Genomic DNA, 72,089 nt, shown 5'->3' with positions numbered 1-72,089 from the left:
CGGATGCAGTTAGAAGCGGTTAAGAGACCCGGGGAGCAGTGATTAATTGACGCGTCGAGTGCCGCGGCGAACGTTTCGTACGATTCCTCGACTATCTTCAAGAATTTACCTTTATCGTAGATCGAATTTTCATAGGGTTTAGAAAATTTAACGAGCCTCTCGGTTCCATCAGCTAAGTTACTTTGATTTCGTTCGTTTTCTTTTTCTTCGGCGCGTCAACGTGTCGAGCAACATTATTTTTACGGCGTTCTTGCAATTTTCCTTATCCTTGGTCTGAGAGCTTGTCCGCCTTGTACGTAATTAAAAATCTCCGCGGAAAATATTCGTGTTGCAGCAACTTATATCGCTTCCGATCCGTACCTCGATCAGATCTGAGTCGAGCTAAATTTATAGCTTTCCGCTTAGAGTATCATTCATCCACAATGAACGTGAAAGATATCGCGGTTAATATAATTGTGAATTTCTGTGAGTCAGGTAATTGATTTAAAGCTTCGATCGATTGAACCATCGCGAGTTCCTTAGAAATAGTTTCACAGACGATCCTAGCATAAACACTTCACTGAACTCTGCTTCGCACTTCGAACCGAATCGTTCGTACAAATTAAGAAACGAGTAGAGATCACCCGGCATCTATGGAACAGAAAGCGAATGGATTTTCGCTCCGTGGAAACGTGCGAACGCAACGTTTTTCGAAGCGAACCTGCAGCTGCCATTGCAGCTAGCGTTGCAGGTGGCCTCGTCAGAGGTCAGAGGATGCACCGAAAGCCTGCAGCACCCGGCCGAAGTATCGCGGAGGGATCTTGGTGCCGGTTTCGCACCTCGCAGCGACACTTAATCGAAGCTGCACGGTCGGCGCGGGCTCTTGAAACGTTCGAGGATCGCGTGAGAGGCCACAGTCCGCGGCCCGGTGATTTTCTCGGTGAACTGTTGGTGAACTGTTGGTGAACTGCCGATGAACCATGAGCGAGCCACGAGGCCCCGATTCGTTGCGAGAGATCGGCGCGGCGCGGCAGCGGCCGCCGGCGGCGGCGGCCGCGGAATCGCACTCTTTGTATCGCGATCGCTATCGGCCGGGCGATTTACAACGAGAAATCATTCCAGTCCACGCGACCGAGCCCGCGGTACGACACGCACGCGATGAAAATACTCGGCGATGCCTCTCGAGTGGCCAGCCGTTCGCGAGGCGAAGTTCGTTCACTTGGAAACCCGAGGAGCAAGAACGAGCTGCGCGATATTTCTGCGGAAATATTTCTTTGTGAATGTCCTGTAGCACTGTGAAATAAGGCTCCGTGGAACGTATCCGAAAATTTTCCGCCCGGGAAACACGGTTTTCAATGAGATACGATCGTTTCTTCGATGACACGATGTTCGTTCACTTGCGAAGTAAAAGAGGACGCGAGAAAAAATGAGGCGCGCAATTGAGATTTTCTCTTGATTAAACCGTCGAACAGATTGCTCGCGGGATGTGTACAAACATTGCAAACTGATCCTGATTTTAAACAAAATACAATCTCTCCTTTGCAATCCCGCAGTTCGTAAAATGGGGAAAAAGCTGGGGTACGTGAATCGACGTTTCTCATGACTAAATCGCTCGATAAAAATTTTGATCATATATGCTGCAGCTAGATAAGGCTTCGAGGTATGCATATAAAAATTTTCAACTAGAGAAACACCGAGATACGATCGTTTCCTCAAGGTCCCGCAGTTCGTCTACTAGGAAATAGGAAAAATAAGGTGAAGAACGAGATTAGGAATTTTCCATGACTAAACCACCGAATAATAAAAATGAATAAAACTTCGGTCGCAGTTGTACGATGCTTGGAGGGGAACGTGCGCGAAAAGTCCCGCCTCGGGAAGATCGTTTCCCGACGAGACACGACCAGTTCCCCGAGGTTCAGAATTTCGGCGGAAGAGAAATTGCTGAATCGTTTTCGCGAAAAGTCAGACAAGTTGCGACAAGCATGACAGGATAGAGTGCACGCGTCAACTCGGCACGGCGCGGCACGAGCATCGAACTTGGACGTACCCATCGCCGACACCACGGCACGATTGCAGCCAATGAGATCGCGCGATCTCAGCCGCATTGGCGGTGCGTGAGAGAGGTCGCGGGCAACAGAACCACACGCGGCACCCACAGCTTCTCTGCGAGCGGAGAAATCGAGGCTCTGCGCCGAAACCGAGTTTGCACTGGCGATCAATCCGCTCTCTTACGAGCCAGACATTCACCGATCGAAAAACACCCTTCATAAATCACTCGAGCTATCTCTTTCTCTCTCTCTCTCTCTCTCTCTCTCGCTCGCTCGCTCGCTCTCTCTCGCTCCCTGGGATTACTCGTCGGTTTCGATTTACCTCGGCCACCAGCAGCCAGCCAAGCTGGAAAGAACACGAGCGTATTTCACCGTGACCGTCTTTCAGCTAGCATTGACATTGGCATTGCAGTCCCGCGGTGCCGAATCGCCGTGCTGCCGTCCCGTCCTGCGCCAGACATCCGGAAGCCGCGGATGCACACCGACAGAGAAATTCGCAGCTGGTTCGCTTCGGGAACGAGGATCGTTCGGCGATGCCGCTATCGGGGTGATTACGATGAAACCGCGAGAGTCCTTGGACCGAGAAGAGGCACAGTAACGCACACCGGACACTCGGTGTCATGTGGACGGAGGTCACGCACACCGGTGATCCTGCAGGACGATCCTGCGGACCCTCGTTCCCCGGCTGCCGCACTGTCCCGTCACGAGAGTGTCCCGGTCGTCTCTCTCTCTCTCTCTCTCTCTCTCTCTCTTTCTCTCTCTCTCTCTCTCTCTCTCTCCCTGTCGCCCCCTGTCCCTCGCTTTCTCCTTTTCCACGAGATCGGATTTCCGCTAGACGACGGCGAAGAGGACTCGCCGAAGAGACCAACCGTTTCGTCGACGAAGATCGTATCGCGGCGAGACGATACGGAAAACGATCGCGCGTCGAACAACCAGCACCACCACCACCACCTGGACGAGACGGAATTCGTGCACCCGGACGACGATGATGATGCACACCACGAGCCTCGGCCTCGGAGAGTAGATAGCGACGACAACGAGGACAACGACGACTACGACGACGATGGGTCCGTAGAACCGCGAGGGCGACGAAAAGAGGGGCGGGGGGTGGGTGTAAGGAAAAAGGCACCCCGACTTAAAAGAAAAGGCGGGCGGCCACGAGACTCCCGCGCGGAGCCCAACGTTTCGCCTCACTGCCGGGCTCACTGCAGGCTCTGACGCACCAGCCTGCCGCCCCCTGTACGCCGCCACCTCCGGCATCCCCTTCCGAACACCCCCGATCTCCCCTTACTATCCGTTACTACCCCTTCGACCGCCCACCTTGCTTGCTCCTACCCTCGCCATCTGGCTAGCTGCCTGCATCGCTGCCTGCATGCCTACCTGCCTACCTGAACGAGACCACCCCGACCAACCAACGACTGTCTATTCCATGCCGAGTCTCCCAGCTATCCCATGTTAATGCTGGTATCAATGTTAACGCCGGAACGGCCGACGTTAACAACAATCGCATAGACAACTAACTGGCAGCGAACGCGGAACTGCCCTCGGAAACTTCGGTTGTTCACCTGGCTGGGTCAGTTGGAAACCCAGGGCTGTGTATCTATGTAGAATTCGTTAACCGACTTGTCTACCTGGTTAAGTTGAACCTATGTCAGAGCTGTCTAGGTACAAGTTTTTAACCGGCTTCTTTATTCGCTGTCTAGCTACTTAGCTACCTAGCTACTTGGCCAGGGGCTAATCCAAAACTGCCTGCTTCTTCCAGCCAGCCTAACCAACTAGTTAGTTTAATTGCTTAGATGTCTTATACCGAAAACGTGTGCAAAGCTGCACATCTAATGTCATGATCCTCTGGCTGACTTGTTTATTCTCTGTCCGATCGTATAGCCACGCGTCTACTGTACCAGAGAGTGGCCCAGTGCTATCTACTAGTTTCGGCTACTCTAACTGACACATTTATACACGGGTTACCTATCTGAAACTAATTCGTAGCTCCCTATCTAATTCGATGGAGCTAACTACCGATCTATCCACTGCCTGACCGTATAGCTGCATATCCACTTAACTAGAGGCTGACCCAGTAGTGCCTCTTGATCCGTCTTTCGTTGCTCAACTGTTTAGCTACGTAGGCTGTCCAACTAGGAGCTAACTCAGAGCAACCTGCCTGCCTCCGTGACTCTAACTGACTTATCTATCCGCTGGTTGACCACGTAACTGCGTATCTACTTAACTAGAGGCTGATCCAGTGCTTGCCTGCCTTGACCACCGCAATTAGCTTGCCTACTCGCTGCGCAACTATCGCTATCTCAACTTTGCTATCTCAGCTCATATGTTAATTAACCCAGCTGTCTATTCCCTGCCCACCAGTGTCTATCCGTCTACCATTCATTCCTCTTGTCTATCACCTAACCCAGACCTTGCGTGTCCGCTTGTCCATTCGCTGCCCAGCGAACCACCGATCCACCTTTCATCCCTATTGTCTACGATTCCAGACTTATCTGTTACTTTGTCTACCTAGATGGTACAGTCTACGGTTCCACCCCTTCCCCCCCTCCTCACTGCCGATTGGCCGGTATCGCGGGCCAAAGTGTCTCGAACTGCGACTCTAACTGTGAACCCCCGTTGACCCCCTACCCCCGGCGATAGCAGAAGCTAGTATACCAACCCCTCTCGGCTCTCTAGTGTGCTAGTGCCGCACTCGCCTCGCTCGCGATCAAACTGGAGGGTTTCGTGGCACTGTGTACCGCACAGGCGCACTCACACATTCTAACAACTCTCTCTCTGTTCGTACTGTCGGTTCTTTCGGCGCACACGCGCACCTAAGGCGTGCGGAGTACCATGCCAGCGGCCGGGCTACCGGCGCACACCTGCGCCATGCTCCCCCTTGCTCTCCCTCTCTTCCTCTCGCTCGCGCGCGCGCTCTGTCTCTCTCTCTCTCCCTTTCTCCCTCTCTCTTTTACTCTCTCGCGTACCGTGTTTCTCTATCTATATCTCTCTCTTCGGTCGCCATCCCCCACCATCGCCGAAAACCTGACCACCGGTACGTGTTCTTGCACCCTCTCGCAACCGCCCTCACCCTCTTCCCTTGTTGTTTCTCGCCCTCATCTATTCACCGTCGCACACTGCCGAAAATCGCCGAAATCTTGGCCGAACTTAACCCCGTGCCCTATTATGTCGCGTTACGCTTGCTTCCAATCGAAGTTCGCGTGTTCTAATTCCTGTTGAACCGAAACATAGTTCTACTTTTCTGTCGCCGATGTTTAGACAGACATTAATTTTTCCTTTTCTTCGAAGAAAGCAACAAAAAAAGTTGAAGTCGATGGGCAAGTGGCGAAGATTACTACTTTTGAAGTGAGAGGACAATAGCCTGCGGATTTGTTGTACCAATGACAAATATAAGCAAGCGTAATTGAAAGCAGTCGACGAATTGAAATAATCGGAGGATATCGATGTACTGTTTTCAACTTGTTCAAATTGTTAAAGAAAGAGATAAATACTCAAGTGACACCTGTTTTTCGGAGGAAATTTTGATTTTGCTGCAGTCAAGCTATCAAGATACATTGCAGTAGAACAAGTCTAAGATGGTAGCACAATTTTGTCAAGCACAATACGTACGAATGTTTATCTTAAAATCTGTTTCTGCACAAGTCTAAAAGAATCCAGTTAAATGCAACAGTATTTTCTTTTCTTAAATCGAAGATGAATTCTGCAACATTCAAAATTGTAAACGAAATCCCCATTTTGTAAGCTTCCTTTGGAACACTAGGTGCTCGAAGGAACGATGATTATATTATTTGAAATTTTGCCAACAGGGTGAATCCATTTTGTACATCTCTGAAATTGACCTCGCAAAGAATCGTTACAGCAGTCGACTCGATTATTGGCGAAAGCATGTGAAAAATTTACTTGAAATTTATTACTGCTTGAATCCCGCTTGGAAAACAATACTGGCCAAGGCTTAACTCATTGTCAGACCAGTTTCTCACGGCTGGGACTCACGAATCTGCGCCCGGCACTCGTTACCCTATAAATTGTGTAGCCAAGCTAATTTGCAAGCGGGTGTTATTGATTTTTCCTTTGGCTGCGTGATGCAGTTTAATTACAATTAATATTAAATATTCGCCGATATAATTTCAAGCCGACGTAACGCCAAAATGTGGACAGTATTTCGAAGTTTATCGATGCTGTGGCGGGTTACGCACTTCGAACGCTGATCAAATTGATGCCGTTAGAATGTAATTCATAAAACGCAATGATAACTGATATCGAGCGTAGAATCCATCCGTTCAGTGCGATCGTACGTTACCGAGTGTGAAAATTCTTCACTGTGACTTTGTGACAGTGAGTAATACACAATAATTTCTCCCTAATTCCCGCTCAGATTGCGCACAAAAATAGACAATTTGGGAAGGGGATTATTCGTGCCTTCCGTCTCATTTTTATAGTTGTTGACAATCGGTAACTATAAAAATACTATATATATGTAATAATATAATAATATAATATACATATAAATAAAATAAAAAATAAAAAAAAAGATTTATATAGTGTATAATATTCAAATACTATACAACTATAAAAATCGTATCTCCTCTCCCCAAATCGTCCATTTTCGTGCGCAATCTGAACGCGAATTGGGGAGAAATTGCTGTACTTTCAAACTTAGTTGTGATTGTTCTTCCATTTGTAAGATTCTCGTAACCAACAACTAATAATCTTCTAAATGAGAGAGTCGATTGGTATTTCATGAGGACACCCTGTAGATGAATCCTTACTGTTTTAACAGTTTCCGATACAACAGACTTTCCACCGTCTCGGACGCGACTTTCGCTAATGGTCCCTCCGACTTCCTTTCCCAGCTGTTCGCGCTCACTGTCACCACGTTAATTACATTCATTCCCGGTTCTGTCCGTTTATTAATTAACCCACCTTTTTCGTCCTAATATTATTTCACGAGCTGCAGTTCGCGTGTTCGTCGTCCGCTTCGCGATCTCATTTTCGATCGCATTTTCGTCCCGTAACTGTAACCGTCCCGAACAATATGAGTCCGTGCGATCACGAAATTGCTTTTAATTACCCGCGATGCCCCGCTACTTTTTCGAGTCCCGAACCTTTTCGTAATTAAATTTGTCACGTTCAAACGTTTACGCTTTGGACCCAGGCGTCCTGCGAAAGTGGCGAAAATGGTAATTCGTTTTATAGAATCACACGCGGGTTTCCAGCGCGACGTTTACGCAAACAACGACCTAAATTGTATAAATTACGGACTACGAGCTGTTTTGCTAATTCTTATGGAATGTATCCTTTTGTGCCGGTATTCATAAATCAATCCGCGAAAACATTGAACCAGAAAAAGAAACCACTGACAGCGAACAGCACAGCCAGCGTTCCGAATCGCAGCTCGTTGAATCCCGAAGTGAAAACTGCGGGAAAATGATCGCCGCGGGAATCGCTTAAGCGTTTGCGGCGGCGAAGTTTAAAAACGAATTTCCAAGTGTCTGCTTATCGTAAACGGAATTGCTAATTGCACGTGTAAACGGATAATCCGCGGCTCTAGTTATTACCGTGGCCGGCGTTCCTCTTCGATCCTCTTTTTTTCCCCGGCTGCGCGGGTCTTTATGGCCGCGCGAGAATTCCGGGATACCCGTCAGGGCTGACTAGCACCGCCGCTCCGCGTCGGATCGATCCGTAAACGAGGATAATTAATCTTCCCGCAAACAATGATCAAAGATGCGGCGTGCCGATACGTCCAACTAAAACACCGTAGCCAGCATTTCGTACGCGAACTTTACCGAGCTATTGGATTCGAAACGGACCTCACGTTCTTGATCATGCTTTTTTGGACGATGTCGCGGATGCACATAATGTCTCGACATCTGCGGCAAGCATATTCGAGCACCGGGATCCAATTCTCCGTTCCCTTTATTCTTTTACCATGAATTTTCCTAAAAAGGATAATATTAACCTTCAAGAGTGGAATATCCGGGAATTTTTTAACAGAGTTGTATCGAGTACTGCGATTCCTTATTTTATAGGGTCATTGAGTAGCTTTCGAAGACTGTACTCCAACTTTCTCAAGCAATAATAGTACTTTAGTCTAGAGTTGCAGCGATGGCAGTATGTGAAAGCATTCGGGAAAGAAGTTTATTGATTGGCGCTCGAGAGTGGAATCTTCGGGAATTTTTTAAAAGAGAAGTTTTAAGTATTGTGATTTATTTATATTGTAATTTTATTTATTTTATTTATTATGTATATATATTATATTTTATTTATTTTTCTATTTTATACGGCTTTCAAAAAATGTACTCCAATTGTTTTCAGGCAGTAATAGTAATTTAGTCCAGAATTACAGCGAATAAACATTTGACAGAGAGAATTGCAGGGATGGGCATTAAGGTGTAATCCTTCCGAGAACATTTAAAAATGAAAAGTTTATTGCTAAAGAACATAATCGAAGCTGTCGTTACCATCTGACGCAAAAAATACCAAACGTTTCCCTGTCCGTACACATAAGCGTAAGCATTGTATAAACTGGATACGACAAACTTTTCTGTGCTGTGAAACCGAAAACTACGGCAAAGTAATTAACCACAAAAAAAAAGAACGACGAGTAACAAAATTTGACGAACCAGAATTTCGTCCGATACAATCACCTTTCGCGGAAAGTTCGGTGTTCGCTAGACGTCTCGGCCGTTGCTCCTTCGCCTGCACCCTTCCTTCCGCCCCCACCCCGCCCCCTTCCCATTAAATTCCATGAACTTTTTCCCTTTGAGAACTGGCCAGTAAAGTATCGCCCCGAGGTGCACGGTGCTCGCGAGGCATCCGTGACTCCGCGATACAGCATTGCGATCCGACTGCTGTGACTCGAGCGCCACGGAAATTCCATTTCGTGCAAGTTCACCGTCGATTCGATCCGATGCGATCCGTCCCGCCCGGCCCCCGCGGCGGATTATTCCCCGTATCGGGGCTTCCGCGAACAAAGTCGCCGACCGATTAATCTTTCTAAACGGGATTACTCGCCGGAGATAAAGGACCTCTTTGCAGAGAGATTTCCCCGTCCTTCGCTATCTCCTTCATGGAACGCGTCAACGATGGATTCGCCTGTCGTGGAAATCATAAACATCGGCTCTCAAGGTCCAACACTTTCGGATGCAGGTCCGAACAGCATTAATCCACGAAATTAATCTCGATCTTCTTGAACTTGTCTGGAGGTTGCGATAAGTAAAATCTCGCTCGTTGTACCGATTGGTATCGAAAACGCGAAGTTGCACAACGAGAGACATAATCGATTATTTTACGTTCCTTGTAGTGACGATTTTCTATTATTTTTCCATCTAGCCGTCGCCGAACGAATTACAGTAAACTCTCCCTGATTCTCCTTTGGCTTGTGAATAAAAATGGACAATTTGGAAAGAGGAATATATGTTATATTCCTATATATAATATAAAAATTATATTAATATAAAAACGAGCCGCGAGGCTCGAATAATTGTATATTCTCTTTCCAAATTGTCCATTTTTGTTTAGAAGCTGAGGGACGATTGGAAAGAATTAACTGCAGTAGACGGAAATTCTGGTACTCGTGGTGAAGATTGCCGTGATGCGCACTAAACGAAGTTGCAGCTAACGAGATTCTACTATATACTGCTCATCTTCTTCATTTGTAACTTGTGTAGCGTTAATTGCTTCGTAGATCGTGCTTTTAAATTTTGATGACATTGGAAGTACAATTCGAGAGTTTCGAAGTTGCTGTGTATTTTACACATTCGTGTTTAACAAATTGACGAATAAAGTGTAGACATTTGAGAACAAAGAAGTACAGTAATTGCTCCCTAATTCGTCTTCCTAATTGCGCACAAAAATGGACGATTTGGGAGGATTGCGTCTCGTCTTTATAGCGTTGATAACCGGTAACTATAAAAATGAGCCGCAATGCTCAAATAGTCGTACCTTCTTTTCCCAAATTGTCCATTTTTGTGCGCAATCTGAGCGCGAATTAGGGAGAATTTACTGTATGTTATCGTACTGAAACTTTCGTTACATTTAGACATTGCTTCTAAATATCCACCAAACATCAACAATTGTATCTCTTTCAAGGCAAAAGTTCTAGAAAAGTGTAACTTACCTTAGTTTTCGCTGCTAGCTAAACGTCGAACAACAGGGAAATAATTTTGCAGAATATCCGAGACGATTTGCAAGAAAATTGCGTAAGGGTCTCGCAAGGAATTGTATCGACGAGCCTCGATAATGGCGACACTCGAGAAAACATCGCGAAAAGTCGAGGGGATTGTTCGCAGGGGCGAGAGCGGGGGACGAGGAGCTCGCAATTTGCAGGATTTTCGAGGGACGAACGATAGCGGAGAATCAGAAGCGATTCGGAGTTATTGCCGGTGGATTGTAATTTCCGGGCGGGAGGCGAGCGTTTAATGCGGCAGGGCCAGTTTGGGCGGAGGGCTGCGACATCGTTTCGAATGGTATAAGGAGCGGCCTGATGCTTGGCGAACACAGCCATCGACCGCTTTTAATCAATCTTTATTTCGACGAATCGCGCGATTCCAATATAGCGCCGAGACGCTCGTCTCGTTTCCAATTTGCAGCTGCGCCCGTTTATTAGCTCTCTGTCACGGCCGCTGCACCGACGGATTTTCGTCGATCGATTAACGGATCTAGCATGGGCGTTAATTAATCCTGCCGGCGCTGCTTTGACTTTCCCACTTTCCACCGACGACGAATAATCAGATGAACTCGTGGCGAGGATATTCGGCAACGAATCCCTCGTCGAATGTACTGTGAATCTTCGTCGTTCGACTAATCTTTCAGTCATAGAATGAACATTCTATCTTCGTTTGGATTGTTGCTTTCGAAAACTAGAATTTGGCTTACATTTGAAAACATATTCTGTTTTAGCCGATTAATCTGCATACTAAATTTTGCGAAGAAATCCTGTTTTCTAAAATATATTCTCATTAAATTACGAAATCGAGCATGATAGCACGCAAGTGCTAGAAAAACCTATTCTCTCTCCGAAGATTTCTAGTGACAACCTATGAACCCCTTAACGTAGAGTTTTTTTTTTAAAAAACCGACCAAAAAAAAATCAATTTATCGCCCCTGATTCAACTTTTCTTTTGGTCGAGAATTTTGATATACTGCGCTTTTGTTCCACGGAAAAAGGCTATATCTTATTCTTGAATAAATAAGTGTTATAGCTTACGATCCCATGTAAATGATAAATATCAATAAAACGATTTTTTTCTTTGCTTTCACATTGTTATCTTCGATTCTCGATTATATTCGAGTGTGAAAAATTATAGCAGCATAAAATACAACGCCGCTCGAATTATCTCGAGTGTGCTCGGTTTGGCCTGTTTAGCGCGCTCGAATTAACTCGAGCGTACAAGTTAAGGGGTTAAGTACGATCTGTTATCTTGTAGTCAATATTTCAGCACTCGAGTAAACGTAAGCACATGGTAAATGTAAAATTTGATCATTGAGCTGTAATAAATGGTACTGTAACAAATCTGTACGACAAAATAACGTATAGATTTTACTAGAATTTTGTATTCCTTGATACATAAACATAAAACTAAGTGAATGTTGAAACGGGACATCCGCATGATCGAATCATTGTATTGTATTTTTGGAACAAATCGATCCCACGGTCGCGTATTAATTGAAATTCAAAGCTCTAGATTTTCCATGCATCAGGACGTGGCACGCGGACCGTAAAGTGTCAGTTGCTGTTAATACTCGTTGTTGTACAGTTTATGCAACGTTAGCCTAAGTGATTGAAACTAAATAATCGGTAAATCGTCCGTTTGTTTCGCACCGTGTCGGGTCCAAATGAACTCAGTGGTCACGGTAAACGATTTATCCGGCCGAAACCGCAGAGGACAGGCGGCTTCTAAAATATCTTTTCATTTATAACATCCGCGACCAGCATGGAACAATTGAATCGTAATTTCAGTTTCGCTAGAAACACGTTCACATGAATAATAAATTTGCAATCAAAACTCAAAACACATTTTCTACCATGCGATACATATTTGTAACTGTGATTCATGTATAAATAAATCTTTGTGTGTATTTTTTAAATCTTTCGCAAGTTACCCGCGTTCTGCTCGGATTTGATAAGAAAAAGAGTTGCAAAGAATCGAGTTTGGTAAACATAGGACGATCTAGCGGACGAAGGGTTACTCACGTGTTAGTTACATCACGTGTGTAGATTAAACTTATTCTGCATTACGTAACGATTATTAAATGACCAGGATGTATTTATAAAATAGTTGTGAACACGATCGATCGACCGTTGCCTGACAAATTTATTCAGAGAGAGAGAGAGAGAGAGAGAGTACAGTAGCTTGACGAATTGATTTTCTTGAAAGTTTCCACTATTTATATGCCTCCGGTATCGGCACGCCGCGTCACATCCACGGCACAGGTAAGAGACCGGAATGATTTGGTCCAGTTAATACGCGTTGAAGCCGACCGTTCACGATGAAGATAACAAAAAATAACTCCCGCTCGATACCGCAACGTCCGGCACATGATCGCAGGTGCATTAACACGAATATGTATTGTAAATAATTCTTCTGCCACGAACCTTGCTTATACATTGTTCGTGTCCGACAAGAGTTCGTAGTAAAAACAAAAAATAAAAGATGACCATGATTCTAAATTCCAGTAAAAATATTAATATAATACTACACGTTAATAATTCTGCAGGTTTAAGAAGTTTGTGAAATTTATTATAACGGCCATCGACTGACTCAAATTCGTTTCAGAAGTATTTACAACCGTCGAACAATTTGATCGGTCCAAAAGGTAATCGAATTAACGACAATTAATGTTTGTCGGACTGCTGAAACATGACACTGCGGCGGAGAAATAGGCAGCCAGGGTAGTTAACAAACGAATTGCGTGGTTTATTTTTATTCATATATGTATATATATAAATATACATGCAGCAGTCATGAAAGAATCAAATTCGTGTAATATACGATTCGTTTAGAGTTTATGTACACATACAGAAGTTTGGAATCACGAGGACGGCGGTCATCAAGTTGCCTAACTTGCACGAACCTGGCCCCCGAGAGAGCCTTTGCCAGGGCTCGTTTTGTGTTTTGCGAGGTTTTCACGCGGTGACTGCTACAAGAAGAAATTCAATCGTTGCTCGCCCGCACGAATGGATCTCTAACAATATATGCAAAGCGTCTAAATTCATTTTTCCAAGTTTCCGAGATGGAGTGCGCCTCCGTGCTGACCATAAATATACAAAAATTCGTTTCCTCTTTGCCGGTGTTGTCAACCGGAATGCGGAGATAACTGCGTAGAAATCGGTTCCTGCTTTCGAACCACCTGGTTTCCCTGCAAATATCCTCGTCGTATTATCTGGTCACCTAACGGGGAACCGCGAGCGACCAGATACACGAGTACACAGTCGAATATATTTCGGTATTACACTAGCAACAGTAGGAAATACAATATTTGTTATCAATAATAGCAGTAAATTCATCGTGCGTGGTAACAGAACAGAATGTTACATGAAATATTCGTCGAGATCAATAATCTTGCACAGAATCGTAGTTGTTGTAGGGAGGGGGATCGGGACGACCTTCCGGGATCCTGTATTTCTCTTCCACTTCCTGCTCGTTGTCGTCCTCGTATTTTACAGCCGTGAAATAGGATCCGGACGATTGGAAGGTGTTGCTGTAGTCAGGATAATCTGAAAAGTTCCAATCGAATGCCTCAGAACATGTCCACGAAACCACCAAATCACAGAAATAATCTTTTAGAAAGATCATCTTTAGGAATTTATTACAACAAAACTAGATGATGCAGCCTAAAAGAATTTGTTGCAAAAAATATGGCGCACAGTTTCTCTCTAAAAAAAAATTGTACGAGGTTATTCGTACTTTAACGAGCCAGACTCGTAGCGGAGATTTCTGGTAATATCCTATGAAGTAAGAATGTTATTCCGTTCTTTTGAGCCGAAATAAAATTCAATTCTCTTCTGATCGATACTTAATCATTCCAGCAAATATAGACACACAAGAAATATAAATTTTCTTTTCCAAAAAATTATTACAATCGGGAAGGTGCTTATCATTGCAACTATGAAGAAAATGATGCGGCAAGGGATTAAAATGTTACTTTCAACGAGATACGTACCGTCCAAAGGTTCTTCTTTAATTCGAATTTCTTTCGTGTCTTCATCCTGACGATCACCACGATCTTTCCTGTCTCTGCGCTCACGGTCGCGATCGCGTTTATCCCTCTTGCGATCCCTATCACGGTCACGATCGTTACTCCTGGAACGCCTCCTCTTGCGATCACGGTCGCGATCGCGATCACGATCGCGGTCTCTTCTGTCGCGCGGTCGTTCGTCTCTCTGTATCTCCTCAATATCAGGATCGGGAAGCCGATCGCGACTTCGTCTGCGTTTCCGATCGCGAGATCTGCTCCTCGACCTTCTCTTGCGATCGCGAGACCTTCTACGTTCTCTATCCAAGCGATCGCGATCTCTGTGGAAATCAACAAAAAAATCTTCCGTCAGCTATCAACTTCAATGCGAAATCGTTACCACTACAATTGCAAGATCACGTTTCCTACATCTTGCATATTTCTCTGGCCTTTCGGTGACCTAAGCTCTTCAAATATCTACATTAATTTTTCAGTAAAGAACTTTGATTAGCATTTCTTCAATTCCCCAAGCAATTATCACGATAAGAAAGCATTTATGAATGAAGAAGTCAAAGAAAAGTCTTTATGATGCGACGCATGTCTAAGCAATTTTCCACCTGACAATGACGAAAGACAATTAGCGATACTTACCTGTCTCTGTCGAGGCGTCCAGAAGTCTCCCTCTCCCGCTCTAAACGATACCGTTCCCGTTCCCTTTCGTTATCTTCTCGGCCGGAGTGTTTAATGTTGACGTCGGGGCCGCCTCTTCTCGTGCCACCAAGCCCACCGCCCAGCCTACGAGGTAGCCAACCCTTCACGGTCCTGGCCCGCTCGACGTCGACCAACACTCTGCGACCATCTATTTTCTTACCATCCGCATGCTTATAAGCAGCTAAAAGTACCGATACAGAATTACCAATTGATCGGCCCGTCGAACGCTCTATTTAAAATACACTATGGGACTTCTACCATCCCAGGGAAACAAATTTTAGGTGGCAGAAAAGATGTTCTTTTCTTCGTTTCTTTTTTTTTTCTTCACTGAAGAGAGAAACTGCTCTTATTTAAAAACTGTAACTCTCGTGGGAACGTCGCGGCTAAGGAGGACGCCTCGTCGAATGAGAGCCAATTTGTGCGAAACGCATTGTTCGTTTTTTGTCTTTTTTTTTTTACTGTGCAATTTCAATGACCGCATCCGAATAGACGAAAGAGCATCGAAGGATTTATCCGATCGACGAGACCTACGCGTGATTCGGTTGCCGATAACGTTTTTTTCTTCGTTTTTCTTTTTTTTTTTTTTTGATGAGATTCGACAGATTTCTCGCGGAGATGGTTAGGGTGGTCGTTTTGGTAAGGTATCGGCACATGTTATTCCTGATCACGTCCGTAATCGGTCTGTAACGCGCGTTGTTCTCACGATTGGTCCCGAACCGGTTCACGACCAAAGGAGAGAGCTTCCAGAAAATTTACAGGAACGCATGGAAAATATCGTCGCCAGGTTCTTCTACGATTGGATGAGAGAAAACACGACCGAGGGGAAGAGAGAGATTTACCGTAACACTCGCGGCCCATGAGTCAGCAATAAAATGTACGGAACTTGTTTTCGTTACCTTAAATCTACAAGTGTTGATAAAGATTCAAAAAAAGTATAGCAGATACAAAAATACCTACCGCGGCTACTTACGTACGGAATTGTTAACACAAATCTTAGAGGTACGTTTAATTCGTGAAATGAACTCGTAAGAGAGACTCGCGAGCATAGAGTAGGCCAGCGCGTATGCTATTCATTGGGAAGGTGCCCAGTCTTCATATGTTCGTTCAATGTCTCCGAAGAAGTTTTACTTTTCATTTACCTGGTGCGCTTTTCATTCATACTTTTACTTACGACCAAACCGTGTGCGCAAGTATACTATGATGTATAAATACTATGTATCGTTTACTTTCTTTTTACTTTGTAATTTACTCTAGTTCATTAAATTAATAGTTAACGCAAACGTTCCCGAGGCAAGCTGACCGAGTGTCTTGCGCAGACTTCTTCAACGTCCATCGACCGATTGCAGCACTATACCAGTACGACATTTTCGAGGCTGATAGCTAATAGTTTACAAGATATTAACGGTTCGCTATATATCTAAGGGAAACTTGATCATTTCCTACTGAATAACAATGCCAGAAGAAGTGATTGAACCGCCGGGATTCGGGATATAACATAGTTCTGAAGATCTTCGCATCGAGTGCCAGCTTATTTTTCTGAAATGATCTCTGTATACGAAACTTGTTTTCCCCCCTAACGTCGCGTACATGCGGGCCCCATGTATCTACTACCACCAACCATAGGCAACCAGCCAATAAGCTCAACAATAGAATGGCTTCCACTGTTCCTGAGCGTCTCTAGTAAGATATTAAAGTAAGATCACTGTGAAAAATATTTTGTCGATATGGTCCTGGGTTATTTAATACGACAGATGTAACATAAACACAACAGAAAAATGAATGAAAAATGCAGCAATTCGATTTTGTTCGTTAACGTCTCGCAAACTGTTAGCCATTGGCCCCAAAATGGGGTACCGAAGGTATCGAATTTGCAAAAGACCATAATCCGACGAAGACTCACCGAAAAGTGAGCGCAACACTTGGGGAGCTTTCTTCGTGAGACGAATTTCCTTTGACTAACAGTTTTCTTTTATTTTCTTTCTCTACTCTTGTTTTTCTGTTTCATCTTACACGGGGAACTTCGTTTAGACGAAAGTGTAGCGTACTCTTTCTTTGTACCATTTTTGTTGAACGTACTACACGACGAATTTTTGACAAAAAAGGTCGCGGCTAAGATTTTGCTTGTGTGCACACAACGTCCAAGGAATTGGCCCTCGGACCAAATTAGTATTCTATATCGAAATTGATATGTTCGAGGACTTGAATGATTGGATGACCCACCGAGTAAGATGAGAAACTAACTATCGTAAAAACGAAAACAACGACGAAATAAGATATGCTCGAGAAACAATAATCGATCAGTCTTTCAAACATGCATTTTGTTGGTACTAGACCTAACGAAAACACATTCTTTGCTTTTTCTATACTCCTCACAAACGGTGCCCGACATTCGCTCAGCACTCGAGACGAATAGAAGTTTATCCTAGGAATACAGAATCATTATTCTCCCATCGTTAAGAAAAAAATTTAAAAAAAAAAGCATGAAAAAGTATAAAATACAGGTGCTACAACCAAGATGTACCAGAGTGTACTTTGTGTTACCGAATGATGTATGTAGATGTTAAATGTTGTCTTTTGATGTGGTGACAAGAGATATGCGATTAAATTTTTCATTGCTCGAGGAACGATCGAGTGAATTTCCTACGTGTAGCTTGATATTACGATGTCTGGTAGTCTACCTTTGGTAATTACAGGAGCAAAATGCTAACTGCTTGCAGAGCGTGTCCCTGAACCTTTCTCCTAAAAAAGCCCACCAATCAATTTCAATGTAGAATGCTAACTTTCTTTTCTTTTTCTTTTCTTTTGCAATACCGTGTTGTTGAAACTTAAAAAAGAAATTTCAGCCCAAACAAATTATTGCGAAAACCGGGGAGAAAAAGACTTCCGGCGATTCCCGGCGCTTTAAGAGCGCGGGCCATTTCTGCTATCCGAACGTTATCTACCCCGGCAGAGGTTCGTAAACTCGAACCGCAAGTTTTAACAAAATCAGACAAGATAAATAGGGTAAGCATAGACGCTAACAAACTTTGTTGTATGTTGGATCTTACCACACATACAAACCTATCATATCAGGCAGGTTCAGGGATTTTGCATGGAATAGTGAACGGCACTAGTTGCCGGCAGCGGCCACCACGCTGTACCAAGAACAAGATAAAAACTGCATTAATCAAGACAGCCAATATTTCGTTTTTCAGTTGATTCGTTTACCATATATGCATTTACAGAATGGTAATCCTGCATGGATGTATGGCGGGGCCCCCCCGTACCGTCTGGTTTAGTACCAATGAAAATAGGTAGCCTAACTATAGCCCTGCCCCACTATATCTAGCTGGAAGTGACGCTAAGTAAGGTGATATTCCAGACTATGGACTCACTGAGGTTCTCAACAGGGGATTATGTTTCTCGAGCTTTACTTACAGTGCATATCTCTTTCGTGCTCATACTCAATGAAAGCATATCCTCTAGGCTTGCCATTTATTGTATTGTGAATTACCACTATCTGCAAAAAAAATTGAAAGTCCCATTGGTGTGTTCCTGTAGAATCGTAAGTAAATAAATTCTTTCGCTATATTATTCGCTTACTTTTTTTACTGGACCATACACTTCAAACTCCCTCCTCAATTTAGATTCTGATGTATCATAGTTCTGGAAATTAAATGTACTCGTGAAGTTCCTTATTTATCACAATGTAGTCTGTCGACATTCAGGACTGTTGACTCTCCCTATTAACACTTTATTTATCAAAAGTCTGTTAATAAGATTTTCAATGATCGTGTTGTATCAGAAAATATCTCATGATAATGTTTTTAAGGTCAGTGACACTTTCTTTATTCTTTTGTAGACTCTCTGAATATATTTTTTCTCTACAATTTAAGATATTGGTCTAATTCTTGACCACTATGTTCTAAGAATATTTTGCTCTTATTTAAAAAAATTCTCATCTTTACGAAATTAAATAAGGCAATATACTTTCATTATCGTGACTTAATCCTTTGCACTCAAATGGCGACTCTGAGGCGCCACTATTTTTCAAAATCGTTCCAAGAGCATCAGACTCTTTTATATTTTCCAAACACTGTTAAAATTGCATTGTACTTGCCAATAGGCTCAATTTCATATGCACAAATTGCAGTAAATTAGGTAAAACAGAAACACTGTATATCAGAAGTCATGATCTGGATTTCGAATTCAAATAGCTTCGACTGCAAAGGGTTAATAATAAAAGTGAAGAATATTTATTAACCACTTGCGCTGAAAAGACGTGCCACGCACGTCGTAATGCTTTCGTCACAGAAACAAAAACAACGTGCATGGCACATCGGGTGGGATTGTTTGCCCACCTTTGATAATCTGTGCCAGAGCACAGATTATCATTGCACTTATATTTGTATAATTTTATAATCAATCGATGCTCTATATTCCCCTCAAAAAACTATTAAAAGTCCTAGGTCGAAAATAAATTAGTTCAGAAAATATAAATCTTTCCCCGATTTCTTTGAGGCATCGAACACTGTGTGACGCCTCCCAGCGAGTTACACTGGAACACAGTCTGGTACACGCGTCGGTGAATTTTTTGCCAGCGCAAGTGGTTAAGGATGGACTAGTCATTTTCAACATTCTAATCAACAACTACGATACGTTCTATCCCATCGTGGTACACCAATACTTACTATTCGTGCTACAAAAAGCGTCTTGAAAGGATCCGCTGTTACATTTGGAATGCCAGCAGGATCCCACACAGCGATTTCCTGTTCAAGTTTGTATGCCACTTGTTCTGCACGTTCTCTTCTCCTTCGTTCAAGACGTTCTTCCCTGGTCTCCACACGAACCGGTGGTGGAGTGTCTTTGGGATCCTATAGTGGATAAATGAAATTTCTATCAGTTTTGGAGAACTTCCGGAAAAATTGTGAAACGTGTCACACAAAAGTGCTATATGGTATTATCGGAATACCGCCTTTGAGAGACCAGAGATAAAAGATAAATTATGAGCACGTTACCTCGAAGTATTTGAGGAATGCTCCAACGCCGATATAGCCTCCATTCTTCTTCTCGTGTGGAAGTTTGCTAGCGGGTGGTAAATACGGTATTGGATCCCGTGGAGCGAACAGGGCCAACAGGTTCGGCGGCAGGAACTGCGTCATTTTCTCAGGTACACGGTGAACGCAACGCTTCGGTTTTCAGTTGACGAGAAATATCGAGGCAAGCAACATTTTCGTGTTCCAAACACCAGTACAAAATGGCGACGGTGTCGCCAACAGTCTATGATAATGGAATCTCTATACACTAATTCGACCGAAAAATCAGCTTCGCCGAGTGGCAGCACTGGTCAACAATCATGTCAATTACATGCTAGTTTCGTTATCACCACCAGATTCCACTGTTGATAGCGTCGTGTATCTACAGACTAATTATTATCAGAAACGAGCTGTGTTATCATATTAGTACGTATATCCATATTTGTAAACTCCGGTGAATTGAAATAATTTAATTTTAATTAGTCTGGATTAAAATTGATATACTAATAAATAAATTATACTTTTTGAGATTTAATAGAACTTTTATATTTCTTCTTTGATGGTTTATTTCAATTTGTTACGACGAAAGAAATTCAGATGGAACGAATTTGACAAGAACGAAAGAAGAAATGAATTGTCGACAAAACAGGACTATTAACCCTTAGCGGACGAGAGGCGACTCTCGGTCGCCACGGCGTTTCGCACGGCAGGACGAATGGCGAATGAGAGGCGACAATCGGTGTTTATGTTAGACTTCGTTATCTTCGTTCTGCTACCTGACTCGGCCGAAAAAGTCGTCGTCCGCTAAGGGTTAAATATATTTCCGTGTCGCGCTCATCGTTACCGACCGCAGGTCGGTATCTGCTGTACAGGTTTCGTTACATACATGGTATTATCTAGAGATGTATAGCTGCTCAATAATTTCTTATAACTTTCGAGCCATTGGAGGTATTACAATGAAATTTTCACTAACAATATTTAAAAAATAATCATTCTTAACTTTAGGTGATTAAACATTTTTTGCATTTATTAAGCAATAACTTCTAATTAATTTTGATTGATATCTTTGATAAATATAGAAAATAAATTCTGAAAACAATTTTTGTAAGTATGGAGAGTATATGTATAACATCCACGTGTAAGTGGATTAGTTAATATTTACGCTTCGGAAGTTTTTCTTGATCTCGAGCTGTGTTAGTTAATTTTGTTTAAACATCAGATAGTAAAACAGACAACAGAGTTCTAGAAGGTTCCTCTAGGAAAAGAAACTGTTTTCTAACAGTTATTGTAGGAGCCGCGCGAAGGTTAGCAATTTTGGAACGACCTCTGAAATCACAATAGACGATCGGTGCTCACGGACTTCCGCGCGTTAATCCCACGCGACGTACGTGTGCGTGCGTACATGAGCGTCGTGGTATAAACATTGCGACGTTGCTAGGACGATTGGTGAGCGTAGAGCTGGTCGAGCGAAACAGCCAAATTGGAAAGAAGACTCGTAACGTTTTGGCCAGCACTTCGATGCGCTCGTAGGGCACACGGCAGAACGCGACGAATACGATTACGATTACGATTACTTCAAAAAGCAATTGTTAATTGGTTCCTAATTAATTAATGTGCCATAGTTTTTAACGTCGAATATTCGAAGAATCGCATCATTTATATTCGATAATGCTATATTCAAAATAACTTTCTTAGCTCCTGAGTTCCTAAGTTTTCCAATTTCATTTATTAAAATTCGTCGAAGAGAAACTTCCACGGAATCTATCGTTAGTAAAATTCATATTGACAAATCTGTGCATGAACAGTGGATCGTGAAAATCTGGTTAATATTAATTTATGCTATTAATGCTTATAATTATTAAGATATTAAAATAAATATAATAATTATAAATAATTATATATAAATACATAAATAATAATTATAAATATAAATAATTATATATAAATATATAAATAATAATTATAAATATAAATAATTATATATTAATATATAAATAATAATTATAAATATAAATAATTATAATTAATTTATGTTTATAATATTAATTAATATAATATTAATTTATGCTTCAGTATGCTTCACTTTGCCGGTTTCGCTGTGGCTTTTGAATTAGTTCGAGTGCCGGAGATTGAAAAATGCATATTTTCTTGAAACCGGTGCATCGAACAAGAGGAACGCTACGCTGCATATTTCGTCACGGTTGACGGGAAGCGGGAAATTCGCAGTTTCAAGCACCGTAAATGGGGAAAAGGGAAAGATGAACACCGAAGAGCCGAGCATGCAAGAAGATATTTTGCAAAAAAAAGAAAAACGCCAGTGTCCTCTATCACGCTCGGCTTGATCTACATATTTGCGCCCGGAATCATTCAATATTGACACCGCTATACACGGCAGCGCTATATTCTCGTTCAGCCTACGAAGCGTGGCTCGAGCTCGATTGAAATCACCTGATCGTTTCAGAAATTGACAACATCGCGTCGATTGCTAAAGGCTCTGTTTAGTGATGTACAGATGTCACGGGTAGCTTTGATCACTGAATCAACCGACCGATACGAAATTGTAAACGCATCTTTCTCGGCTTTCCTATGCATCCGTCCTGGTGCGGCGTTCTGTTTCTATGTTATTTCCGTAAATCAAAAAAAAAGCTGACCGCTCGGTATTCACACTTACAGGATAATATTTTAAATTTTTATTATTTTATTTTTATTATTTGTATTATGTCAGGATAATATTTTAAATATTTTAATTTTTTTTTTCCGAGGCTGATCGATATTCGCATTGCACGTTGTGTGTTGCGCGAGCGGCAGCTGCGTCGGATACAGGAAAGTCCCTTTCGCGACAAATCGAGCCTGCGCGGAGCTCGATTTACCATACGAAATTACATTACTCGAGCTAACTTGATCCTCGACAGGTTTATAATCAAAAACCTAAGGTAGCTCGTTCGAAAGAAGAATAGAGTTGTCCGTTGCATGGATCGGTTTCCGCGAAGAGTTTCGGATTTAAGGCGAAACAGCGATGCGAATACTGCGCGAGGGCTGAATCGACTTCCGGCGTCTCTGCATTGGAAAGCGGAAACTAATCCCTTTCCCTCTGTTCAGTTTGATTGGCCATCGGGCGCACTCCCGTCGAGAGGATATTAATTTTTTTCCCCCGAGGGGAGAGCCCGCGTCGGGATCGTTCGTGCGACATCGGAATCCGCGGTTGCCGTATCCGGGAACAGATTCCTCCGCCTAATAACACGGAAATCCATCTCGAGGCAGCGTCAATAACGCGAGATATCCCGTCCCACCGGTGACATAACCACCTTATCGGTGTCGTTATTATGCTCCATCCATCTTATTCCGCTCCTTACATTAATCCGGCGCCTAAGGGATCGCCGCACTCTGCCACGGATCGAAGCTGTTGCCCCGACGATAAGGAATCACGATTCGCAAAACCGTGCGCCTCCTGGAATATTAGGATAGCCTACCTACAGTGTCGGCCATTGTACTTAGAGACGCTGTTCCATTTTCGGACTCTGTTAGGCTACTTATTCTGAGAAATAGTAACTATTGGAATATTTCTCGAAAGAAGAATATAATATATGTAATATAGAATAGAATATGTTGGAATTTGTAATTGTTTATTTGCTAATAATGCAATACAAATATGATACAGTGTTTAACAAAGTACCTAGCGGATATAAAATGTACTTTGTGTGAAGAAGAGTAACTCTATGTGAAGTCGCGGAGATACTGTCTGACTGATCGTCTTCTAGGCTGGCGAACGCCTCTGTAGTTCTATGGAAAGTAGCGTCTCGCACTGGAACGTGCAGTCCTTTTATACTATTCCTTCAGAAGATCGAGCTTGTACCTGCATTTATGAAGCTCGGGTTTGTACCTTTATTTATTGCCCCTGTAGACATATGTGTGTGTGTGTGTGTGTGTGTGTGTGTGTGTGTGTGTGTGTGTGTGTGTGTTTATGTGTGTGAGTATCGTTGTACATACCAACAGAATATATATAATATTTCTGCTGTCTCATTTTTTGGCTTTACATAAATTCGCATCTGTCGAAAATATCTCTATTGGATTCAAAATCGTGGTTCGACAATATTTGGACATATTCTTTGTTGAAAATAGTACCGATCGAAGTGGTTATTGTAAACATGTATTTAAACGTTTGCTACACGAGCCGTTTATTTTGAAAGTGGCATAAGTCACTATGTTTTTAAGTCGATATATTTAAAGGTTTGCGTTTTAACACGTTTAAAAATATGAATGCTATCTTTCGAGAAGATTTACTTGTATTTGTTATCTCAGGATACTGATGTTTTTCTCAGTATAAATAATGTAGAAATTGTTCAATATTTAAACAATACAGAATATGTATTGATTAGGAAAGAACTAAACGTGATGAAAACAGGAAATATCGCGTACCGTATCTACAACTAGGATTACAACTACTTCACTTAATTCTACAACTCGCAACGCTCCTCACTCGACGACTCTCGAACACACTCTGTCCACTCCAAACACGCTCCTTCGACACACTGCCTGCCTTTTCCAAAAACGTGACAATCGCATCCGCCGGCTCTTCGTCGCCAAGGGTTTTTTTTCATGTGACCCGGCCTTCGCCAACGTTTCTCTTCTATTGCCTACCATATATACAAAGTCTTAAAACTACGGTCTCCTAAGCCTAACACTCCTCCTCGTCCTAAACGTACCCACTAAATTACGACACTACAATAATTACGTATAAACATTAAAAAATCACCACTTTTCATTACGGTAAAGTGACTTATGCCACTTTCAAAATAAACGGCTCACATTCTGAAACTAAGCAGTTATTCCATCGATGAACCTGCCCAGTCTTACATCCAGGCAGACCGGATATTCATCCGTGTTGTTATGTAATTAAGACGCGTTTTCTACCGTCGACGGGACACCGGAAGAATGCCACTAAATTAAATGTAATACTGGTTAACATTTTGAGTGTCCGTCGGGTTATGACTGTTACGTAATCGTTCTGACATCGTCTATGTACATCACGCCGGCAGGGTTCGTTTCAAGTAGCCGCCTAGCACCGGCTAACGCGGCACTCTACGGTTGGGATAATACGATTTCCAGCAAGTAAGGATAACGTCGAATGCCCGAGTATTCTCTAGAGATTAGAGTCCCACCGAAATTTGAATGTACAACGTGAGGAACATCGATCGGAACGCAAGTAGGTTGCGCCCCAGCATTATGGAGCTTCCTGAGAAGGACCCGCTACACGATCCAACGGGACGCTGTGCAGAAATCATATTCAAATGTTGTGGAACATATTCAAATGTTGTAGTTAAAAGTAGTCAGAAGCGCGATGATTGCGCCGCGATTGCGGCACTTTCGTCGGTGAACGATTTAAAACCGATTTCTTCCTGTGGTACCAGAAAGTTAGGCGAAAACGTGTTAAGTGGTTTTAATTACTTAGAAAACTTGGACAGTCCACCACGGAAGTTTCCACGTCGCTCAACGAGGAAGTGGATGCTCTATTTTATCCCCTATCTTCGTTTTTCCTTAGCTGACGCTCGTTTTATCTGCGTTCTTATCTTCGGGTTTGCCAATTATTCCTTCGTCCGATCGATCCTGGATTCCAGCAATTAAAGAAGCTTCGTTAATGCTGTGACCCTTTACCGCGTTATTTCGACTACGTCGTGCCCTTTTCTCGGCTGGAATTCCAATATTCGGGGATGATTAAATATTCTGTCGCTAATTGTTCGATCCTCGTTTAAAACGGATCTCAAACCAGTGCGATCCATAGCGTTTGTTGCCACATACCGTTACGCAACCGCGGTAGGGTTAAACGTAGAACTCAAAGTGAATTTTACATGGCATGGTGTCTAGATGCTGTTTTTGTTCTCACGAGGGAAGGTACCCAGGGTTGATGCCCACTTTTTGATGAGTTTTGGTACAGTGAGCTTGTAAAACTGAATCCAATGATACCCGGTTTCGGGGGCAGGCAGCTTATAATTTTTGAAATAATTAATGTTAAAGTTGTTGATAAAAGGCCAAAAAGCGCGCTGACTTGCGCAGCGAGGTGCTGTGCGGCAGGAAGTGGGAGGTGCCACGCACAACGCGATCAGGGAAGTCCGCCTTATTTCAATGTTCGGGAATAGTTGCAATGCTCAGAAAGGCGCGATGTTGACGCTCACTTTCTGATGAGATTTGGCATAGTGATAGAGCTTGTAAAGCTGAATCCAATGATACCCGGTTTTAGGGGCAGATGGCTTATAGTTTTTGAGATAATTAATGTTAAAGTTGCTGAGAAAAGGCCAGAAAGGCGCGCTGGTTTGCGTAGCGAAGCGCCGCGTGGCAAGAAGTGGGGGTGTCCCGAGCATTGCAATAAGGCGGGCTTCCCTGATCACGACGTGCGTGGCACCCCCCACTTTCTGCCGCGCGGCGCCTCGCTGCGCAAGCCAGCGCGCCTTTCTGGTCTTTTCTCAGCAACTTTAACATTAATTATCTCAAAAACTATAAGCCATCTGCCCCTAAAACCGGATATCATTGGATTCAGCTTTACAAGCTCTATCACTATGCCAAATCTCATCAGAAAGTGAGCGCCAACACTGGGAACCTTTCCTTATCAGTACAAAACTGCTATACAACCAAATTTATTTTAATTTACGCCTGTGAAAACTAAATGAGATGGCCGAAGTCCTCTAGCTCTTTTCAACATCCCTATCTCCTATTTCTTCGGTCGGCAATATATAATTCGCGGGAATACTTAAACGATATTTTACATTACTCACAGTTTGTATTCGTTGGAATCTTAATCGTCGAATTTCTATAAAGATGAATGAATAACCAGTGACGTTCTCACTGTAGATCGTTTCGAATTGTTGCATTCAATTATGTGAGAGAGGATCGAGTGGTTTAAAGAATTCATTCTTCAGATTCGCCACGAAATAAATAGATAGTTTCAATTTTTGGTTCAAATCTAGTCCAAGGTCCACCTTGATCTCCATATGGACCTCTCTTATATACATACATCGAATCAGCTTTTAAATTATCCCTTAACACGTTAAGCACGGAGCCGATTTTGCTGGGCTTTCCGTTGTGGCGGCAGGCTGGCATTATTTTTTAAGTTTGATACTGTCGCTGTCAGTCTTTGGGAACTGACGCCGCCGAAACGAAAAGTCCACTGTCAGCTCCAAGGGATTGATGCCGCGTTTAACCTGTTAAGAGGATTTTCATTGCGGACTTGAAAAATGTACTGTTCAATTACAGACTGCTGTATCTACATGTATATTTCACTTTAGCTGTGAGTTGAAATACTGTTTATGGTACGTACTATAGAAATATGGTATATAGGATGTAAAAGGTATAGAAAGCGATTCCTGAGGTGATTTGAAATAACATTTTCCTTAGCGAAAATGTTGTTTGTGGCTTTGTTAATGAGTTATTAACGAAAAACGCTGACCAATCAGAGAGCGTATACAACGGACGAATTCTTAGCGTAGTGTTGGCTTTGCGCCGCGCTTGAGTTTCGTCAACCGAGTCCGCATGCGTCAAAATGTAGGTACTTTCACGAGCTGACCGTTCGATTTAGATTGTATAGTCCGAACGAACGAGTCGAGTCAGCAAATGTGAACAAGTTCACGCGATCAACGCAGGATCGGTCCACACTATACCGATCTCTTGCATATTGCTGCCTGCCAGGCTTTGTAAAGGGGCCTTCGACAAAGGATAACCAAAAGTCTGTGGTCGTGAGCTCTGTATTCAATAGCCAATAACTTCAGTCGCTGGTTCTGATCACGTGAACTTTACGCAAGTTTTCTAATTTACTGGCTTGTCTTGTTGATTGGACTGTAGGGTCCGCTATCCTGATATAGTCCGTTCAAGATTAGACTTTGCAAATATAGTCCGTTCCAGCTAAGTTCGTAGAATAATTTCTCCGTTGGTAAATTATCTACCTTACGAAACTGCACCGCCCCTTTTTTAGTTTTTATAATGTTAACCGAATTTGTAACGTTTATCTGATGTAACTGCGTTGGATTGGAGAATGTACTATTCAAGATTCAAATTTAGATACGATATTCAAAACTTTTGTCTGGAGTCTGTGCAAGTGTGACTCTGAGGGTCGCGTCGGTGTCGATTCGTGGGGACGCTGTGATGTGACGTGTCGTATGACTAGGTGCTAATATAACCTGCTTGAACGTGTACGCGTATAAAGTGATATGCCGGACGCGAGCTCGCCATTTTAACTCCAGATATGCCGAAGTGATTCTGTAGTCAGCCGACGTCCCATTTTCTATTGTACGTATTTTAATAACATTATATAATTATCGTATATAGAGATCATTGGACATCTGTCGTATTTTAACCTGTAGACATCACCATGGTCATTTTGTTATCATGAAGTTTTTGAGTGATTGAGTGATGATTCTGCATTATCATCGTACATAATGGTTTAACGAATATATTCAAATTTGTGTAATTATTTAAAATGATTATTCCTATTAGTGGATTTAGTCTCACACGCAGACTTGTACGATAATTTGAAAGTAGCAAACATTATCTGTTCTTTAATACGATTTGAAATAGTGAAGTTAAGTGTTAGTATAACTAAACTCTTTTCTTTTGCGCTTCAGCAAACTTTTTATATAAATATGATTTCTCAGAAAGAAAATGGCTCGAGTTTATGTATACGAACGCCCAGTCGAATCTATCCTGACGAATGTGTCCTTCTATGAGAAGCTGAATGTGAGTACCATATATCCATATTATTTCTTTACACTTTATATTATTTATGTTATTATTTTATGTCTATTTCATTTGTATTGTTTCATAACTGTCACATGTTCTCCATAATTGTTTTCACATAAAACGTGCAATGTAATACATCGATATGTTGTATAAACCTCTGTTGCGTAAACATGAATATTATTCTTTCCAAACGCATTCATAATTTAGAATATATCGTTGCAACGATTCGAATATCTAGAGTAATATAAGCAATGTTGTATTACATCATGCTGTTTCGATTACGACTCCAAAATAAATATCGTACTAAATTGTATTAAATAATTTTATACCATACATGGACATGTGAAATATATGTTAATTTTAATGTGTATTCCACTATATCATCGTGTATATGTTTTATACTTATTTTCTTGTTACGTGTTCCTTTGTTATAATACATGTTACTAGCTGAATCAATAAGTATTATGTCATACTTTCGTTAACTTATCAGGAGATAAAAACTGCATAAACAATGATAGAGCAGAGTACTTATGAAACGATTAAACTACATGATTGATGAAATATTACTACATTCATAAATAGTAGTAATTAAGAATACAGATGACCATATGTCATAGTGTGCCATAACGTCCATCTCCTCCATATACCTAAAGTAGTTCACCTACTTATCGACTGTCGGTTTACCCACTGTCCGTTTACCAACTGTTGCAAATCTGTCATGCGCATCGTTTTGTACGCGGACTAAAAGCCGTGGGTTGGGCTCCCAGCAAATAGCTGAACATAACCCCGAACATAACTGAGCATAGCTCCTGTCTTGCAGTTGATGCCAGGCTCCCAAACTGGCTGGGTAACTGATTGTTACTTCTTAAGTATAAGTTAGGTATTTTTCTATCCAATCTGCGGTCATTATAACGGGAAGGCGATAGGTACCCACATTGCGAGGATGGTTACGTCTTAGGCCTCGGTTCGATTCAAAAGATAAAGACGATCTTTTACTACGGTTCCATTAATTCGACCTAACGTACTATTGGCAGCAAGTGAGGAGGACTCCATGCTTTATGGAGGGGGTAGCTCATAACCAATCAGTTGCCCAGCTCTGAGCTAGGGTATCTAGAGTTACCTGAACAGTTCGCAAGATTTCAGTAAGATACTACTTCAATGTTGAACAGAATGACAAATAGGAATAAATATAGGAATAAAGGTGTGTAAATTACATTACTGATACCTAGAACTATGGCTGAAGCTGTCATTTTCTAGATCATCATTGAACAGGAGGTAATAGTACAATTTTCTAGATCATCATTGAACAGGAGGTAATAGTACAATTTTCTAGATCATCATTGAACAGGAGGTAATAGTACAATTTTCTAGATCATCATTGTGTGAACAGGAGGTAATAGTACAACGATGATCTAGAAAATGACAGCTTCAGCCATAGTTCTAGGTATCGGTAATGGAATTTACACACATTTATTCCTATATCTTTGTCATTCTGTTCAACATTGAATAATACATTCACTAATGTAGAAATTAGAATCACGAGAAGCAAAGCCTTATCCTCGGGTACGCGTAGTAGTATCGCGTTAGCTAACCATCTCTGTCCCTATCATTTCGTGAAATTGGTTTCGCGAAAGAATCTCATTCAAAATAAAGGCTACAATGAGACTAGATTTGTTCTTTATTGACATTAGATAAACGGAAAATATTCGCTGAATTTCCTCCTTTGGTAGCTGACCAGATATGGCTAAAAAAGTCCACATCCGTTTTTGCTCGTTGCGTCCAATCGCTAGGTAGGAAAGGGATCGGTCTTAGCGATCAAAGATAAGAACTCCTTTCGGGACGTATTGTGGGATCACCGACAAATGTCCAGAACAATGTCTACCAAGACAAATTTCGAAACCGTGGATTGTATCAATAGGTCTTTTAGAAAGACTAATAATTCTTCGTACTATAGAGCCTTTCGAGAATTGCGTGTTAGGTTGTTCAACACCGTTTGTACATTTGCTTTCAGCATGTTACAGCTGAGCTGCAGATTAAACAAGAGCCACGTGACACGGATGACAATTGTCAGGACGGTACTTTTCCACTGGCAAATACCAATGCAAAAACTGCCATAACAGGTGAAACAATTGTTCAGAGGACGCAACTACTGGGCAATGTAAATAACAAAGAGAATAAGCTTGTATTATCTAAAGACCGTGCTGATACAAATATATCAGACGCGGACGTTATGAATACGCTAAAGCGTAAAGGTTCTCCGTTCGAGGATTTGGAAGTGCCGAAGAAGAAGTGCGTTAGATTTAAGTCTCCGGAACCGATCAAAGGACGATTGGAATGTGCCGTGTGTTTTTTAAACTTTAAGTCGCTCAGAACATTAAAGAATCATTCGGACTATCACACCGAGGCGGTCGAGCCTACTTGTAATAAATGTCTTTCACAATGTAAATCACCTCGTTTCTTGAAGGATCGCATTTGGATGAGTAGATGCAAAAGGTATTGTCGCTCCGGAAACGTGGCATTTTGCTGCCGTTTCTGTAATGCGAGATACTCGAAGAAATCGTATTTACAGTGTCACGTGTTCCATAAACACAATGAATTATTACCTTGTTCCGCAAAGGAATCTAATGATCGTAGTAAAACTGGTGAACGTAGCAAAATTAAAGAAATTAAAAGGGCTGATAAAATGAGGGAAAATGGTGAAATTAGTGAAAATGCGAGAAGCAGAGAAACCAGCAAAACCAGTGGAACTAGTAAAACCAGAGAAACTAGTAAAGCAAGAGAAACTAGTAAAACCAGAGAAACTAGTAAAATCGGAGAAACCAGTAAAACCGGAGAAACTAGTAAAACCAGTGAAACTGATAAAGCCAGTGAATTCCCATTCACAGAGGGCACTGATAGTCACGCAAGAAGTCCTGTACAACAGAAAGAAAATAATGAAGCCTGTCCTCCCACCAAAAGAATGAGACAAACGACTATGACCGAGTTTCTTATAGGGATCACTAAGATAACAGAAGATATTTTTCCGCAGAAAGTTGATGCTGCAAAAGAAACTCCGCAAAAGGCGATACCTAAACAAAATGGATCCCTGACACAGAATATTGATTTTCATGTGGAAACACCGAAAAGTAGCGTACCTAGACAATTGAAAAGCATACCTAAGTCACCTGATCTTCAAGAATACGCCCGAAAGAAAATGGCAATTAGTCGAAGTGGGACGGTAGCGGAGAAAGTTGGTACAAATGAGGGAACGTCGATTAACGACGAAAGATCTACGCCAAATGGCAACACTGCAGGGAAAAGCAAACCATTTGTGAAAATACACATAGATTCCGACATGATGCAGCACATTTTCAATACGAAAGTAAAGGTCGAAGTGGAAGATGAATTCAGCGATTTCGCGTTACAAAATTACAATCTGCGACGCGCGACAAGAAGCAACATCGAGCAACCGTCGAATAATTTAAATACGACGTCCGCGAGAAGACCTCGTAACAGAATTAGATTTAAAAGACGGCCGGCTAGGAAGATTAGAAAAAAGCCTCAGCATAAATTGACGGACGAGGAACTGTGGGCCAAATTCAAATGCAAAGACTTCAAACTTAACTTAGTTAGATGCGACATGGCCGCTAAGGCAGGAACTGCTGACGTCACTCGGTTCTCGGTGGGAGAGGACGAAGATATTGCAGAAATGTGGAGAAAGAATATGATGTTAAAGAGATTAAACATTCCGCTAGCCAAACCGAACGAGCCCATAACAGTGGAAGTTAACGAATCGGTCCAGACATCAGAAATGTCCAATGCACCCTGCGATGAGACAGCGAAAGCCAACTCGCGTACGCTGTTTCGGTGTAAAGTTTGCAAGAAATGTTTCTCCTCGAAGAAATATTTACGCGAACATTTGGAGCTACAACACGTGTTCTACATATCGAGCATATGCGGCGTTATGTACAAAACGAAAATTGAATTGCAGAAACACTACATGAAGAGGCACGCCGGTTTCAAGCGCGCCCAGTGCTGCGTGTGTTTCGAGAAGTTCTCATCACCGACGATATTGAAGCAGCACCTCTTGCTGCACTGCATCCAAGTATTCCTACCGAAGCGCGACGGGCAACGCAACAAGAAATTGGCCAAGTGTAGGACCTCCGATAAGGAGTACTCGTGCAAGGCTTGCGGCAAGCGATTTTGGTTGAAGTCCCGTTTGCGGGAGCACCGAACACAGTGTAATAAAATGAGGGCGAGAAACAAGCAGTCGCAAAAAGTGCGTAATCCCGAGAGAACTCCGACAGCGGAACGAGCATTGGACAACGCTCCACGGCCTAAGTTAGCCGCGATCAACGATCGTCCTTATAAGACAAAATCGGCGACAGTGATACGACCGATGAGGTTGCTGAGGGGCGTCGCTTTAGCGAGGGGATACAACACAAACCATTCCGACGCGGACGAGAAGAAATTCTCCTGCACCATTTGCAACACGTACTTCAAAACGTTTCAAAAATTATGCATGCACGAACGGACCTACTCCAAAGTCGCCACGTACGTCTGCAAGAACTGCAACACCGCGTTCACCAGCGAGAGATTACTCCGGAATCATCGTCGAGACACTCACGCGGTCGACACTCTTCGAGAGTTCAAGTACTTCTGCACGTTCTGCACCCAGGGCTTCTCGAAGAAGATCAGCGTTCTCATTCACACGGGACACTTCCATGCTGGTCAGACATCCATCATTCCCAGCTCGTATTTGGACACCAACCAAGACTGGGAGGTGAGCAAAGTGTGCAGCGTGTGCAATCTGGTGTTCGAGTCCAGCGAACGGTTCACCCAGCACAATATGTTCTACTACAAGGGTCAAATATTCACCTGCACGTTCTGCGGCAGTATCTTCCACGGGATGTACACGCTGCACAATCACATTAAATTCGAGCACAACACGGAAGATATGAAGAGACAGTACAAGTTCACGTGCGACGTCTGCGACGAGGGCTTCACCCTGGAGTCACAGTACCATGCTCATAAATCCCACGTGCATTCGGTGTCGCGTGTCGGATCTCCGCAGGAGCTGCGGGATCATACCTACGTGATAGCGGCCGTGAACGCGGTATCGACGAACGGACCGATTCCGAAATACAACTGCGACATTTGCCACGCGAGTTTCGCGGTCGAAGAAGAGCTGCGTCGACACAAGCTGGAGTACACCAATGACGGCGATTACCTATGCAGTTACTGTGCCAGAAGATGCCTTACAAACGACATTCTCAGCAAGCACGAGAGCTCGTCCCACGGCCGCTCCAACTTCGCCAATTGTTACAACTGTCGCTACTGCGAGGAAGCGTTCCGCGACAGTACAGAACTGAAGTCTCACGAAGCACACTTTCACCCGAGGATCAGCGATCCTCATCGTGACAGCACGAACCAAACGATCGCGAACGAAACTGCTGAAGCAGCCGAAGGCGCTACAGACGTTTTCTCCTGCACCATTTGTGGCGCAAAGTTCGAGAGCTATGAAAAATTGAATTATCATTCCCTGGAATACTCGAGCGAACCTAAATTCTTGTACAATTGCCTAATTTGCAAACGTCGTTTCCCGGAGCTGTATCGCCTGGAGGTCCACAAATTAAAACACTCGAATTTGAACTTCATTCTGTCCGAATATCACTGCCCCGTATGTCGTGAAGGATTCGAAAATGAGACGAATGTCTGGATGCATGTGATGCACTTCCACTCGAACACGGAGATCGAGAAACCGGTGAACAATGATGTTCAGAACGCGCAACACGTCGAACAAAATGCCGTCGAGTCTAAGTCGGTTTCGAACGCTCGATCAAGGAAGAAGTTCACGATGTGTGTCGACTGTATGGTGACGTTTAATTCCGAGAGGGCGCTGTTCTATCACAAAGCGCACTACACGGACGCGGGGGACCATGTCTGCGAGCAGTGCGGTAGGAAATTCCTGTTCCTGAAGCTGCTGAAGCAACACTTGAAGAGACATGCTGCTGGCATCGGGCGTCTGAAGTACACGTGTCCCGGGTGCGACGACAGATTCGGCAACGCGGTGGCCAGATACCAGCATATCATTCATTTGCACGGAAGAAACATGTGGAAGAACGAGGTTCTTCATCCTATGCTGGTTCAGAACGATCCCGAAGGCGCTGTCGAGCTACTATGTGACGAGAAACGCGACACACCGTCGCCTGGAGCACGCACTCCAGCAGACAAGTCGATTCCCCCTGCGAATAGCGAGCCTGTCGATGCAACCAGTTCCCTGAACGAATGTAGCGACAGTCAGGAAAAGTCCTCGTCAACGAGCAATTGGCTGGCGGATGCGAGCGAGCAGGAGGTACAGATCGAAGATGCAAGCGTGCAGGCTTTGTATGAGACCTGTCCGGTCTGTAACCTGAGGTGTTCGTCGTTGGAGATGTTCGTGACGCATTTGAAATATAAGCACGGTCAGGGAATTAAGAAGCCGGTCGCCAACCCGCCTCTGCCTTCGCCAGAGCACGTCGGCTGTTCGACCGATAGCATCACCTCCGCCAAGGAAGATGACACACATCTGAACGAATCGCGTACATGCAACGAGGAAGCTGCTGCTCAACCCTCGGAGGAAGATACCGATGTGGTGGAAGTCATTTGGGAAAAAAAGGCGAATGCTGTTAAACAGATCGAAGAACCAGACGACGAGGAGGTTCATATTTTGTGCTGTAGCGAGCGCGCATCGATCGTTAACTATGACAAAACGGTATCGATGCCTGAACAAAATCGGGCTAATTGTGATAACAAGCTGAGGATCTCGCCAGCTGAAGATTTCACCAAGATAATGTAGACCTGGCTGTTCGAAGTGAAAAGTTTTACTTTTAAAAAAAATTGAAAATAAAAGAATTAACTTGCGTTAACTCGATTAGTTCATTATCGAGCGTTCACGCTTCTTTACTGCGTGTTTTGGCAAGTGTGGTTTAGATGATACCCTAAGCATTGTATGGCTATATCAAGTCTAAAATCATCTTTCTACACAAGCGAATCTAATTTATACATAAATGTATATGGAATTGTTAGGTCGAACATAATATTTGGGCAATTATGATATTTGCACATTTCGGAAATTCTTCATTGCTGTTTATAGTTTGTAATCTAGGGTCACGTTTTAGACAGAACAGTGTGAATGTGTCTTTCCTCTCTTCTTTCATTTCTATCTGGTTGCATGCATGTATTATATCTTGTGCAATGTGTTATCGAATCAGTGTAAGCAACTTGTTTGTCAAGTTGTACCTTCGTCCCATTGATTTACTATTTAAGGTGTGTGTAAATTTGATGCATCAAAGTCTAGATCATGGTGTGTTAACCCGAATTCGAATTGTAAGTAAACTATCTCCATTATAAAATTTGTTCGATATGATACAATTAATCACAATTTTATGACATGTATTATGCGATCGAAACTAATTATAATATTGTAAAGAGTGCTGAAGAATCTTCGATGAATGCTCTTCCTCCTGGTATAACGGAGATATAACCATTGTCATTATAAATAAATTATCACTTATTTTTTATCAAATGCTACGTATGCTTCAATATCTGTCTCTGAAAACGATTACAGCGTAGCTTGATGAATCATGTACGAACATTTGCTTGAACTAAGTCTTGTTATATTACGGAATCTTCCATGTTCATTCAATCGTCTCTCATATGTTTCTCCTTGCTCCAACATTCTGTATCAAACATAACCCTCTATTTTCCTGTAACAAGGAAAGGCACATACGACGTTTCATTGTAAGTATAGTGAATTTTACACATATCTTTTTCAATATCCTAGTTGTGTTTGGTTACTGTCCAACCATAATGTTTGCTTTGGTCTCTGTATGCACGTCTAACTGGACTTTCCAACCCGGCAACCTCGCATTCTTCATCCGATAGCATTTATGTCTAAGTTAACAGCTTCTCGAACCTAATTCTTTCATACTCCTTTTAATTCCTTCTAGTTTCTAAGTTTGATAGCTTCTTTGTACTATTGGGGGCTGGAAAGAATGTGTAATCTTACCAACGAACTAAACGACGCGAGGAGCAAAGAGAATCGAACGCTCCACCGAATATCTTACACTTTTCAAATTCTCGATCATTACTGGTTAAGTTACGCGGTGATTAGGTTGGATGGGCGACCGACTTCCTTGGTATTTTACGTTGTTTACTTAGCCAATAATGATCCGGAACGTAAACGAGTAAAAACGATCAGACCATTGTTGGTAAGGACCACTCCTTCCAGCTCCTAATAGTACATCCTACAATTTCTACTATAGCATTCACTAAGATAGTTTTGGACAACTGGTGTTCAGTGTGCCTACATCGCGACTGGAACCGGCCCAGTGGACTATGGGTGGGGGTAGTAGTGGGGAGAGCACTACCATGAAAGTCCATGTTACATTGTACACGACTATTAGCGCCATCTGATGCGACGTATCGTATTCGAATAGAGTAACATGGGTCACGGATGCTATCTCCAGTACTATCTCTACCACGAGTCCCCTGGGTTGGTCTCAGTCGCGATCTGGGCATCAGCAAGATTGCGATGCGCCTGAAACATAGGGGCGTCCTCACGCTTCTCCTGTGAGTCACCCTCCTCCCGTGTAGTAAAAAGCTGGCCTACACATCACAGTTGGACAATCCTCTCTACAGGGTTATATCCGAAAGTGGCGGGTTCCTCAGGTCATTTGAAGCAACTTTTTCCTTTACAAAAATTTTCTCCGAGGCATCATTAACGAGTTATTAACGAAAAACAGTGACCAATGAGAGGCGAGCTCGGCTGGCGCGAGGCAACCGAGCCAATGAGCCGAACTGGGTTTCGTGCGCTGTTTGGCTGGGCCGCCTCGCGTCAGCCGTACTCGATTCTTATTGGTCACTGTTTTTCGTTAATAACTCATCAATGGTTCCTCGGAGAAAATTTTCGTAAAGGAAAAAGTTGCTTCAAATGACCTGAGGAACCCGCCATTTCCGGATTGCGAGACATTTTTTGGACACCCTGTATTACTCCACTTCAGTTTGCTGGCTAGTAACAGGAAAGTGCGGACACGAGGGACGCCCTTATGCTGCTGGACAAACGATGCTCGCCGAGTAGCCTAGCATCGAGCCGTTGCCCTGCCACGCATGCGTCGAATGTGAAGAGGAAATTCTCCCACTCTTCCTCCAAGGCCGTAAAAGTGCTTCAGGTCTGGAAACAGTGAAGCCAGATGTAAACTTCATTCCTCTTCCAGCCTTCCTCTTCTATAACGCTGCTTCCTTATTTTAGGTGGCGAGCAACCTCGCAGCCTAGCGAGCAGCGATACAGATCCAAACTATTGTAGCCTACTCTCTTCCATAACATCCTGTAATGTAATGTTACCTTCCCACAAAATCATGTATATAATACATTAAAATTCATTTCATTTTTATAATAAGTAGTAAATAAATCGTGCGATTTATTTGATTGAATTGATATGACACGCGGCGAGAATTTCAACCTTGCAATCATCGTGTCATGTATGTCATTCGCGACCTCCTTGCGGTGAGATCCCCAATCAATTCGTGTTGAGTCTGCATGCGCGTCTGCGTTTTGAGTGTCGTAACTATTTTTTTTTTTGTTTAACGTGGGGGAAATCTGCTGGTCAGACACCCCCGTCCCGCCCGAGGGGCGGGGCGGGGGTAGTGCGGGTTTTGACCCGCTAAAACCCCCACGGCGGCCTAGGGCGCTGGCGAGTAGCGGGGGAGCCACGGGAACTCTTACAGAACACAACCGCGGCTCGTGTCGTGACTACCAGGAAGGGGGTAACTGTATTCCCCTCGTTCCCTCTAATTTTGCTTCATTGCCAGGAGGATCTGCGTTAACTCCACTGCAGTCCACGGATAGGTCGACTCGCATGGTCCTGTAAGGCAGAGCTGTTCAACAACTTCACCGCGCGGGCAGCGATTTTCAACCCAGGGCAAACACCGAACGGCGGGCTCTAAGCAAGAGCTTCGAGGACAACGCTGTAAACTCCTTAGCCCCCAGTGTGATTCCCTACCAGTAAGGTGAATATTCTTCCGAAAGGCTCCTCTGGCCGATCAGTACCAGCTTTGAGGGAAGGGGGAGGGGTGTATGGACGCCAAATATAAAATTTTAACTTCGGGTTTTTATTAGTTTTTGACATGTTAACCAAAAATTATTTATTTATTAAATATTTATTCTAACCCAAATCTAACCTAGACATAACCTAACTATTATAAATGTAATCATTAAAGTAATTTAATACAAAATACTAGAAACTATTTAGGTAATTGAGAGTTATAATAAAAGAAGGTAAAACATGTAGAACAAAATAAAACTGGTATAACTTAGAAAAACATTGTTGATCAAACTAGTCTCCACTAGTAATTGAACAGTTTTTATTTTTTTTATTTCTAATTTTTATGAATTGCAAGAGGCGAAATTGGGCAAGGAGAGGCGCTTGGGAGTGGGAGTCATTCCCACTGCGCCTGTAACTACCTCTCCGTGCCCTGCTACTACCGCACCAACACTTGCATACCGTAGCTGGAGAGAACGGAGAACGTACGTTCGTAACGTCATGTCGGCGGCGCGACCCGCTGGCTTTAGTAAATTCTCTATCTTCCAAACGCATCAGTTGCCGAAGTTAAAACTTCATATGTAGAGTCTACTCCCAATCCTCCCTTAGACCTCCAAATTTCATGTCGATCGGCAACAGGGGCCATTCGGAAATACACCTTGATACGTTACTGGTTGAAGACGCTAACAAAGATTGACTATAGATTCCGTTGAAATTGAGTGAGATAGAATGAGCATCGGATGATCGGCATAGGATTTAGTGCCGTAGACACTAACCATGTGGTCCTACTCTGCTGAATCGCTTGCTCGTAGCTGCTGAACGGCTCTGCTGTAAGGGATACGTACTTACTACAATAATATTGGGTCTGCGAAAAAGTTCGTGGCGTTTTGTTAATAAAATTCAACTGTATTTCTTTTACTGTGAAAATGAATTTATTTAAACCAAATATGCTCCATTATTATCGACAATGTTTCGCCATTTTTCGAGTAGAATCATGATGCCATCGATGAAGAACTTCTGCGGTTTCTGGTTAAAAGACTGAATCAAGTGGTTTTCACAGGCTTCTTTTGAAGCCAGTTTAATTCCATTGAGAGAGTTCTGTAGAGATCGGAACAAGTGATAGTCGGAGGGTGCTATGTCTGGACTATACGGTGGGTGCATCAAAATTTCCCAACGAAACTCTCCCAATTTTTTACGGGTCGTCAGAGAAATGTGTAGTCGGGCGTTGTCGCGATGGAAGACAACACTTTTCCTATTATGAAATTCGGGCCGTTCTTTTTTCAATTGCGTGGCGTAATCTCTCCATTTGTTCACAGTAGAGTTGAGAATTAATCGTCTGACCAACTGGAAGTACCTCATAGTGGGCGATTCCCTTCCAGCCCCACTATATACACAACATCACCTTTTTTAGCGTCAATCCTGGATTCGCGAACGCTTGTGACGGCACACCATCTTCTATCCACGATCTTTGGCGCTTCCGATTGTCGTACGTGATCGATTTTTCATCACCGGTTACGACACATTTCAGAAATGGCTCGATTTCATTACGTTTCAGCAGCGCATCACAGATGTTGATTCGATTCATCATGTTTTCCGCGCTCAACTCACGAGGAACCCAAACATCCAGCTTCTGTTTGTATCCAGCTTTGTGTAAATGGTTCGAAACACTTTTGTGGTCAATGCCTAGTTCCATACCAATATCGACACTGCGAATGTGCTTATCTTGCTAGACTTTTTCAACAATTTCATTAGCTTTTTCAGTAACTGGACGACCAGAGCATGACTCGTCTTTCACATCAAAATTACCAGAACGAAAGCGAGCGAACCATTTCCGCGCAGCTGATTTTGATAATGTACCTTCACCATACACAGCACAAATTTTTTCACAAGCCTGCGCAGCGTTCTTCCCTTTATCGTAATGATATTGTAAAATATAGCGAAATTTCTTATTATTTCTCTCCATTTTCACACGCCTACAACTTTCCAAGTACTGCACCACCATGATGTTTATACGCTCAAAATAACGTTCAATGTGTCACCTTTAAATTAAGCGTTTAATGGTATTGTTGTAATAAGTTGTTCGCGAGTGATGACATTTATCGGGAAAACGCCGCGAACTTTTTCCCAGATATAATATTTATGGCCCGATCAACGAAACGAGAAAGTTCACGTGATCGGTGTTCCGGCAGCACAGAAGGGGTCGCTACTCGAGAGAGAATTTGTTGCGATCCTTTCCGGAATTTTAAGTCTCGCGTGCCGCACTATCACCAGAGTTGGGCTGACTCTGCCGACTCTGGTCTGATCACGTACCGATCACGTACAGTCGTCTTTCTCTCGTCTATTCTCTCGTTTTGTTGAACGGAGAGCTGCTTCTGCTCCTGTCTCTATCTCCCTAAGCAAGCGATTGTATCCTCACCATTTTATTGCACATCCAATCAGTCGTGAATAATCAGCTAGTCAGAGCGAAGAAATTTCATCTACTCCGCTAACTGCGGCCCGAAAAGTAGGAGTTCAGAGTATGGTAGCGGGGGTAGCTGCTTGAGCGAACATTTAGTACTATTCGTTATTATTTTATTTGTAATAAAAAATGTCAAAAAGTGAGGCAAAAATTGTGTGTAAATGAATATTCCCGTTTAAAAAATAAAGCAAATTTAAGCAAGTAATAAAGTGTATAATTGGCTAATTAAAGTACTTGCGATTGAAAATTTCATGTTGCAGATCGAGTCGCGATTTACGTTTATTCTGTATTTAGTTGTCAGCTTTTTTTATTATTCGAAAATACTTGAATGCATAATTTCAGAATGTTTAACAATTCAATATGTACAGAGAACTGAAAAATAGTACTTTTGAACAAGTCAACGAATAGCTACATAATTGCTTAATGAAAGCATTTCAAATAAAAGATTTTGCAGCTTATAGTCTATTTCTGCGTTCCGATCACTCCGGCAACACCGGCTTAGAATCCGTACGGATCCTTGAACGCTTTCGTCGCGAGTCGCTGGCATCGATAGTTTTCGTAGGAATATAACACGGCAACAATGTACTTTTGAAAGCTGGCAACACTGTAAATTTAACCACCTCAGATACACACTTTTCTCTGTTGCAGTGGGATGTAGTTCACCGGCTGACCGTTCCACTCAGATAGAGTCCGCTATCGTATCACAGCATTTTCTACACAGTCGGTAATGCAGATTCTGAGACAGAAAAGAAACATGGCATACAATGTCTGCAGGGTTCTTCAGTCTGTGATTATTGTTTTCCGACAACACGGAGAATTCGATGTAACACTTTCAGATTTTTAAAAAACTCTGAGAAAACCATCTGCAGAAACCTTCGTTACTGACATCGAGGAAGCATGCGTACTGAATTTACCTTTCTGTGCAGAAAGCTAAATTTTTGTAAGGCTATTACATTCGTGAAATTGTATATAATTCTGAATTACAGATTTCCACGGTATTAGGTCTGAAATATTTCTGCGTTTACAAAGAATTCTATTTACGGAGATGCGGCAACACTGGCAGGTAGTAGTGCCTCAAGGATACACGGTACAGAGACACCAGTATCAATGTTTTTCCATAGAAGTCTCACCTTTAAATATCGATTACCGATGAAATAATCGCGGATAGTCTCGCCGATTAAATCCTTCTTCCCCGGGAATGCTTTACGCTAACAGAATTCAATTCTGCGAATGTTCATCGAAGGTACAGTATTTATTAAAATTACTTCGACGCGGGAACAATCGCAGTGCGAAGACAATGCCCGCAATTGTATCGAACGTTTATCAGGATTTCGGGCTCGTATTTAAGGCGTATTGTTGGCAATGATGTTTATAATGCGCAATTTGGAGCTCGGTTGCGCAACGGATTTATTTACTCGGCTAACTATCGATTAATGATATTGAACAGCAAACTGCATCGAAATAGCCGCGCAGTACCGCGCAATTAATTTGTTGTGCTAAATGTTCGGTGAATTGATATTTCAGTTTCCTTGCCAACGGGGAGCAACGCACTCCGTTAATCGAGGAAACAATGCGATACATAACCGTCAATGGCGCGGACGGAATTTGTCGTGATAGAATTCGTGGGAAGGAGCGCGCGGGCTGACCGCGTGTTTTCAAAGAATAATTAGAGCGCTATAAAATACAGCTGCCGCGCGTGGCCGACTAGCCGTCGCATTAATTAACCAAACCGTTCTCGCGTCTTCGTCATTACCATCGGGCAACTCGGAACGCGTGCCCGGCCCGGGTCAAATTAGATTTTGGTTATTAATTATAATAATTCCCTTTTTCGTAACGTTCAGCGTACCGCTTTCGGCGATTTAAGGCGTAGAAAAAGGGAAAGACAGAGACGGAACACAACGCAATATCCTCGACGGTTGCCTCTATTCTCGAATAAATTTCCTTTTTTTCGTCGCAGCAGAAACGCGTTCTTATTTCACGTTTAACGTTCTGCGTTCTTCGTTGTTTGCAACGTTCCGCGTGTCCCGCGTTAATTAAAATATATGACACAATGGTGAAATTATGTCCGTCTATGTACACGAGACTCGAAACATCCTGTACCCGGCGCAATTGTGTGCGCCACTTTGATTCAGAAAGCTTTGTACGAGCCACGCTAATTAGAAGATTGAAGCTACGTTTTATGTTAAAATGCTACCGAGGAAATAACAGCGCGTTACATTTGTTGGATTACGTTCTTCCCGCGCCCTTTCTCCCCCTCCCCTCCACACACACTGCCGCGCTCTTGTGCGCACGGTGATGAACTCAATTGTACTCTTTATCGCGACACGAAATTCCCAACTTTTATTCCGTAAACAAAACTTTCAACTTTGGAACTCAGTGCATTAAAATATTGTGAACGCAAGCTGTTGGATGCGTTCAAAGACACAATATCAAAGGCTAGTGACAATAATTGAAAGATATGACGATAACTAAAGGCTGCAGGTATAGCGGCCTTATTTATTGCTAATTGCTTCTTTTTGTAGCGCCTTATGATTTCTTCGTCTTGCGTCAGCAATTTAAAGCTAAAGGATGATCTTGACTTTGAAGCAGAATAGGTCCCTTTCACTGTTCAAAATATTAGGGGGGCCGGAAAGTAATGTCGTTTCTGCGCATATTTATCTATTTGAATTTAATGTAAACAAATGACATAACTTTCCGGATCAGAAAGACGGTTTCATTTGATAAAATTAACCATTTTATTACTAATGTTTACTTATTTGCTTAACATTAACATATATACTACATATACTATGTACATAATAAACGAAAAACACGGGAAAAATCAAATACTTATAAAAGTTAAAAAATTCAAATTGCTGCTGTAGAATGGTATTCAAAGTATTCTAAACATCTTGAAATTTGAGAATATGTTTTTGTTTTCACCAAAATTACAATTTAAATTGCTAATTTAATAATAATTTAGTAATAATGTTAATTTGCTAATTTAGTAATAATTTTACGCACGACGAATATACTCGTCGAGACACAAAATGCTGCCACTTCTCCATTATCCGACAATAATTGCGCAGACCAATAATTGCACTTACTAGCACATTTAAAAATGACACCCTATAGATCAGAGCTGTTCAACAGCGTGTCCGTACGGGCAGCGATTTTTGGTACAGGGCAAACACTGATCGACGGGCTGTAGGTCGGGATCGAGTGAAATAGAATGAGCACCGCACGATCGGCACATAACAACGATGCGTGCGAGTGAGAGAGGAATAAAATAACCTTGGTACGAAAACGTAAACACTTCGCTCTCTCTTTTCGCACGTCCCCACTCCGCTAAGACGCTTGCCTGTAGCGTTGCCCTTGATCGCCGCGAGGCCTGTTGAACGAACAGCTCTGCTATGGATATGAAAACCGGTTCCGCTTCTACTTTATCGATTGCCGGACTTGAGACGGTGGGCGACGCGTCGCGGCAAGCGAAACTACCACAACGAAGATACAAACGTCTGGATAGCTTGATGTAGCGACATCTGTATATGCTGCTTTCAATGTATAGTATTAAAAGTTTTTTTGTGAATACCTTAGGGCAGTGCTCGGCAAACCGTAGCTCGTAAACCACATGCGACTCTTTGGCACCTTGAGTGTGGCTGTTCTTATCTCAGTCAGATTGAGGACGTTTTTGGCAAAGGTCAGTTTAGAAATACTCTAATTAAGTTAATAACAATATACTTACCTACATAATTTAAGTTGACAAAATTTTGCTGTTAAAAGAAATTTCAATCGTTGTACCGTTGGCTCTGTTGACTAATGAGTTTGTTGACCATTGTCTTTGGGCATTATTAATTTCTCAGATATTATTATGTAACGTGTTGTTTGAGGTTACAACGAGTTTTTTGTAAAACTCAACTGTACTTTATTTTTGCGTGATACAGTGGTAATAGTTAACAAGAAGAAGCTTGTGCAGTTTCTTGCCTCCGTTATTTATATTCTTTCCCCCAAAAAGGCCACGCCTTTTGGGAGGCTTGCTGTCTTTCTTTTGCTCCCGTCCAGTTTGGCAGGAGAGACAGCTATCGTCTAATCTTCGTTGTAGGGCCGCGCTGGCCGTTCGGCCGGGTAGCGGTACGCGGCCGGCGACTTCTCCGCGACTAGATCTGCTGTGCACGTGGAGGTGATAAAAAAATAAAGGAACAAAGCAATTTCTGGTGCTTGCAAACGTCAAGGACTCTGGCTTGGCATCTGCAAGCGAACATTTTTAATGATTATTACGGTCGCCGACCGTGTGCCGCTACAATTATATTAATATAATATTTAAAATATTACTATAATATTTTATATTTGAGGTCATCACCCTTTTCAATATATCCTCCATATTACGTTCCGATTGGCGACAGATCTCTTTCGGTGTACTCTGAAGTGACTCTGTTAAACTGCGCACCTACCAAAATTTTGGCTATTCCTTGCAACGTTACAAATTTTTCGAAATGTTACAAAATATTAATATTAATTAATAATTAATTAAAAATATTGATATTATGCAATTAAATATTAATTGCAAAATTGACCGTACACCTTTTAAAACGAAATAACTTTTTTAAAACTGGACCTGAATTTTTTTTAGATGATAGAGGGACTAGTCTACTAGACGATGACCAAAATGCCTTTTTTTCAATTTTGCTATTACTTAGGATGACAAAAAAAAAATAAAAACTCCTATTTTTAACTTTTTTATCTGAGCCTATAATAAAAATTAGAAAAATGCCTTTCGTATGCACGCTGAAAATCATAGGCTCGGATAAAAAAAGTTAAAAATCGAGAGTTTCTTATATTTTTTTTTTGTCATAAGTAGTAGCAAAATTTAAAAAAAGCATCTTGGTCATCGTCTCGCTATCATTTAAAACAAAATTCAAGTAACTTAGTCCAGATTTATAAAAGTTATTGCTTTTTAAAAGGTGTATGCTCAATTTTGAGAGTAACTGTATGCATCTAAGACCTTGAAATAGCATCTGAAAATAGATTTAACATTTTTCAACGACTGTTGTAACGCATCAAAATCGGCGCCGTTTTACGCCCAGTCGATCGTTAACCATTTTGCAAAATCCGTGCAATATGAAGTAAAATGAATCCAGCCTTGTCGCATGATCCATCTCCTCGGCCATCGAACCAACGACTCGAGACAGACAGGTACCGTACGAAGAGACGACTCTTCGAAGCAAACAAAGCGGCTGTTTTAAAATGTCGTGTGCCAAGTTTGATGCTGCATCGACGGTATCCAATCTTCGAATTTATTATACAGGTTGTACCGTTGTGCCGGAACTGGTGCTCGGTGCGCCGTGGGGCGGAAATTCGCTGGGAAATCTCCGAGTACGTCGGTGGGAACATCGGGGAAAGAGACAGTGCAGTGCGTTCAGCGGGTTTGACGGTCGTATTACGTTCCGATTGGGGCACGGTAAGTTAACGAGAATTGAATTTCAACGGAGGAGGTCTCGAGTACGGGGTCTGCGCGCCCCCGTTCCATGAATTACAAATCCGAGCCAGCCTTTGAACACGTCTACGTCGTCGTCGCCGGCACCGGCGTGTGTCCGTGCCACGAAATGATGCGATATCAATATTGCGGTCTACGGTATACGTACACACACAGGAACATACAAACATACGTATACCGTATATAGCTGTACAACATTCGACAAAGCGTTCTAACCCCGCTGACATTATTACGATATCATGTACGCGGCCTCGATAACGTGACACGCGACGCGGTATAATATTACCGGCGCCCTGTGACGTGCTTCTGTTATCCTCCGTCCTCCATCCACACTATTTTCATCTCGGACCATACCAAATGAAATTGGTATACGTATTTTCCTGTTCGGCATGTAACTCGCGAAATCAAGAGTCCCCGCGGTGCCAACACGTGTGTATGTACGAGCACGTGCACGCTCGTTCCTTCTCGTAACATTCTTTGACAAGTTTGTAATAACGCGGCCGAATCGCGTAAATGCGTCGCCGGGGCGCGCGCGCGAACCACGGGATTTTTCGTTTTCGCTTCTCCGCCAAGCAGATTTGTCTATCGGGTTTCGATATTGCCGGGAATTTCGCGTGAACTCGCCGCGACCCCGCAACGCAGCTGCATTAGGTCCGTGACTCAGAGTCCCTCGTTCGACCCTTCGAGCAGAGAATTTTTCGATAAATTACTGCTGTTCTTTCGACGTTTCTATTCCGTTGGAGCAATCGCGTTTGGAATAAGTAATCGTTTCTGTAACAACGTTTACGAGTAGGATAAACTTGGACTTCTATAACTTGGAAAAATTTAGGCCAACTTTAGAGTTTCTGAGTCGACGTGTTAGATTTTCAGAGATCTGGGATAACTTCAAAGCATCGGTGTGTAGCCGTCAAATTCGGAGAACATCCACTTTGCGATAGGGTCTAGGAAATCTACAGGGTGCCCCAAAAATGTCTCGCAATCCGAAAGTAGGAGATTCCTGAGGTCATTTGAAGCAACTTTTTCCTTAGCGAAAATGCAATCCGCGGCTTCGTTTACGAGTTATTAACGAAAAACAGTGACCAATCAGAGGCGAGATCATTTGGCGCGAGACAGCCGAGCCAATGAGGGGAATTGGGCTCCGTGCGCTCGTTGGCTGGGCCGCCGCGCGCCAGTCGAGCTCGCCTTTTATTGGTCACTGTTTTTCGTTAATAACTCGTAAACAAAACAGCCGATTGCATTTTCGCCAAGGAAAAAGCTACTTCAAATGACCCGAGGAACCTCTTATTTCCGGATTGCTTGACATTTTTGGGACAACCTGTATTTTCTCGCGAAGATGCTAAGCTGAACGAAATGCGACTTTCCAATTTCTTTCTCAGAGATGTTTTCCACATCGAAGGAACCGATGACCGAAGTCAGTCTGTATCTGCACCTCAACACTAAACGACCATCGGAAATTATATTCTCTATCAGATATTTTTGATCTCGTCACTATATCCTAGTTTTCCCGATTTGATCAACGATCCTATCTCCATCCATCTTACAAAGTCAATTTCAAAGTGTCAAAGTCTACCCGTCAAATTTTGGGAATGTTCACGCTGCGATAGGGTTTACAAGGACCTAGAGCAGGGCTCGGAATTAAGTGCACGCAACGCGGCAATTCAAGGGCTACGCCTCCTGACTCTCGTCGCGCGTTTCCACTTTCGGCTTGGAACACATCGGGCGCGTGTGCCGTTGCTTTACGCGTTGCGCGTAGCATTTAGGCTACCACAGCAGAGCGAGACGCTCGACGAGAGCCAGGGGGCGTAGCCCTTGACACCGCCGTGTTGCATGCCCTTAATCCCGAGCCCCGAGCCAACTTCAAAGCTTCCGAGTCTACCGGTGAAATTTTGGGATCGTCCATGTAACGATAGTGCTAAGAAAAACCAAAACTAACATCGAAGTTTCGAAGGCTTCTCGTCAACTGGGACATTCACGCTACAACAGAGTTCTCAGGGAAATTCGGAATAATCTTCGAGCCTCCCCGTCAGTCAAGATCCGAGGTATCGAACGAGGATTCCCCGCGTTGCCAGACGCGAGAGCGAACTTGCGAAGGGCTCACATTTACGCAACGATATTCATATTCGCTTCAAAATCCGCGCGTATGCTTTCGACAGCGTGACTTATAGTTAGAGAAACGATATCATCGTGTTCCCTTTGACACGCGATACGGGCTTCGAGAACTCGCTCGTTACCCGAACTCTCGTAGGCAAGCCGCGCGAAACTTTCTACGCGTCCCGCGAAAGTAAATTTTACGACGGGTTGCCATTCGACGGATCCGACTAATTCGAAGGCGAACGCCAATCTTGATCTTCTTTGGCTTTGGTGTTTCCGTAGCTCTCGACTGCGCCTGCTCGACGAAATTAGTATTTTCTTTGTGTTTCTCGCCTTTCCCTGTAATTAGACGCCGGAACCGTGAAACGAGCTCAATTATCCTAGAACCTATTCTTTTTCACGCACTTGCAGCTTATTTCATGTACAACGGACGTTCTGATAAACGGACTGTTTTGCTGTATTTTATTCGATCATCTCAAATATCATTCAATTATGTGCGGCATTTTTACGAAATTGTTACCACATTTTGATCGTACCCCTACTTTTCTGAATTCTCGTTGTCCGTCGAAACGAGTTGGCAAATGTAAACAAAATGGCTGCAGGATATTATCTTAATTGGTACCGATGAAAATTTGATGTTTTCGTAATGCGTGCGCGAAGCGCTGACTCTGTTGGAAAGGATCATAGATTTATTACGTTGCGGTAGAAAAATTCACGGAAATTATCGGATGCACCGATTCAAAGATCGGTGAATTAACCCTTAGCGCTCCGCGCGTTTCTCGAGTACTGCCTACCAGCAATTTCGGCACATTTTTGGAGCGGAGCGCCTGAGATAAAGGAAGTCTTATTTTCAGCGGGAAAGATTACACGTCCCTGTGAATGCATTTGATTTTATTTATTTTATAAATATACATTTTCCTATTGTAAATAAAAGATAAATTTTTAATTTTGTAATTAATGGTGCGATATCTTTGGTAACAATCTGCCATGTGCATTCTGGGTTTACTTGGACAAGTGTCACAGTATTCGCTTTGCCAAATAGAGTTACCAGATATTTCTTTCAAGTTTAGAACATTTTTTGCGTAATTGTTGGTTTTCTTTATAATTTCATTTGCCGATTCGTCCGTGAAAAATAATTTAAAATATTGTATCGACTGTTCAATGTTTGTAGGAACTTGTGGTCCAATGACCTGTGGCAATACACTAAAAGGTATTCTATCTGGAATATGTAATCCTTCCGTAACATCACGCCATTCATCTAAGTCCTGTAACGAATCTTCGCTTTCACTTTCAATAATTCCCATTCTTCGTCTATTTGGTAGTATAATTTCGCTACTACCACTCGAAGTGTCAGAATCATAGCCAACATTGTCTTCCACAATGTCTTTTAACCCTTCAAAATCAAATACGTCTTCGATATCACTCGGCTCTAAATTCTCATCGTAATATTTATTTTTCTTCATGTTGCTAACCATAGAAAAGGTCAAAAAATGGTTTGATCGTAATGGTACAGACTTAGCTCGTTTTAACTACAGATAACAATTGCATATGCCGACGATAACGTATGCTAAAAACATTTGGCTCCGCAGCGGAGCCTGCGGAGCGCTAAGGGTTAATTTCTGGCTAACTTGCAGATTTGAGATGGTATAGCATAGTGGTCGTAAGAGCAAGAGAGTCGGTGCACACGAAACGTTAGTTAGTAGTCGGCAGAGGAGCGCGAAAATTGTCCTATTACGGGAGCGATTATTTCGATAAATTCTTGGCCCGGGAGCGAAAAAAATGATTACCGCGTTCTGATTGCACCGCGAACGTAAAAACGGGCGCAATAATGTACGCGGAGCGGAGCAGGGCGAAGCCGAGGCGATGCGTTAAAAATGAAACTCGCACGGTCGGCCTTAAAATACGTTTTCCATGCATGCTCTTACATTCATTTCACTTGCAAATTTTACGATTGATCTTCCGCGAGCGTTGCTCTGGCTCCGTGCTTCTCTCCCCCTCTCTCTCTGCCTCCCTCTCTCTCCCTCTCTCTCTCTCTTTCCTTCTCCTGTTCTCCCTCTCCTTCTCGCTCCCTTTGTCTCTCCCTTGTGTGCACCCTCGCTCCCTCGCCGCTCGTTGAAATTGGGTTTGCACGTTATGACGGTTGTATGGCCGCGTTTGCAAAGTCCAAACGGTGCATCGGATTAGGGAAAATCAACTGGCGCCTGGCGTAGACTCTGATGAGAAATGTTAATTGGATCGATGCCGGTATCGTATTACCGGCGATTACAGTAGGACAGCGACTGCCCATCAACGTATTTGCGGTGCTCGCTCGAGTTAGGCGCTAACGAGTCGCGGATCATAACCGCGGCTATCTTCTACCCACAGTCCGACAAAAGAGTATGTACATCGGTTGCTCGCGGATTTTCGGTCGCAAACCAAGCTCAAGCACCGTTCGCGAGTATGTTCTAGCCAGAAAGCTTGGTGGATGTAGATTTTTCCTGGTATTTGCTTCGAGAATGCACCTTCAATAATGTGTTTCCACGACCGTGTTTCTGTGTTCCGAAAATTTATGGAATTGCAGCCACTCGAAGCCGTTCGAAGTTTAATCGGTGCATTTTTTCTTCGAGCTCCGTTTTTCTGCGATATCTCGGAATTTGGTAGTTCGATTGCATAAAGTAGAGTCAACCTGTAGAGAAGTATCTTTTTTTTTTAGGGATGCGTTACATTCTCTTTGTATAAGGGTCGATGATAAAAGATCAATATACAAGGATTAAATTCCATTTTCCTTCGGTTGCCATACTCTTTCGCGTCATCAGATATAAATGACACTGGCTCGGACAAAAACTGGAACCTTTGTGAATGTAGAAACACTTTTTAATATACAGAGTGTCCCAAAATTACTGTATAAACGGGAAATGAGAGGTTCCTGAGGTCGTTTGAAGTAATCTCGGGAACCGCTCATTTTTCGCTTGTACAATAATTTTGGGACACCCTGTATAAAAACCCTGACAAATGCTGCTGGTCCTTCTAAAGCAGGGGTGTCAAACTTGCGGCCCAGTCAATATATCCGACGCAAAGTAAAAATAAAATAGAAATGTGAATTAGAAATTTTGAAAGTAGTCTCGGCCAATCAAATTTCTCCCGAAATAGGAAAGATAGTATCAGGGAAGAGATGTCAAATATCAGGACGTAAACAATAATTTAACTTTATACATGTTTATTACAATGTACTAGTCAAAATAAAAATATTTGTTTCTATGAACATTGATTTCTTTTTGCGGCCCACCTAAAGTTAAGCATTGTTTATTTGGCCCAAGTTAGCTTTTGAGTTTGACACCCCTGTTCTAAAGTGTCGATTTTTTTCAGAACGAAATTTTGCACCATCGAACAGCTTGAACGGAAGCGTGCGGTCGTAGATAACGCTTCGACTTATTCGACCAATCTCATTTCGTTCCGTCGATCTGAAACCGGAAATGTGCTTCCGGTGAACGAAGATCGAACAACACCTTCGGCTGTCGACGTTGACCAATCGATACGGATGGAACATCGAACGCAACTAGATTATCCTCGGATGGTAAGCCTCTTATTCATGCAGTGGCCGAGCGCGGGAATCGCGACAAAGGCAGGGACAAAGCGAGTCCCGGGGCGATCTTCGTTCGAAGACTTCCGGAGGAAAAAGCAGAGACGACGATAAGGTCATCTGTTCACGGTAAAACGGGTCTTGAAGGACTTAATTTCAATCCCTGCTCCTGAATTTATTGTTCGAGCTGGCAAGTGTCCGAGGAAACGGTCCGCTTGGAGGAGACGCCCGCGCTCTGAAACATCTTAATTACTTTTCTTCGCCACGTCCTCTCTCCGTTTTCGTGCTCGAATTGCGCAAGGAAAATCGCCGAATAGTTCTCCAATATTTCCTCAAAAAAATCGTTGCAACCTAGACAGTCTTCTTTCTCATTTAATTGTGTTCCGGGCTGTTCTGATCCAGAAGTGTGAAAAAATCAATTTTTTTAAAAATTGGATAATATTGAAGTATATTTTACAAAAGGATTTTTTCAATCCGTAAACCTAACGAAATTATAGATGTTTGAAATACGCGCATTCGTATAATTGGCAAGAGAGACTTGAAGTTTGAAAAAATCAATTTTTTTTTAAATTGAATAATATTGAAGTATATTTTACAAAAGGATTTGTTCAATCCGTGAACGTAACGAAATTATACATGTTTGAAATACGCGCATTCGTATAAATGACAAGAGAGACTTGAAGTTTGAAAAAATCAATTTTTTTAAAAATTGGATGATATTGAAGTATATTTTACAAAAGGATTTGTTCAATCCGTGAACGTAACGAAATTATACATGTTTGAAATACGCGCATTCGTATAAATGACAAGAGAGACTTGAAGTTTGAAAAAATCAATTTTTTTAAAAATTGGATGATATTGAAGTATATTTTACAAAAGGATTTTTTCAATCCGTAAACCTAACGAAATTATTCATGTTTGAAATACGCGCATTCGTATAACTGACAAGAGAGACTTTAAACGCGTTTTTCTCGAAATGGCGTTTTCCACTGTGTTTGACACGAATATCTCAAGATCTGTTTGCCTTCAACCTTTGACACAACTTTCAGTAGACTTGCCGCTATCGCCTTAGAATAATTATAAAAGAATCTTGAATTTTTCTGATCGTTTGTTCGTGTCAAAAGCAAAAAGGAAAAGCTGCGAAAACAATATTTGAACTTCGAGGTACACTAAATTCTCCCTAATCGTCCCTCAGCTTGTAAACAAAAATTGACAATTTGAGAATAGAAGTTATAGTTGTGACAATCGGTAACTACAAAATGCTATCTCCTCTTCCCAAATTATCCATTTTCGTGTACAATCGGAGCATCGATGAGAGAGGATTTACCGCAGTTGTTAAAAATCGGCAACTATAAAAACGAGCGAGACTCGAATAATCGTATCCCCTCTTCCCAAACTGTCCATTTTGCTTTACAAACTGAAAGACAATTGGCGAGAATTTACTATATGTAGAAAGACCTTCGGTTTCAAGATTTACACCTTCGATTGCATTCACTTTTCGGATCATTAACACGCAAGAAATTAGACAATATCTTTTTTCCCGGTACGTGTTCGGACTTCGCCGAGAGAGCGGGGACGTTTTACGGTTTCGCAGAACGTACCAGGGCGCGTATCTGGGATATCTCCGAAAAGATTCGCCTTTCTCTATGCAAGAGGATCCACGTGGGTTATCCGCGACGTCGTTCGCGACGTTGTCGTCCTACGATCTCCTCCGGAGTCGTACCGGAACACGATCAATATCCATTCGACTCTATTCGAACCGGCGCGATCGATCCGGTTATTTATTTTGCTCACGTTCCGTCGTCAACTAGAGACCAAATCTTGCTCTTTATTAAGCATCGGGCTTTTACGGGCTCGTAACTTCTGGCTGCCCTAACAGCGCCTCTCTACGCCCGCACGATTCCACGGAGGCGGATCCGGTCCCTGTCGCTAGTCGAATATAAAGGAAAAAAGAACGAAGAAACGGAGGAACAGTCGAGGCAGACTATCCCGGAGGATTAAGGGAACTGTTCAGAATTCATCGGCGTTTTATACAAAAGATAAACGTGCCCGTGCTGCGTGGATTCCCGTCGCATTTCGCCGAGATGTCACGCGCTACGACCGCTTAATCAAAGGAGATCTCCGGCCCGGATCTCGGAGACGTCCGCCCCTTACGGGGGGTCCCGTTGTTAATTTAACGAGCTGCCTTATTTTTAATTAAATCATCAACTCTCCTCTTTGTTGTACTCTCTCCGCCCCACCTTCTCTTTCTTTCTCTCTCTTTCTTTCTTGTTCCGTCGGACAGTGGCAGCAGGGCACGGAGAAAGGATCATTCTTTCTATGATGATTCAACCGCTCCCTACCCGGTTTCCCTCGGTTTCTCTCCGTTCGGTCGCGAGGTCTTGGCCGTCCTTATCTCGTCTCATCCATCTTGTCGTCCGCGTCTTTTTATCGGGCGGCACTCATACCAACTCCGTTTCTCCTAACCTACAACCCTCCATCCCCGCAGCGCCGGCTCGGCAGCATCTTCGAGTGGGAACCAGACCCTAGGGACATTAATAATCTCACACCGAGCTGGCTGAAAGGGTTGGAAAGTGTCGGAACGGGGGGGGGGGCGAGGCTGGCGGCCGGGAGCGGAAATGAGTATGTTTACGGGGGAAAGAAAATGCTTCAGAAAAGGAGAAACAAGGCTTTAACGCGCGCGCGCCACCCTCCGCAGAAAATATTCTTCCGCCGCAGGAACCCGCAACATGCGCTCGGATCACACCGGGAATTCCTCTTATCGATTCGGAGGGCCCCGCGTTATCTCGATTCCGGCGACCGCTTCATCGATTCTTTAATGCCTCTATCCGTTTTTCCTACCCTTTAGTTGCTCGCCGCGCCGGCAATTTATTGCGCGCAACATACAGTCGATTTATTTCGAATTATTTAGCTGTTTTAGAAATCGCAGTTTCTTACAGTTTGTCGGTGAAAATCGCGATAAAACTGCGATTTTTGCGATCATTAATTCGTCGCAACTCGTAACAACGTGAACCGATTTCGATAAAATTGCCAACATGTATAACTAAATGGGTGAGTTTCTTATTGATAATATTTTTCATATTTCTCTAACAAACAAATCCTTTACGTCCCTTAACGCGATTATTTATTATTAAATCGGCTTCGCGAGTCATTCGTTGAATTCTGTTCGGACACGGAATTGTTTAAATTAAAATATCATTTACGAACTTTGTTAACCCCTTAATGCACAATTTAAAAAAAAAACCGACCAAAAAAAATCAATTTTTTTTATCTAAGAAAATACATATTTGGTCCTTAATTTCAATAAATATGTAAAAAAATGCAAAAATTACTAAAAATTCAATAAAAATAGTGGATAAATAATTATAGTGAATATTGAATCGCATTGCAGATCGAATTTTGTACCCATCTGCGCGTTAAGGGGTTAATCTTCACTGTACATCTTGCATAAAAATTTCACATGGTACACACGAGATGTCATGCACACCAGAAAATTAAAACGGCTGTCACGGTTAAACTACATATTATTTCGGGTCCGGAAAATTAGTAAATATTCTTCGGACGTTCTAAAGTAAAGGTGAACAGCGTTTTTCTTAAAAATATCACTTTTACGTAGTAAAAGAATCCGGAAGTTCACTCTTCGTGACTTGTTCAATACTTCGAACGCGGCTCGAGTCCATCCCGACCTTCTGTCAAAGCCTCGTGCTGTGGGCTCTCGAACTTCGCGCCCTCACCTCTCATTGGTCAGTGTTTTTCGTTAATAACTCGTAAACAAAGCCGCAGATTGCATTTTCGCAAAGGAAAAAGTTACTTAGAATGACCTCAGCTACCCTACGTTTCCGTATTACGGGACATTTTTGGGACACCCTGTATAAGTTACCGAGATCTACGAGAGGCATTTTTTTGAATTTTCGTTATAGGCTCGGATAAAACAGTTAATTTTTTTTATTTATTTTTTCTGTCTTTTCAAGTAATAGAAAAATTAAGAGAAAATCATTTCAGTCAGCGTTTAGTAGACCAGGTTCAATTTTAAAAAAGTTATTACAAAAAGTTGTACGCTCAATTTTGTAATTAATATCTAATTACGTAATATTAATACTTGTAATCAATTATTGATTAATATTAATTATTATCAATATATTATGATCTAAACAAATTCAAGTCATTCAGTTTACTTTTGAAAAAGTTATTGCGTTTTAAGTGGTGTACAAACATTTTTGTGGGCCACTGAGCAATCTATCGGTACTACAAGCAATTCGCTCTTGCGATAGTAATCTGATTAAATTTTTGGAAAGAAGAGGTGATTTCGCGATAGTGCCGCGATGAGGAGGAAAAAATGAAAAGCAACGTTCCACAGTGTATCCGGCAGTGGACTCGTCACGGCGAGCCTAACGGAAACACAGCCTCTCCTTTTTTTTTAAAGGAGGTATTACAGCGCGTTCGTTGAAGCAGTAACGCGAGAAGAAAATCAACTCTATTAGCGCAGGGAAGCGTTCACCGGCTCGAATTTTCCGAATAATTCCGTTCCAGCCGGAACATGCTTGGAACTCGTTGAAATAATCAAGCCCCCATAAATTCAAAGATAAACCGGGCACCGGCGATAGAGTTAACGGTAACCGCGGGCGCATGTCTTTTAAATTGGCTTCTGATGTCGGCTGAGTTACGGCGTCGCGTGCGAAAGCGGGACCGCCGCGCCGCCGTCGGAATCCTAATAATTTCCGGGCGAATATCGTAATTCCCCGGCGAAGATAAATATTGAACGACAGCTGATCCGAAAACTTGCCGCGGTAATTGCACGCAAACATTCGGCAGGGTGGACGATCGTCGACGCGGAAAATAAATCCTCGACGTCTCGGGCTGTACGCTCTCGCCGGAACGAGAGTCGCGTGACGGTAATCTTTGCGCTCGTTTTCGGAGATGATTCGACGCCGGGAAACGCGAATTACGGAGCCGCGAACCACTTCGACCGAATCGACAGCGCACAAAGATACATCGGCCGCAGGTTCCCAAGTATTTGGACACCGCCGGATTCGTGGCATTATTTACACGTATCTTTCATCGCGATAACAATGCGAACGAATCGTGAAAGTATTCCGTGGAACGGTCCGCGCGCTCGGAACTAATTGTTTCGTCCGAGCGGCTCTATTCAGCGATTGCATTTCCAACCGTGCATTGTGTGCCCCGTACACGCGTTCTTTATTAATTTCCATCGGAATGAAAAATTACTTCCAATATGATCAAAATGGCCGTCGTTTATCCCGGCAGATAGATATGTGCTACGTAAAAAGCTTCGAGGTTTATTGCATCGTTGTATTTCTGATTCGGAATACAACCGATGTTTCACGACGTTTGAAGTTTTGTAATTTAACTTGTGAGAATTGCACTCCTTTCGGCAAGAGATTCAATGGAAATTGTCGTCAATAAATTTCTGTGCGAAATATACCGTATGTTTATATTAATCGTAATTGCCAAATATCGACAACAGAACGATTGAGTCTCGTTACAACCCGGATAGAACAGAGTTTTCAGAGTTTTAAAGAGGTCTGATGAAGGACATTCGGAACGTTCTCCTATGAACAGCTTACGAACGGCTTAGAAACGTCCTGTATCACAAATCAAGACGTCTTGTGGAAGTCTTTAAGAAGTCGATAAAATGTCTAAAAGTAGGCCTTCCGCAGCCTGTTCGTAGACCGTTCGCAGACCGTTCGTAGGCCTTTTGCACAACATTTGTAGGAAATTCTAGGAATAGAGATTACATGTAGGAGTGGTATTTGAGAAAATAACTCTTAATAAATTAGCAATAGACCTGTAAAAAAAGAAAAAACTTTATTAACAACGCAAATGTGAACAATAAGAATAATAAGAACAATAAGAACAATAAGAACAATAAGAACAATAAGAACAATAAGAACAATAAGAACAATAAGAACAATAAGAACAATAAGAACAATAAGAACAATAAGAACAATAAGAACAATAAGAACAATAAGAACAATAAGAACAATAAGAACAATAAGAACAATAAGAACAATAAGAACAATAAGAACAATAAGAACAATAAGAACAATAAGAACAATAAGAACAATAAGAACAATAAGAACAATAAGAACAATAAGCACAATAAGAACAATAAGAACAATAAGAACAATAAGAGCAATAAGAGCAATAAGAACAATATGAACAATATGAACAATAAGAACAATAAAAGCAAAAAAAGCAAAAAGAGCAATAATAACAATAAGAGCAATAAGAGCAATAAGAACAATAAGAGCAATAAGAACAATAAGAACAATAAGTTTAAATTATATTAAGTTAAGTTTGCAGAAGTATAAATTATATTATTATAAGTTTGCAGAATGAACAAAATTCGACTTGAATAATATGTTAATTAAAACAGTTTGTAACTATTTATAGGTTCATAAGAAACACCGTATAAGGATTAAGAAATTGATGCGAACAATTTTATCATGGCAGTTTTCCGGAGAGTTTCGACTTCTATTTCGCAATCCAATATCAACGTGAAATCGTATTATTGTAACGGTTCGCCATAAATGCGTAAACGCACGTCGATCAGATTACTTTTTGCACGGGTCCGGGAGCTGCAAAGGGTCTGCGAGGCGTGTGACGCTTTTCGAAGTGAAGCCGTGCATTTCGCAAAATGACTTTGAATCTGAACGGCAATTACAGCTCGCTCGGACGTTTTGTGCCCGATCACGGGAGAGCTCGGTCGCGGACCGAATCGAGAGAGCAAAGTATCCGAAAGTACGGCGCGATTTCACGGCTCGCGGGAGAGGAATAGATTCACGCGGCGTTCCGAGCGGATCTAACCGCCCTTTGACCGAAACAAACGGAATCACTTTGAACGATTATCCGCGACGCAAATCGCATCTGTTAATATTTGCAAACTGTTAATGCCTCGCAGATTGATACCGGAAAGAGCGCTTATTGCGAGCGCTCTCCCAGTTTCCCAGTTCATTTCTTCGACACGTGCTGCGAAAAGATCGAACGTCCCTATTTCTATTTTTAATTACGATAGAATCTGGAAAGATTCTATTCTATGCCTGTTGTGATATTATATTATTGATAAGTAAGTGGATGCAGATTCAAACAATAGAAAGATTACAAGATAATTTTTGTATTTTACATTATTTATTATTATTATTATTTATTATATTTTTGCATTATTATTTTGCATTTCCGTAGTGATTAAATTTTGCAACCAACATGATTTATTGTACAAAATCACGAGATACTTGATCGAACACTGTAATTGGTAAAGTCTGCTTTGGATAATTAACACGATAAAATGAATCCCAGAAACGCCCACGAAATTTAAGTAATTTGATTAATGAAGCTGAAGCTAGAAAGTGAAATTTATCACAGTGGATGGTATTTTAACTCTTTTGCAATTTAAACATTCTAGTCAAATTCTTTTTGAGTATAGCTATCAGAATATAAATGAATTTTGAAAACTAGTCAGAAGTTAATGTCACGCATATGCGACCGACCGAAGTTAGGCAAAAAGTAATCCGATCAATGCTTAACGATTATAACTAATTTATAACTAATTTACAATAATGTATTATTATATATATATTATTATAAATTATTATATATATATATATATATATATATATATATATATATATATATTATTATATATATATTATTATAGCTTGTTAGTTATTACTAACAAGCTATAATCATTAATAAGATTACTTTTTGGCCAAATCTGTGGCTTAATCCTGAAAGGATGGAAACGCGGTCTTATTTACAGTTTGCCAAGGTAAAACATCGACTTTCCGGATTTCATCTGTTTTCCGGGAATCTGGCGAGCTCCACCTTGGTAACCCAATTCTCGCGGCGTTTTTGTTGTTTCCTTTAATTTGCTTCATCCGCGCACGTATCGACGCACCGTTGATTCGGCGGCCGGCATAGCGGCGGCATATTTATTTTCAATTTTCCAGGGACTCGGCGGGATTTAATTTTTGACTTTAATTTCGGCTTTTACGCGAACAGCGGATCCTCGTGATTGGCTGGCTTGATCTATCTTCGAAATTTCGAAACCTAGTTAAACCGCAGCACTTCGATGAAAAAGTTTCGCCGGCGGTCCGGCGCACGCAATATTCACCGACACAAAACTGAATTTGATTAACAATGGGGAAGCAACGTTTCATTGGATCCTCTGTGAATTCGTTCGAATTTTTAGAGCGCAAAAATAAATTGTTATCTGTCCGCGTGCATCGCGCTGTTCCGCAGTGGCCGTTGTTCAAGTTGTTTCCATGCTTCGAATTGCTTGTTCTTTCTTCGTGTTTGTTTCGTGTCTACATTTGTTTTTTAACAATTCCCGAATCGTGCGGCGATAAAGGAAAAGTGGAAGCTGGACGGCCGGATGATAAAGCAAGGATTCGGTGGTAAATCGACGGACCGCTTAAATAAATTAGAAGCGTTGATCACAGGCAAGATTGTTTTGCCGCGACGCGTACCAGGATCGCAGAATCGTAAATTCCCCGATGATCGTGCCGACGACAAACGTATTAATATCCCGATAACTCATCGATAACGATCGATGACGATTAACTCGGCAAAGTGACGGTAGGTTTTCGAGCGATTATGGTAATTAACGGCGCTGTAAATTTCGCCGAACGAGGACGCGCGCGTAAAAGCTGCCGGGCCCGGCCGCGGCCGTCGCGAAAACGCGCCGCTGTTAAAAAAAATATTGAACGCCGAACAACCGGCGTTCGAATGATCGCAAACGATTGAAAATCATTTTCCTCGATGATATTTTAACATTTTCGTAAAGCGGCGCGGCCTTTCGGCGAACGGGCCCGGCCATACCCATCGGTATTTCGATTAAAACGAAATGGAGGGAAAAAGACAAAAACAATCAAAAATTTGTCAAAGCTCCGAAGCGGCGGCCGCGCGTATCGATATGGCCCGCGCAAAAATCAAGCATTACGAACTGCCAGCCAGATTCGAATTCATTATCCGCGTAACGGCAGCCATTTTTTCGATATTTAATCATACGGTCCCGATAAAAAACCTGGCGGACCGTGTATCGCCTGGCCGATACACGCGCGCGTCCGGTTTAGCGTTTCCACGCTTATACCTTTTCCCCGTAAAATATAAAATATTGGAACATACTAAATCAAACCATTTCATACCTCTGTGTTGCGTTTCGGGGCGGACAGTTTGCATCAAACGATTCAAGGTAAATATTTTCGGACCTATGCTCTTCCTGTAAGATACTAAAAATATGAACACGCGGATCAAATATTTTCAGCGAAACGCTGTCCATACAGTAAATATTTGCGCACTTACACGCCTACACGCGAAATGCCGAAAATATTTACGACCAGGCAAATGCACAGTAATGGTGTTTCGATGGTAAAGCATGCTTGACATTGCAAGCTTCTTCGGAAATCGTTATGGAAAACAAAACATTGACCGTGCAGTGCAGTGAAAATCAAGCATTGACCCGAACGGAGGTCGCTCGCTGTTCGATACGGTCGTATACAGTGACTCCGGTTAACCCTTTGCACTCGAGTGGCGACACCGAGGCACCATTAAAATTTGTTGTATCACGTTCTCAGATAATTTTTATATTAACAAAGTTTAGATTTAACTGTTGTGAGAGTCACAAGAGTCAATTTCATACGCATAAAATACATTTTGTTATATAAAATAAAAATACTATAAGTTAGAGAAATTATTTTAGATTTACAGTTAAAATAGCTTCGAGAGTAAAGGGTTAATATTCGGACACTTTTCAAAACATAATAACTTTTTTAGAACTCGACTAAACGAATTGATTTCTTTTTTTTAGGTGATAGAGCGACCAGTCTACTAGACCATAATTAGAATGCTTTTTTTAAATTTTAGAATGACAAAAGAAAATAAGTAACTCTTGTTGTTTAACTTTTTTATCCGAGGCTAGAACGAAAATCTGTTGACCTTGATATAAGCTGTAAAATATTAAAGATCGCAAAAAGCGCAGTTTTGCCCCGATTTTTGACACTTTCGATCAATACGATTGTCCTTACAATATTCTAAACATAACTATCATAACTAAAATATTCTAAATAAATAAATATATATACAGGATGTCTCAAAAATGTTTCGCAATCCGAAAGTAGGGGATTCCTGAGGTCATTTGAAGCAACTTTTTCCTTTGCGAAAATTTTCTCCGAGACTTCGTTTACAAATTATTAACGAAAAACACTGACCAATAAGAGGCGGCGGCCCAGCCAACCAGCGCACGAAGCTCAGTTCCGCTCATTGACTCGGCCGCCTCGCGCCAGCTGAGCTGGGATTCGACCGCTCGACCGCTGGCGCCGTTGACTCGGCCGTCTCGCGCCAAATGACCTGATTGGTCACTGTTTTTCGTTAATAACTCGTAAACGAAGCCTCGGAGAAAATTTTCGCAAAGAAAAAAGTTGCTTTAAATGACCTCAGGAATCTCCCATTTCCGGATTACGAGACATTTTCGGGACGCCCTGTATATAATATGTATATAACGATATATATTCTCGAAATTTGAGAATATGTTTTCGTTTTCACTAAAATTACAATTTAAATAGCCAATGGTCACTATTCTTTACGCACGACGAGTATACTCGTCATAACACAAAATGCTACTTCTCCATGCAAATGCTCTTCTCCATCACGAGTATACTCGTCAAACACAGCTAACTGGTTAATGACGTTCTCTACATCTTTTATGCTCTTTAACAGGCTCATTTATTACTGTCTTTGGTGTGCATAGGGTCAAGGTCTTCGAAGCACTTCTAAACCCCCCTTTTCCCACTATTCATCCGATCAACCCGTATTGCAAGATCGACCGCGACGTGAAAACAAATGCCGAAAATGTCGCGAAACAGAAGTTTCGAATCGGCGCGTAAAGCTGGCGCTCGCGCGATCAATTCGAGCGTGTCGGCGGCTGCAGTGCCTAGCGTTCTGAAGCGGGGAATCGGCGCCGTGCTCGCAGATGCAATCCGCTCCGGGGTGTAATCAATGCGACGCCGTTGCAAATTCCGTGGCTGGCGGGATCGTGGATAGGAGGCTGGATAGCGGACTAGAGGGGCGGGAGTGGGGGCGGCTGTCGACGCCCTGACAAGTTAGATTTGTCCGCCTACGGAAAACAAAAGATCACCTTTACCTTATTCCTCGATTGTGTCTGGCCCCTTCCGCGTCCCTCGTCCTGTCTCATCGCGTCCTGCTCCTTGTCTCCCCGCCTTCCACCCTCCCCGCCAGCAACTCTCTTTTGTCCCGACGTTCGTGAATACTCGGTCTTTCAGCGCCGTCGACGCATCGAATCCTCGACGTCTGTTTCGAGCAACGATTCTATTTACACGTCTCGTCCCTCCGCGTCTTTCTTTTTGCAGTTCGCGTCCCCTCCAGGATCGTTCTACTCCGTTTTTCCTATTGTAAGTTCGTTTAGCCGGCGCTCCTGTAGGAAATTACAAGCGAAAATGTATTATCGCCCGGCCCTGCGTCTACCTGTCCGATGTCCTCTCCGCCCCTCTTCACTCCGCTTCATCCCCCGCAGCCGTTTTTCCCGCTCGCGGCGCGTAAATCGTTAGCGAGCTCGTTAACTTCGCGCGATATTTATCGATGGACATCGCGCCTCGATAATTACAAATCCCTTTTGTCTACTTAGCAGCGCATTAAGAACCGACTGCTCCTCTCCGACGTCGCGTCTCTCGGCTGGCCGGGCCCTGACGCACGGTGCTCGAATTATCTAAAAAAAAAAAAAATACGACGAAAATCAGTGATTCTTGAAATCCCGGTCTGTTCGCAAGTACGGGTAATCCTCGTGTAACACGGTAAATAGGTTCCTAGATGACGCCATGTTGAGTGAAATCGTGTTATATGAGACGCAAGGCCAGTGCAAAAAGGGTGCTTACGTTCTGAAAACTTAATAAAAACAAACCTTTTGTTTGCGTTCCATATAAGGAACTTGATTTTCATTCGAAATATAAATGTATCTATAACGCAGAACGAAAAGAAAAAACAAGAAATATTATTTTCATTTAAAATGTAACCTTCATTTAATGAATATCTTCCTCATCACTATTCATTATCAGTACAATCAAACGAGAACGTTGTTTTGAAGGATGTTGCCTTCGCTTTCTGAGCCTTCTTCTTCATTTAGGTCTTTTGTATGTTCTATCGTCTTTAAAAAATCTGTAAGTTTGATTCGTTTTGCTGGTTATCGATTATATTGTTACGGCGACTTGTCCAAGTCAAGTCGCTGTAATGTGAAACTGCCCTGTTGTGAACAACTCCTTAAAGAATAATTAGAAGATAAGGATTGCCACGGAAGAGTGTTACCAACGGACAATCGAAGAGTCGAGATCGGACCGTCGAACGAGCAACATCCCACTTCTGAAAGATCTAAGATATAATTGTATCGAGTTGTGTTATAGTTAATATTCTTTATTGTAAATTCGCAACAATATGTATTAGTCAGTAATAGAATCAAGTTACACAAGCATTTTCAATTTGCAAAATTATGTTTTTTTTTATTTTTATCTCATTGTTAATAGTCATCGACCACCGTACGCAACAATATGTATTAGTCAGTAATAGAATCAAGTTACACAAGCATTTTCAATTTGCAAAATTATGTTTTTTTTTATTTTTATCTCATTGTTAATAGTCATCGACCACCGTACGCAACAATATGTATTAGTCAGTAATAGAATCAAGTTACACAAGCATTTTCAATTTGCAAAATTATGTTTTTTTAAATTTTTATCTCATTGTTAATAGTCATCGACCACCGTACGCAATAATATGTATTAGTCAGTAATAGAATCAAGTTACACAAGCATTTTCAATTTGCAAAATTATGTTTTTTTTTATTTTTATCTCATTGTTAATAGTCATCGACCACCGTACGCAACAATATGTATTAGTCAGTAATAGAATCAAGTTACACAAGCATTTTCAATTTGCAAAATTATGTTTCTTAGCTTTATCTCATTGTTAATAGTCATCGACCACTGTACGCAACAATATGTATTAGTCAGCAATAGAATCAAGTTACACAAGCATTTTCAATTTGCAAAATTATGTTTCTTAGTTTTATCTCATTGTTAATAGCCATCGACCACCGTACGACGCGGACAGAGATTAAAATATCGCTGCTGATCCCCGAACGCTTTCTGCAATTAAATTGGCGGGAGCCGCTTTTGGGTTGATAAATTCTTTCTACACTCTGTTATTTTACCTTGAAGCCCCTATTGCGTCAGTTTACGTCGCGCTGAAACGTCGCTTTCAGTTTGGACAAACAGTTTCTGCAGGATCCGCGGGCGCCGAGAGCTCCATCGAAATATTTATCTGGGCAAACAATTCGTGAGAAATATATCGCGTCGATAAATACTCGTTTTCCATTCATCATCTATAGTCTATAGTATAGTATCGCTAAAAGTTTGCTTTTCGCAGCGGCAGCAGCATTATCCCGTTGGATGCCGCGATAAATTCAACATTACACCGGGGGCAGGTTAAAACAGGGTCGATGGGAAATATAATAATAATGAATTATGCTTCATTTGCCGGGAATGTGTTCGCCCGAACCCGTTAAAATTGTGGCACATATTTTACTCCTCTGCATCCTTGAATTGTCGAACGTTCCTGCAGAATCGTGGCAATCCATAAGTCATCTCGCAATAAGCATCGTGCAGAAAATTGCACAGCACTCCGCAATCTAAACAAACTAGTGAACTATAGCAATGTCTCCCTAATTGACGCTCAGATTGTGCATAAAAATAGACAATTTGGGAAGAGGAGATACGAGTATTCGAGCCTTGCGGCTCGTTTTTATAGTTGTTGACGATCGATAACCATAAAAAACGAGTCACAAGCTTCGAAAAATCGTATCTCCTCTTCCAAAATTGTCCATTTTTGTGGACAATCTGGGCGTCAATTAGAGAGACATTACTGTATCAAGAGCGTGTAGCTGAATTTGACCTTGATGGAGCTGATCTACGCGCTGTATTCGTGCGAGTGATCACTAGAATTAGCTAATTCATTAGATTTTCGACCGATAGGTGGTTTAACACGTTCACTGTCGAATAACAAACCCACAAATTCTCGCAATACGAAAGTTATTTAATTAATGAAACCGCAACTGGGAAGTTGGAATTTTCCACTGGAAATATTAATTTGACTCTGTTACATTCACCAAATCCTAGTAACATTTTGTTTGTTCAATGTATTACAATAAAAATGAGTTTCGAAACCTAATTAAAAATTAGTGTCACCCATGCGTGACTCGCACAGCACTCAATGTGTTAAGTATAATTTTCTGTGATAAGCTAGTTTCTTATTATTCTTAGATATATAGATAGCTGTTTGTGGTTACATTAATTCATTTCTTATCATTTAATTTAACAATCCAAATGTAATTCCTCGTGTCGTGCTTCGTACACATTGAAAAATATCGGAACTACGAGTCGGCATTTTTGGGACATGTAAGCCTCGCCTTGAATAAATAAATGATCAACCAAAAATACGTATCACCGGATTTGTACGTGTCCTGGTCAGGATTAGCCTTTTTTTTAGTTTCGCTGCACGAACGCTAAATCTCTCGATTTCGAGAAAATCTGTCGGCGAGCGACCATGTTGTGACGTTTCGCTTGCGTTGGAATTCTCTGTACAGGCAGTGTCCTGCTGAATATTAAAAATTACACCACAATAACGTGAAAATAGGGATTTCGAAGAAAGGATAATCCTAGGTTGGACTCTTGAGAAATACAGTTGACCAGTCCTGAACTGCTCATCGCGATATTAAGGCATAAATGTTGCATTTCCGAAACCTTTGAAAGTTTCGTACACGTATGCGATTTTATACTCTGTGACTGTATTAACATGGTATCGGTTTTTTGTGCTTTTAAGAATTCCTTTGAAATCTTTAACCAGTTAACTGTGTTTGACGAGTATACTCGTCATGGAGAAGTGACGGTAGTTTGTGTCATGACGAGTATACTCGTCATGCGTAAAAAGTAGTGACCACTGGCTATTTAAATTGTAATTTTAGTGAGAACAAAAACATATTCTCAAATTTCAAGATGTTTAGAATATTTTCAGGCGAATCCTACATGAAGGTGTCCACATTGTTATAAAAATAAGATTAGAAAAGAATCACAATATTGGTGTTCGACGTGCAAAGTGCTAATATACAGGGTGTCCCAAAAATGTCTCGCAATCCGGAAATGGCGGGTTCCTCAGATCATTTGAAGCAGCTTCTTCCTTTACAAAAATTTTCTCCGAGGCACCGTTAACGAGTTATTAACGAAAAACAGTGACCAAAAAACGTGAACGAGTACGGCTGACGTGAGGCGGCCCAGCCAACCAGTGCACGAAGCCCAATTCCGCTCATTGGCTCGACCGCTGGCGCCGTTGGCTCGGCCGCCTCGCGCCAGCTGAGCTGGGATTCGACCGCCTCGACCGCTGGCGCCGTCGGCTCGGTCGCCTCGCGCCAGCTGAGCTCGCCTCTCATTGGTCACTGTTTTGCGTTAATAACTCGTTAACGGTGCCTCGGAGAAAATATTTGTAAAGGAAAAAGTTGCTTCAAATGACCTGAGGAACCCGCCACTTTCGGATTGCGAGACCTTTTTGGTACACCCTGTATATCGTTCCTTGCTTCCTTGCTTGCTTTTCTTTAACTTTTACAAGTATTTGATTTTTTATGCGCTTTTCGTTTATTATGTGTGTAGTATATGTTAATGTTAAGTGAACGAGTAATTTTATAAAATAAAACCGTGTTCTTGATCTAATATTTTATCAGCGACATTTATTCTCTGTTTGACGAGTATACTCGTCATCGCTTAATTCTCGCGACACTGTATAGGTACGCGTTCTAAAAAGGAGGCGCCACAGCTAACTGGTGAAAGCAGTAGTAAAATCGCTGTTCGCCGAGAAACGAATTCCGGAGGGGAAAATGTCATCGCTCCCCGATCAGGGACAAATCGTTCGCAATCTGCAGAGATCAATTTCTGCCAATCGACGGATGCGATTTTGGTCGAAGGGGCAAGGGGGGAGGAAGTTTTATTAAACCGGCATGCAAACTGCCGGCATTGTTTCGGTATGAAAATCTCGGATAAACGGGCGTGACGCGTGCCGGGAGCATAAATTCCGGGCGACGTCGACGCGTATATTAGTCGATGTCGCGTTTTCTCACGCGACGACGCGCGACGGCGCCGGGAATAAGCGCGGAATCGCTCGCGCGTTTCATCGCGACAACCCTCGCCGCGTTTCATCGTCGAGACCCTTAATCGATAAATGATACTGTGGTCGCCGGTTGGTTTCCAATCGGCGTCAATTCGGTGCCGGCCACGACCATTTGGGGGTCGACAATAACGATATCAGCGCGGCCGCGGAATCCGGGAATCAATAATATTATCATAATTAATGGCGGCGAATTTGCGTCCGGCTGCCGAACCACGGAAGGTTAATTGTGGACTGCGCAACCGAGTCGGCTTGATAAATCTCCCGCGTGCCTCGAAATTGAAGGGTTGCTCTCGCTTTTAATAGAGTTACCATTACCGGAAAGGTGTTGTGAAAGAGTCGTTGCGAAAAGTTCGACGTGCCCCGTTGATGTCTCAGCTGTTAGATATCGATACTGTTCCTCTGCGATTACAGCATCTCTCTTTGTCTCTGGTGATGAGACTTTATCGAGGAACTAATTAGTGGAATGCGGATTTTTATGCAAAATTAAAATTAGCTAAGTTAATTGTATGACATGTAAATTAGACGAATTGATCTCTTCCCTTTTCATAATCGTGATAAGTTGAAAATATTGTCTTTTTAGTTTTGTATGTGACATGTATTCATTTTTGCCATTGATGCACAGAATCCGCAGTCTACTAATTAGAATCGGTGTTTACCGTTTAATGAAATCTCTCAGACGATTTTAACGAGAGTACTGTAACGATTAGATTAAAATTTGTTTAACTGTTTCATACGTATCGGAGAAAGGAGCGAAATTCATCCGCTGCTCAGTAATGTTAATAAATCGTTTAAACGGATTGGCATCGAGTAGAACACTGTTTTATCGAGCCTGCGTCGATCCACCCCTTAATGCTGGATATACATTCTTAGGATAGTGGCGTCACCTAGCGCAGAGGACCCGAATCTCCCTCAAAGTTCAAAGGTAAATAATCCGACTCCTGGAACCGCGGATTATCGAGCTTTCGGTTTTGTTCTCCCAAACCGAACTGGGTAATCATTTCAACTATGCTGGCGGCTGCGAATAGAACTTTAACTAAATAATTCTAGAAATTAGATAACCCGATTATCTGGTCCAACATAGGATAGTTAATCGGAATTTGAGGAGTCTTATTAGAGATTATAATGTCGGATACGGGTTTATAAAGTGCCATCCATCGAAGATAAATCCAATTCAATTAATATGAATGTTTTAATAGAATTTTATGTAAATAGGTTTTATAAATCGAGTTATGTTATCAGACTCTAGGGCGCAGGGAAATGAATTAGGTTCTTCCACCAATGAGACGTTATTTTTGATTTATTAACCCCTGAACTTTATTAATTTGTATTATGATATTGTTTTATAACAATTACAAGGTTGGATTTACTATATTATAACGTATGTTTCGGTAAAGATATTTATCAACAAATTTCTCGTAGAATTATCGCTGTAATTTCAGCGACTGTGAAAGAAAAAAAGAAAAGAACAATCTTGCGTATAATTTTCTTCTGGTTAATCAGTTATGTTTAATTTTCTATGCTTGCGCAAGAGTTTCTACTGTAATTTGTAGTCTTCTTTTTCTTCGACAGTCGAGTAAAAACGAAATTAAACATTGATTTATATTTCTTGACGTATAGACAAAGCTGTTCGTGCGCGCGTTAAAGAGTTGAAGAATTAAATAAAAGAAGCTATGGAGAACTCTTCTTGATACATTTGGACATTCAACGCATTGTGAATTTCGGGTAGAAAGGTACAAATGGTTACTTTATCCTCGGAGAAACTCTTCGAACGGGTCCAGCAAACGGAATGGCATTTGAGAGCCGCTGCAGGACGTCAAAAGCAGAGGTCTTCTTGCAATACTGTTAAGGCCTACTTCAGGAGAATCTATTTCACCCCATTTTAAGTGACAACGACCCGCTGCAACGATGGGGTTCAGCGGTAATAGAACTCCCATTACCAGGGCAGTCCGGTAGGCACTTCTTCCCATTCGGTGTGCAAACATTGAGATAATGCCGCGAAGCGAGCTTTCACGTTATTGGGACATGGACGGTACAGTAAATTCTCCCTAATTTTCCTTCAACTCGTAAACAAGAATGGACCATTTGGAAAGAGAAGATACGATTATTCTAGCCTCGAACCTCGTTTTTGTAACTGTTCACAATCTTCTCAAATTGTCTAGTTTTATTTACAAGCTGCAGGAAAATTGGGGAGAATTTACTGTAATTCCAAGGATTCGATCTTTTTCTTTGAATTCAAAATCGTTTATTAATCAGCGTGTACCGATGTCGCAAGAAACTCAATCAAGATCAAGCAGAAACTGAAGAATCGATGGAGTGTTCCAGAGTTTCCGATTAAAATATCATTTACGAACTTTGTTAATCTTCACTGTACATCTTGCATAAAAATTTCACATGGTACACACGAGATGTCATGCACACCAGAAAATTAAAACGGCTGTTACGGTTAAACTACATATTATTTCGGGTCCGGAAAATTAGTAAATATTCTTCGGACGTTCTAAAGTAAAGGTGAACAGCGTTTTTCTTAAAAATATCACTTTTACGTAGTAAAAAAATCCGGAAAGTTCACGCTTCGTGACTTGTTCAATACTTCGGACGCGGCTCGAGTCCGTCCCGGCCTTCTATCAAAGCCTCGTGCTGCGGGCTCTCGAACTTCGCGCCCTCACCTCTCATTGGTCAGTGTTTTTCGTTAATAACTCGTAAACAGAGCCGCAGATTGCATTTTCGCAAAGGAAAAAGTTACTTAAAATGACCTCAGCTACCCCACATTTCCATATTGCGAGACATTTTTGGGATACCCTGTATAAACAATAGCATTATTTTTTATTAATGCCTAATTATATTTATTTCGTTTCCTAAAATTTCGCTTATATTATCACACAATCTGTTTGATTAACCCCTTGTCGTACTTTGACGTGTCTGAATCATGATACAGATTGTTAGTAACAACTTGTTAAGCAAGAATGTTGTTCCGTTCTTAAGATTTTGTTCTCGCGACATCAAAATTTAACAGTAATCTTATCGAGTATTAAAAGTGAATGACGCGTGTCTTTCTATAATAGTACTGCGAGGGGTTGAAATAATATTCTGATTGTGCTTAAACAATTTCGAACCATGGAATCAACGTTCGAATCTGGCCGAAGTACAGTAATTTCTCCCTAATTCGCGCTCGGATCGCGCAGAAAAATGGACAATTTTGGAAGAGTCGATACGATTATTCGAACTTTGTGTCTCGTTCTTATAGTCACCGATTGTCGACGACTATAAAAACGAGACGCAAGGTTATTTATAAAAAAAATAAGGTTATACATAATCGCATCTCATCGTCCCAAATTGTCCATTTTTGTGCGCAATCTGAGCGCGAATTAGGGCGAAATTGCTGCGACGGTATCGTTTCCGTGCAATCGACGCGGCCGTGACAGCGTTAATCGGAGTCCGAGGAGAATATCTGGGCCGACAAAAGGCGCAGCAACAGCGTCGTCAGAAGTCATCCTCGGCAGCAAAGGATCGTTCTAAACTTGTTTGCCCGTAAGACTGGCGGTGGGACGAATAAT

At 42.2% G+C, this 72,089-nt stretch overlaps 3 protein-coding genes and 1 long non-coding RNA gene across 6 annotated transcripts in view; 2 read left to right on the top strand and 2 right to left on the bottom strand.

Moving 5' to 3' along the window:
- LOC143259560 (uncharacterized) overlaps window positions 1-3,302 on the bottom strand; it is a 25,840-nt gene extending 22,538 nt beyond the window's left edge. The window contains exon 1 of the mRNA XM_076522463.1: window positions 2,897-3,302. Within this exon, the coding sequence (XP_076378578.1) occupies window positions 2,897-3,287 (391 nt within the window). The 5' untranslated portion in view covers window positions 3,288-3,302. The remainder of the gene's footprint in view (window positions 1-2,896) is intronic.
- Window positions 3,303-12,940: 9,638 nt separating this feature from the next.
- snRNP-U1-70K (small ribonucleoprotein particle U1 subunit 70K) lies at window positions 12,941-20,178 on the bottom strand. Its single transcript, XM_033474008.2, is given in 9 exon segments — window positions 12,941-13,749; window positions 14,196-14,548; window positions 14,859-15,099; window positions 17,979-18,005; window positions 18,008-18,052; window positions 18,336-18,417; window positions 18,501-18,563; window positions 19,589-19,771; window positions 19,916-20,178. Coding segments are annotated over 9 exon segments (1,302 nt in total). The 5' UTR covers window positions 20,060-20,178; the 3' UTR covers window positions 12,941-13,585.
- A 7,178-nt stretch (window positions 20,179-27,356) lies between these two features.
- LOC117222188 (uncharacterized) lies at window positions 27,357-39,633 on the top strand. Of its 3 annotated transcripts, none has more exons than XR_013033545.1 (3): window positions 27,357-28,207; window positions 28,573-28,654; window positions 37,681-39,633. XR_013033545.1 is itself a non-coding variant. In XM_033473763.2 (3 exons), exons 2-3 carry the CDS (start codon window positions 28,580-28,582, stop codon window positions 35,472-35,474), a joined length of 4,881 nt encoding a protein of 1,626 aa, XP_033329654.2. In that variant the 5' UTR covers window positions 27,916-28,207; window positions 28,573-28,579; the 3' UTR covers window positions 35,475-36,203. The 3 variants fall into 3 exon arrangements, 2 of the variants coding, with proteins under 2 accessions (XP_033329654.2, XP_076378525.1); XM_033473763.2 differs by lacking the exon at window positions 37,681-39,633 and adding an exon at window positions 30,669-36,203 and having other exon boundaries at window positions 27,916-28,207; XM_076522410.1 differs by lacking the exons at window positions 28,573-28,654; window positions 37,681-39,633 and adding an exon at window positions 30,669-36,203 and having other exon boundaries at window positions 27,916-28,207.
- A 2,227-nt stretch (window positions 39,634-41,860) lies between these two features.
- On the top strand, window positions 41,861-45,130 carry LOC143259543 (uncharacterized). Its single transcript, XR_013033546.1, has 2 exons — window positions 41,861-42,077; window positions 42,163-45,130. It is a non-coding gene; the product is annotated as an uncharacterized LOC143259543 (long non-coding RNA).
- Window positions 45,131-72,089: the final 26,959 nt, after the last annotated feature.

This window comes from Megalopta genalis, chromosome 1 (genome assembly GCF_051020955.1).
Source record: "Megalopta genalis isolate 19385.01 chromosome 1, iyMegGena1_principal, whole genome shotgun sequence".
Taxonomy (NCBI): domain Eukaryota; kingdom Metazoa; phylum Arthropoda; class Insecta; order Hymenoptera; family Halictidae; genus Megalopta; species Megalopta genalis.
This window is presented reverse-complemented; position numbering and strand designations above follow the sequence as displayed.

Excerpts from the sequence above, each read along its gene's own strand:
- LOC117222188 (XM_033473763.2), top strand. The coding sequence starts at position 28,580 with ATGGCTCGAGTTTATGTATACGAACGCCCAGTCGAATCTATCCTGACG. Across the intron at positions 28,655-30,668 it reads CCTTCTATGAGAAGCTGAAT|CATGTTACAGCTGAGCTGCA; the intron begins GTGAGTACCATA and ends ATTTGCTTTCAG.